At 38.3% G+C, this 72,089-nt stretch overlaps 2 protein-coding genes and 1 non-coding gene across 3 annotated transcripts; 2 read left to right on the top strand and 1 right to left on the bottom strand.

Moving 5' to 3' along the window:
* The first annotated feature begins 26,182 nt into the window (after nucleotides 1-26,182).
* LOC110872440 (zeatin O-xylosyltransferase) lies at nucleotides 26,183-29,487 on the top strand. The gene is made up of 2 exons (XM_022121238.2): nucleotides 26,183-26,883; nucleotides 28,595-29,487. The coding sequence occupies exons 1-2, from the start codon at nucleotides 26,274-26,276 to the stop codon at nucleotides 29,368-29,370; spliced, it is 1,386 nt and encodes a 461-aa protein (XP_021976930.1). The 5' UTR covers nucleotides 26,183-26,273; the 3' UTR covers nucleotides 29,371-29,487.
* A 454-nt stretch (nucleotides 29,488-29,941) lies between these two features.
* On the bottom strand, nucleotides 29,942-30,014 carry TRNAK-UUU. The gene has a single exon. It is a non-coding gene; the product is annotated as a tRNA-Lys (tRNA).
* A 6,533-nt stretch (nucleotides 30,015-36,547) lies between these two features.
* LOC110872439 (glycerol-3-phosphate dehydrogenase SDP6, mitochondrial) lies at nucleotides 36,548-43,154 on the top strand. The gene is made up of 6 exons (XM_022121237.2): nucleotides 36,548-37,010; nucleotides 37,904-38,709; nucleotides 39,083-39,243; nucleotides 39,330-39,588; nucleotides 41,932-42,264; nucleotides 42,841-43,154. Exons 1-5 carry the CDS (start codon nucleotides 36,638-36,640, stop codon nucleotides 42,229-42,231), a joined length of 1,899 nt encoding a protein of 632 aa, XP_021976929.1. The 5' UTR covers nucleotides 36,548-36,637; the 3' UTR covers nucleotides 42,232-42,264; nucleotides 42,841-43,154.
* The last annotated feature ends 28,935 nt before the right edge of the window (nucleotides 43,155-72,089 follow it).

Here is a 72,089-nt window from a genome sequence, read left to right as displayed (position 1 = left end):
CTGCTTCTTTTTGTAGATCGCTACTGAAATCAGCCACAAAGTCAGCTAGTGCTTGGGATTTAATGGCTGTTCTTGGCTCATATCTTATATCATGGGCACTAAGTTTTACTGCCCACTTAGCCATTCTTCCTGACATCTCTGGTTTCCTAAGGACATTCTTAATTGGAAAGTTAGTTCTAACAACAATAGTATGGGTTTCAAAATAATGCCTTAACTTAGTTGATGCCATGATTAATGCAAGAATAAGTTTTTCGAGGTGTGAGTACCTGGATTCGGCATTAAGTAAACTCTTACTTACATAGTAGATAGGATATTGTGTACCTTCATGATCCTTAACAAGGACAGCACTTACAGCGGTTGAGGATACCGCCAAATATAAGGATAACACATCTCCTTTTTCGGGCTTTGATAATGCTGGTGCTGAGGACATATATTCTTTAAGGGCTTGTAAAGCATTCTCATGTTTCTCAGTCCATTCAAACTTCTTGTTCTTCCTTAGGATATCGTAAAATTATTTACATTTTTCTGAGGATTTTGATATGAACCTGTTCAGAGCTGCTATCCTGCCTGTTAGCCTTTGCACATCCTTAGCATTGGCAGGGGACTTGATGTTCACTAGTGCTTTAATTTGCTCCGGACTTGCCTCAATGCCCCTCTGAGTTACCATATATCCTAGGAATTTACCTGCCTTAACACCAAAATGGCATTTTGAAGGATTAAGCTTCATGTTATAATTATCAAGGATATCAAATGCTTCTTCCAAATCCCTTAGGTGATCCTCAGCTTTCTTTGACTTGACTACTGTTTTGGTCAAAAATCACACAAGGATAATGTAACCAAACTTTATGTATACGGGGTATAATGCTTGGTTAATAATGAAAGTAAAGGATCACTTCTGTGATTAAGGATGCAAAAACATATTTATACGAGGAAAAAGCCCTTGATCAATGTATGATCTCCGGCATAAAAAACCTCGGGTGATGGCAACTACCGATCACCAACTTCAATATAATAAAAATATGATTACAACTTTGGATGATAATGAGCTGAGTACAAGGATCACTGAGTGTCTAAGTGTTTGAGAGTTGTGTCGTATGTTGTGTGTGTTCTTCCGAATGAAGAAGAGTGGTATTTATACATGTGTAGGTGACCTATTTTAGGTAAAATGACTAGATATCAGCTCATTACCCCTTTAGAAATAAAGATAATCTAGCCTAAATTGCTGCCCACGAATCAAGCCATGTTTCCATATCCTGTGCAACGTCTATCTCTGATTTAGCTCTTGCCATATTTGTGAAGACGCGTCCCTGGATCATGGTCTTTAGAGCATATCCTGCTAGATGTTCCTGCAAAACAATATTGTATTAAGCGGAAGTGGCCGTTAGTATGAGGATCACCATTATGTCCCATGATCCTGATCCTGAAGTTCTGCTGAGGATCACTGTCTGCCAAAGAAACAAGGATCACTGGTTAGGATCATGTATAAGGATCACCTATAAAAATACAGCCCTAACAATTGCCCCCAAAATATAAGGAGTTAATTGTAAATAGACGAGTTATATTTTGTTTCGATCTTATCTCTAACGGGCGACTCCAAGAAACTAGCCGTTATGCTCGGACTAGCCGTTGTGATCATTACGTCAGAGATGTGACAATCCTGCAGATCATGATTATAAATAGGAGATAGGGTGAGGATCAGTTTGTATTTAAATTCGAGATACACTCCCCTTATATTCTGCACCGAAGGTTGTTCAGGTATCCTCTTCTTCTCTCTTTCCCTTCTTCCTTTTCTTTACTCTGTTTTTTCTACTCCGTCTCTGTTTCTATTCCGTCACAAAACATGTTGCTCCGGAATTCTCCACACAAGGATTCCAAGAAGGATAGTCCCTTAAAAAGCCAGGGGATTATCAAGGATTCTCCTACGGAGAGGTGTTGCTTTAGTGATGCTCACGTAGACAAAATTCGTCACTGCTTTCCGGCGAATGCCGTTTTTAAATCCTTTGATCCTACTGCTTTGAGCGACTATATCTCGGATGTCTGGGTGGCTTTTCCTGCTACCCCGTTTGCTATAGGGTACTCGTATCCTTTTCCAGACTTTACCCAGTCTTTCTTTTCCTTAACCGGCATCTCTTACATCCAAGCTATGCCGATGATCTGGAGGGTTCTTTATACCTTCGAGAGGATCATCGAGCAGGAAGGGATTGATCTGGGGATGGCGGAGTTAGCTGAGTTTTACGATCTCACCACCTTCGGTTCTCACCGATATTTGTTGAAACGGAAAGCTGGGGAGGATCACCCAATCTTCAAAGTTACTAAGAATGATACCAACTGGAAACGTCGGTTTTTCTTTGTTAAGAGGGATTCAATCCCGGATGGGAAGGATTTGCCCAAGGAATGGGCCACTCATGGTAGGGTAGAGGATCCTCGAAGGATCACTATCAATCCTGTCTCATATGATGAGGATCGCTGATGTCTTTTTTCCTTTGTCTTTTATGCAGCTATTTCCATTGCTCGTCTGAAATTAACCCCTGCTGCAAAAGAGAGAGTGTTAGCTTTTAAAAAGCTTGATCCTGAAGTTAGAAGCTTCCAAATCACTATCCAAGATTCTCAAGAGATATCCTCTGCATCTGCCACAATGTCAAGTAAGTATCCTCATAAAAAGTAAGTTTTATGTAAGAGTATTTAATTTAATAAGGGAACTTATCTTGTTTTTGAATTGTGTAGGTGCTGGAAAATCTGCCAGGTCTGTTAAATCTGCCTCCATATTTGGGATAAGTGATCTTGCCAATGTCACATCTTCAAAGAAGAAGAAGGCTCCTGCTGCCAGTCCTTCAGCATCAGCTCCCAAAGCATCTATCCGGGGCAAGGGAAAAAAGAGGAAAACCTCTGAAGATCTCCAAGGATTTCCCCTCCTCCGTCAGCAATTCCTCGACTACGTGAATGAGGTAAGGATCACTGCCCCTGTTGGTTATCCGTCTCACATATCCTGTCTGCTTTTCTTGAGGATCATCTGATCTAAGCTTATCTTTTTTCTCCTGTTGCAGAAACTTGCCGAGATTGAGACCTATTTGGGCCATGTTGAGGACCAGGAGAGCCAAATTGCCGATCTCCAGCAAATGGGTGTGTTAAAGGATCTCAAGATAGGAGATCTTGAGAAGGAACTCCGGGTCATGAAGGCTGAGGCTGCTCAGAGGTTGATCGATATGGATAACGAGAAGCAGGAGATCACCCAAGATGCTAAGGTGTCCGCGGCAATTGCTATGTATAAGATACAACTTCAGATGGCCGAGGAGGCTCAGGATCCTACCTTTGACAAAAGCTCGTGGGATGTTGAGGGTTGGAAGGCAAGGTTGGCAGACCTGGAGGACGAGGATGAGGCTGAGGAGATCCCCATGCTGGAAGGTGGTGATGCTGAGAAGGATCAAGGTGGAGATGCTGGTGGTGATGAAGCAGCGAAGGTGTAGGCTGCATGATTGGGCGATGATGGATATTTCGAGACTAGGCCGGAGCCCAATTTTTTAGGATTGGTAGTGGTTTTTTGTGGTAGTGGTGTTTGTGAACAATTATGGTTTGTAATTTCTGAACAATAGTTTCTTAGGGTTAAGGATCCTGGATCCTTTGAACAATGGGTAGGATTGCAAAAGGTGGAGGGATCCTCTGTTTGGGGGATGAAGCCTTTGTGATCCTGCCGCTTTTACTTTCCTGCAAAAATGCTAAGACCGCATAGACAATGGACACCCTTTGCCAACCCATGTGGACGGGCCACGTTTTGCTGGTAGAAATGTGGGTTGGCAATTTTGACAACTTTTTGAAAGGGTTAATGATCCTTTTGTTTAATAATATAGCTTAACTTTTCTGGCTTATCTTGTGTTGTTATCCTTCAATAATCCTCTTATTTCTCAATTGCTATATTTGTTAAAATAACAAGAGTTGAGAAAAGTGTTTAATAAACTTAGGATATGATCCTGGATCAAATATCCTCATATTGAAAATTCTCAAAGTGTTTTAGTTCAAGGATCATAGGTTCGGTTGTCAAAGTATCAGGGTTGGTTAGGATAAAGAGTATAATAAAAAATAGTCAAGGATCATACCTGAGGATCCACGTTAGGATCCTAACCTTCAATCAAGATATTCGTAGATAAGACTTTGATAGTTAATAAGGATTAAGGACCCTTATATGTTTAGACTTCCAAAACCTGAAAAGTGAGATATAACTTGGGACTAAGCCAATGTAAAAGATAAATTAGTAACTGGGGACATGCCCAAAGTATAACTGAGAATGATCCCAGAGGATCACTGGGGACAAGCCCATAGGATAACTGGGGACAAGCCCAAAGGATAACTGGGGACAAGCCCAAAGGATCGTATGTAAACTGGAGTATGGCCCTTTCTGGCAACTATCCAAACTTAGTGACATGAAAATGTCAAAACCTTAGCTAACGTGAAAACGTTAGAAACCTTAGGAACGGATGTATGGTGCGTCCACCATTATACGTAGGATCCTAAATATAGCCAGTACAATGAGGTTGTCAGCCCCGAAAGTGGGTACTGGTCCCAAAGACGTGAACTATACCAGGATCATCGTGCGCTGCTGGCGGAAACTGGGGATAATCCCAAGGATAACTGGGGTTGGACCCAAGGATCTGTGGTGCTCTTGGAGATCTTTGACGATTTGCTGAAGATACCTGAACTATCATAACTCAAATGGTTTGTGAGTAGAGGATGAAGGATACATGATCCTTATCCTTAGGCAACAAGTAAGAAAATGCAATAGTTTTAGGATAAGCATATTACCAGAGTAAGGATTACTGATATCTCCGGGATCCTTCAAGGATATTTCAATGTAAGGATCACATGCATGAAGGATCATATTCACATGAAATATTTCTTTAAGTGAACAGCATTCCAGGCTCTTGGTAACAAGTTTCCTTCCATGGTTAGCAACCTGTATGCCCCCTTTCCTGCTTCAGCTTCAATCAAGTAGGGACCTTCCCATTTTGGTGCTAGCTTCCCGTCAGCAGGATTGATAGTATTTTGAAATGCTTTTCTCAACACCATATCTCCGACTTGGAACTTCCTTATCCTGACATTTTTGTTGTAGGTACCAGCCATTCTTTGTTGGTAGCTTGCCATCCTTATTCTAGCTAGATCCCTGATTTCTTCAATAGTATCCAAATCCTGAGCTAGGATTGCAGCATTTTCTTCAGGATCACGAGCAATTGTTCTAGCAGTTGGGATCACCATCTCTGTTGGGATCACTGCTTCTGCCCCAAATACTAAAGAGAAAGGTGTTTGGCCAGTGGCATTCTTGGGAGTTGTCCTATCAGCCCATAGCACATAAGGTAACTCCTCTGCCCATTTTCCTTTCTTGGATCCTAGCTTCTTCTTCAGATTGTTGATGATGATCTTGTTGGATGATTCTGCTTGACCATTGGCTTGTGGATGAACTGGTGTTGATGTTATCATCTTGATTCCCCAACTGTTACAAAAGTTAGTGGTTCTGCTTCCAATGAATTGGGAACCATTATCACATACAATTTCAGAGGGAATGCCAAATCTAGTTATAATATTTCTTTTGATAAAGGATATAACTTCTTTTTCTCTGACTTGAGCAAAGGCTTCAGCTTCTATCCATTTGGAAAACTAGTCAGTCATGGCAAGCATAAATACTTTTCCACCAGGTGCTTTAGGGAGCTTGCCCACTATATCCATTCCCCATCTCATGAATGGCCAAGAGGATGGTATGGGGTGTAGTAATTCAGCTGGTTGGTGAAGGATATTGCTATGTCTTTGGCAGGGATCACACCTCTTAGCATACTCTATAGCATCCCTTTTCATGGTTGGCCAGTAGTATCCTGTTCTAAGGATCCTCGAGAATAATGCCCTGCCCCCAGTGTGGTTTCCACAATCTCCTTCGTGGAAGTCTCTCAACACTTCTTCAATTTCAGGATCTTCAATACATCTTAAATATGGTCCTGCAAGGGATCGTTTATATAGCACATTATTTAAGATTGCAAATTGAGATACCTTAATCCTGAAAGCTCTAGGATTTTCTCCCGTTGGAATCTCCCCATGTTGCAAGTATCTCATGATTGGTGAGATCCATGATCCTGAATAAGATTGGGCTTCTTCACTAGGGATCATTGCAGTATCCTCTTCTATTTCCATGGCCACCTGATTTTCAATAGCAGGAGCCAGGATATGGATGATAGGGATACTTATATCTTCTGGAATCTTCAAGGATGATCCTAGGTTGGCCAATGCATCAGCTTCCGTGTTATCCTCCCTTGGTACCTGTGTTAAGCTAAAAGAAACAAAAGAGAGTGCCAATTCTTTGACTATCTCTAAATATTTTGTTAGTTTTTCACCTTTAACAGCATAGGATCCGTTAAAGTGATTAGTGATCAATAATGAATCTATATATACTTTGAGATATTTTACCCCCATATCCTTAGCAATTTGTAAGCCAGCAATTAAGGCTTCATACTCAGCCTCATTGTTAGTTGCTTGGAACTCACAGGCTATGGAGTGGGGTATTATGTCCCCCTGTGGCGATTTTAGTAGGATCCCTAGCCCTGTGCCTTTGATATTTGAGGATCCGTCGGTGTGTAGTATCCAAGGATCCTTGGTCTCATCCAACTGCTGAACCTCCAATTCTGCTTCTTTTTGTAGATCACTACTGAAATCAGCCACAAAGTCAGCTAGTGCCTGAGATTTAATAGCTGTTCTTGGCTCGTATCTTATATCATGGGCACTAAGCTTTACTGCCCACTTAGCCATTCTCCCTGACATATCTGGTTTCCTGAGGACATTCTTAATTGGAAAATTAGTTCTAACAACAATAGTATGGGTTTCAAAATAATGTCTTAACTTAGTCGATGCCATGATTAATGCAAGGATAAGTTTTTCGAGGTGTGAGTACCTGGATTCGGCATCAAGTAGACTTTTACTTACATAGTAGATAGGATATTGTGTACCTTCGTGATCCTTAACAAGGACAGCACTTACAGCGGTTGAGGATACCGCCAGATATAAGGATAACACATCTCCTTTTTCCGGTTTTGCTAATGCTGGTGCTGAGGACATATACTCTTTTAGGGCTTGTAAAGCATTCTCATGCTTCTCAGTCCATTCGAACTTCTTATTCTTCCTTAGGATATCGTAGAATTCTTTGCATTTTTCAGAGGATTTCGATATGAACCTGTTCAAGGCTGCTATCCTGCCTGTCAGTCTTTGAACATCCTTGGCATTGGCAGGAGATTTGATATTTATTAATGCTTTGATTTGTTCCGGGCTTGCTTCAATGCCCCTCTGGGTTACCATGTATCCTAAGAACTTTCCTGCCTTAACACCAAAATGGCATTTTGAAGGATTAAGTTTCACGTTGTAACTATCAAGGATATCGAATGCTTCTTCCAGGTCCCTTAGGTGATCCTCAGCTTTCTTTGACTTGACCACCATATCATCTATGTACACCTCCATAGTTTTTCCAATTTGATCTTTGAACATCATATTTACCAGCCTTTGATATGTTGCACCTGCATTTCTTAGTCCAAAAGGCATGGCAATATAACAATATAAACCGGTTGGGGTCATAAAGGCTGTATCCTCTTGGTCAGATGGTTCCATCTGGATTTGTTGGAATCCAGATGATGCATCCATAAAAGTTAACAGTTCATGCCCCGCTGTTGCATCCACCATAGAGTCAATGTGGGGTAATGGGAAAGGATCCTTGGGACATGCCTTATTCAAATCAGTGAAATCGACACATACCCTCCACTTTCCGTTTTTCTTTTGGACAACAACCACATTGGCTAACATTTTTGGATACTTTACCTCTCTGATCATACCTGCTCGAAGTAGTCTCTCTACTTCTTCTTGGATAATGGCATTCCTCTCTGGTGCAAACTTCCTCCTTTTTTGATGGATTGGTTTGATAGATCTGTCAATGCCAAGTTTGTGAGTAATAATATCCTTAGATATACCTGTCATGTCTTCATGTTTCCAAGCAAAGGTAGATTTTCTTCTTTTGAGGAAGGATATCATGTCTTCTTTCATCTTGCCAAGGATCCCTGATCCAATATAGATTTTTGATTCAGGATCACTAGGATCCAAGAGGATTTCGTCCACATCTTGTTCCCTTGCCTCCAAGACATTCCTCGGAGGATACTGTAATTGCTATTGCTCCCTTGGCTTCGAGGTTGGCTTCATGGATGAGGTATAGCAATCCTTAGCCTCTTGCTGATCACTGTCGATCTTGATTATCCCCCATGGGCTAGGGAGCTTCACACATTGATGGTAGGTAGATGGAACTGCTTTCATGTCATGTATCCAAGGCCTGCCAAGGATAACGTTGCAACAAGATAAACAGTCAATAACGCAAAATTTTTGGTAATTATGTAATCCTTCCGTGTAGATTGGGAGTTTGATGTCCCCCAGAGTTTTCTTCGTTTCTCCACTGAATCCTACAAGCACGGAGGATCTTGGTGTGATGTCTGATTCTGGGATTCCCATCTTCTTCAGGACATCAAGCTGGATAATGTTCACTGAGCTCCCTCCGTCAATAAGGATCCTGCGGACAAAATGGTTAGAGATAAAGAGAGTGATCACTAAACTATCATGGTGAGGATCCTGAATGTTAATGCGATCGTTCTCATCAAATGTTATCATCTTCCCTTCTGAGACACTTGAGGTTCTAATAGGCCTTTCTCCATTATCCATTTTTGATTCTTTTGCATGTCTTTTGGCCGCTGAAAAGGATGTACCACAAATGTCCGATCCTCCGGATATAAAGTTAATCACTTGTGCGTCTGCCGGAGGTGCTGGAGCCTTTTCAGGGATCCTTTCAGGATCCTGGGTCCTTTGCTTTTTTCTCCCCAATAATTCTTTTAGATGCCCCTTGCTTAGCAGGTATCCAATTTCTTTTCTTAAGGCTATGCAATCTTCAGTTAGATGCCCGAAATCCTCATGGTATGCACACCATTTGGACTTATCTTTAGTCCCGGATGGTTTATCATTCTTCCTGGGCCATCTAGCTTTTTCACCTAGATTCTGCATTGCAAGGATCAGTTCATGATTATCGACGGAAAAACAATATTCTGAGATTGGAGGATATTCTTCATCATCCTCTTCTTGGTCAACAGCATGCACATTCTTGTTCTCGTTTCTATGGTAGGATTTGAACTTGTTGCTTTTGAAGGAGGATCCTTGCTTATCTTGTTTTGAGGATCCTACTTGTCTTTCCTGGATCCTCTTGTCATCCTCTAGCCGGATAAACCTGAGTGCTCGAGTTCTTACTTCATCTAAATTCCTGCATGGTGTCATAACAAGATCATCATAGAATAATGAATCCTTAAGCAGTCCCATTTTGAAGGCTTCAACAGCCGTAGCCATATCCAAGTTGGGAATGTCCAAGGATTCTTTACTAAATTTAGTTATATAATCCCTTAATGATTCGTTATGATTTTGAGTTATCCTGTATAAATCGCTAGTTAATTTTTCAAATTTTCTACTACAAGAGAATTGGTTATTGAATAAATTAACTAAATTAGCAAATGAAGTAATAGAGTAGGGGGGAAGACTTAGCAGCCATTTAAGAGCTGATCCAGTTAGAGTGGATCCAAATCCTTTACATAGGCATGCTTCTTTCAACTTTTCTGGGATAGGATTGATTTCCATCCTTTCCCTGTATTGTGCTATATGCTCCTCTGGATCCGTTGTGCCATCATACAGCTTCATGGTAGGGATATGGAACCTTTTGGGTACCTCTGCATCACAAATTGGTGGTGCAAAGCGAGATACCTTGTGGCTTCCATCTGCAATCTCTGGGATAGGCTTGACTACCCCTGGAACACTTGAGATCATGTCTTTTAGTTTCTGTAATTCCCTGGCCATAGCGTGATTGGTACCTGTATCCTGCATGAATCCAAGGTTAGTGGTAGGATAATTATTTAAAGTGTTACCTCCCATTGGGTTCAAGTTAGGGAATCCATATTGCTGGGATTCTGGAACAACGGCGGGACCAGTGGAAGCAATGGTCTGCATTGGAATGAAGTCCCCTTGATGGACATCTGGACTTCCTGTTTGCAAACTTTTTAGGGATCCTGGCATCTGTAAGGATCCTGGTATCTGGGATGATCCTGGAATGAAGGAGGATCCTTGAACCTGGGATGATCCTGGAATGAAGGAGGATCCTTGAACCTGGGATGATCCTGGAATGAAGGAGGATCCTTGAACCTGGGATGATCCTGGAACAAAAGAGGATCCTTGGCCCTGGAATGATCCTGGAATAAAGTAGGATCCTTGAAACTGCTGTGCCCCCGGATAGGCTCCCGGATTCATGAAGGATCCCATGTATTGAGGATAGGATCCTATTGGCTGAAAATGTGAATCTGATGTCTGAGTCATTGCTGCCGAGTTGAGACGTGATCCTCTTGACTCCCCTATGATTTGCACGTCGGGGATCCCTGATGGCTGGGAAGTGATCATTGGAGTATCGAAGCTCAAGGATTTGGGCATCAGTGGAGAATGATCCTCTGCCGCTTTCTTTTGTCTTTTGAGATCTCCAATTTCCCTGAGGATCCTTTCGTTGGTTTCATCTTGCCGCTGCATACGATCCTTCATCTGCAAAATTAAAGCAAATACATCACTAGTACTGGGAATAGAAGAATTCATAGCAGAAGAAGATAGAGGTTTAGAGGAAGTGGGAGTTGATCTCTTCTCAGTATTTTTCTGAGATCCTGCCGGTGGAGGAGGCAAGGTGATCTGTGATGAGGTGACTGCAGACATCGCCGTGGACGTGTTCTTCAATGATGAAGCCATGTAACTCTTTGAAATGATTTCGAACAAAAGATTTTCTTATGAATGAAGCACCAATTGCCCCACGGTGGGCGCCAAACTGTTTTGGTCAAAAATCACACAAGGATAATGTAACCAAACTTTATGTATACGGGGTATGATGCTTGGTTAATAATGAAAGTAAAGGATCACTTCTGTGATTAAGGATGCAAAAACACAATGATTTATACGAGGAAAAAGCCCTTGATCAATGTATGATCTCCGGCATAAAAAACCTCGGGTGATGGCAACTACCGATCACCAACTTCAATATAATAAAAATATGATTACAACTTTGGATGATAATGAGCTGAGTACAAGGATCACTGAGTGTCTAAGTGTTTGAGAGTTGTGTCGTATGTTGTGTGTGTTCTTCCGAATGAAGAAGAGTGGTATTTATACATGTGTAGGTGACCTATTTTAGGTAAAATGACTAGATATCAGCTCATTACCCCTTTAGAAATAAAGATAATCTAGCCTAAATTGCTGCCCACGAATCAAGCCATGTTTCCATATCCTGTGCAACGTCTATCTCTGATTTAGCTCTTGCCATATTTGTGAAGACGCGTCCCTGGATCATGGTCTTTAGAGCATATCCTGCTAGATGTTCCTGCAAAACAATATTGTATTAAGCGGAAGTGGCCGTTAGTATGAGGATCACCATTATGTCCCATGATCCTGATCCTGAAGTTCTGCTGAGGATCACTGTCTGCCAAAGAAACAAGGATCACTGGTTAGGATCATGTATAAGGATCACCTATAAAAATACAGCCCTAACAACTACCATATCATCTATGTATACTTCCATAGTTTGTCCAATTTGATCTTTGAACATCATATTCACCAGCCTTTGATATGTTGCACCTGTATTTCTTAGTCCAAAAGGCATGGCAATATAACAATATAAACCGGTTGGGGTCATAAAGGCTGTATCCTCTTGGTCGGATGGTTCCATCTGAATTTGTTGGAATCCAGATGATGCATCCATAAAGGTCAACAATTCATGCCCCGCCGTTGCATCCACCATGGAGTCAATGTGGGGTAATGGGAAAGGATCCTTGGGACATGCCTTATTCAGATCGGTGAAATCGACACATACCCTCCACTTTCCATTTTTCTTTTGGACAACAACCACATTGGCTAACCATTTTGGATATTTTACCTCTCTGATCATACCTGCTCGAAGTAGTCTCTCTACTTCTTCTTGGATAATGGCATTCCTTTCTGGTGCAAACTTCCTCCTTTTTTGGTGGATTGGTTTGATAGACCTGTCAATGCCAAGTTTGTAAGTAATAATATCCTTATATATACCTGTCATATCTTCATGTTTCCAAGCAAAGGTAGATTTTCTTCTTTTGAGGAAGGATATTAAGTCTTCTTTCATCTTGCCAAGGATCCCTGATCCGATATAGATTTTGGATTCAGGATCACTAGGATCCAAGAGGATTTCGTCCACATCTTGTTCCCTTGCCTCCAAGACTGTAACACCCTAACACGTTTTAACCGAAAAGACACAGCGGAAATTCATACCATAAAATTTCTTTCATTACAAACATCTTGACCCACTTGAAAGTTTGTTTTAATATGTATCTTTTACAAAATAAAGTATAAGTCCTATTTGCTAAAGCACATACTCTATGTTTCCCGTACAATCTATTTTGTGACTCGGTCTTCGATCTCTATTCTTTGTGATAACCGCCCGGGATTCGTACAACCTGCATTCACCACATACATTCATAACATTAGTACACCAAAACATAAACAAGGTTCAATCTCGTACACTTCCCATTTCGTTATCTTTCCCAACTTTAAGCGTTTTATCTGTGTATCCATATCCTGGTGAGGCTTCAATAACGTACCTGCATTACTTTTCATCCTCAAGCACACTATTAATAATGTAATTCTCGACGTATATAAATCATGCATACATACTTTCTTACATGCATACATACACATCTAAATACGCACACACATCACTATGCCTCTACATACGTACATACACACATACGTATATTCACATATACATAAATACACGTCAACATACTTACATACATTACTACGTCATACATATGTACTTATACCCTTATGTGCTCGTTCAAGATCTTACGTACCTCCTATATATCCCTACATTAATTACATGGTACTTAGACTTAGATTCATAGCCCCTAGACGTCTAAGGAACGATCAAAATCATGTTTGGGAGGCCCGTCGTGGTCCACGAATGATAAACCGAAGCCTATTATACCCAAATCAACTTAGATAACATTTTTCAGGTTTTTGAACATGGGGAGGCCGTCGGCGACGGCCCTAGGGGCGTCGGCGACGGCCCTTGCAATTACCCGTAGCCCAAAACTCCCGTAGACAGTCAAATAGCCCGTCAGCCAAAAACTGACTTTCCAGAGCCCGTCGGCGACGCCCCCATGCCCGTCGGCGACGCCCTCTAGAAAATGCATTTTTCTGCAGCTTCGTTTCGTCGTCCGTACGCACTAAAACGCGCATAACTTTTGAACCGTTTACCCGTTTAACCTCCCGTTTCTTCCTACATGCTTGTAAATTCACATTCTATCATATGGACTTGAAATCCCATATCCGAATTAAGGAAATTCTTAACTTATGAACTATCTACTTATTATTCATTTATGACTTGTTTGACCCGTTCATATTTTCATCAACAACACATTCGATTTAGCCCAGAACTTACAAGAACGTTATAGCTATAAAACCTTTACATTATTCGCACTTCCACTCACCCATTAACGTGCTTATGCCCAATCCTACCCGTTACCCGGTTACCATTCCGTAGACATTTCTTATTCTTCATTTCATTATAACATCAAGACCTCATTTTTGACCCATTACATCTACTTAGCGAAATCGTTGGTTTCATACAACCCATCCATTAATTGTCTCAACCATTATGCTTAATTAACTAGAATATAACCTTACTTAACAAACTAAGAAGTGATTCGGAAATCACTTACCTTGTGCATCCGTGTTCGTAACCGCTTCCTTGCCTCATCTTGATCCGTTTGCCTTCCATGCTTGGTCCATGCTAGTTGGGTTCCTATTCTTTCATGTCGTCATGCCATAATAATGTTAGTATTCATGCCCATTCAATTTGACACACATTTACCAACTATTACTAACATTGACTTTCATTAGTCAAATCTAACTAGCATAAGGCATATACCCAAGATCACATCTTCTCATACTCGTATCATGTTAAGCTATACTAATGGCACTATATACATTTCATATTCATCATGCAATATGTTTTTAATCAAATGATTCATCAAGTTACATCATGCTCATATACAACCAAATCAATATAAACTAAAGGTCTCATGATCCTACAATTGCCATCCACATTCAAAGCTAGTAGTTAGCATAACCCCTACATCATTCTTCACTAGTAAGCCCATAAACTACCCGTTTAGTGCACATCCATATCCAATTTACCATTTAGTCACTAATCCGACATATGATATGCACATCACCATTCAAGCATAGAGTGCAAATTCTTAATTCATAATTCAACCCAATTCATACCACTAACTATCCCATCTTACAAAATCCTTCTTAAATATATCTTCTCATGTTTAATTATCATCAATCACGTTATTATCCAACTCTACACATGTTCATCCATTATATAGCGTATAATTTCACATGTTAGCTTATACTAAGCATTTCATCAAACACTTGGTGTGCGTACACCCTTTAATGCACAATGTACAACTAATTTATGTATAATCATCCAAGCTTATTCATAATTAATCAAATTTTCTTACTAATCAACAAGTATCATTCATACATAACATCAAACATATCAAACGCCACATTTCTTTTAATTCATCTAACAAGAACTTATCATACACGACATAGTACATCATTATTGAACAAGAATTGGACATGGATGATATATCAATGTCGCCATCTTCACCATCACAAATGGGTTTCATCTTAGAACATCAAATTAGTCGAAATCATACATAATACATGTTTTATATAGCGATTCTAACACCTAATCATGCTTAATTCCATACTACTTCGTGGATTAATCAATAACCCACTTCATGCAAGATCAACAAATCACAAAATTTAACTTACTTGATTGTGAAGAACACATAAGAGATCGAAAATCTTGATACATGCATCCTATACATCTTCAATTTCCTCATCAATTGGCTGATCCTCATGAACTAGGGTTTTCCCCTTGTTCTTCTTTTGTCTGGGCGACACACTCACACACCTCAGTGTGTGAGTTTTGTGTTTTAATTGATTTTTATTTATTTCATCTTTCATAATGCCCAAAAATAGTCCCTCAAGTTTGATAATAAAACATAATTTGCACTTCATTCTTATTTCCTTAGCTTTTTACCTTTCCCTTAACTAGGTTAATTAACCTAGTTACTTATTTCATGATATATCCCAAAGGGACGTACAACAATATAAACATTCGGGTTTTGGGGTGTTACAAGTCTACCCCCCTTAAATGAGGTTTCGTCCTCGGAACCTTTCACATTCAAAGCTAGACCATTTCTACTCTTACCCCTTTCAGGTTGTTCATTCACAATACTTACTACCACCTAAACGCATTCGGGATTTTGGCAAAGGTGTTATTCATGCATGAACGTAATTGTACACATCGTTCCTATGCCCTCGTATAACGTAAATTATTTTCATAATTATACTTATGTCAGACTCTGCTCCAGAGCTCTTATTAGTGTCTTTTACTTTATAGTACTAGCTCTTAACACATATCATCACTAACGTTTCTTTCATCGACTTTATTCTAATTGTATACAATTATTAATTATACAAACCTTAGTCTGTGGTTTGTTTCTAACTTCCTATTTAAGCATATTACATTCATGTATTAGCTAATCGAAATAAATCGATTTATTTCATACTACTCATACATCATATGCTATCTTTCGTTTTGTTTGCTATGAGCCGTCCTAAGCATTCCATTACTATCATTACTTTCGTTAACCTTTAGGCTCATAGGAGGGGTCGATATATTACCATACGCATACTATAATCATTCAAGGACTTATTATTATAGCTAAACTTCACCCTTCTTAACTTATTTATCCATACTTAAATCACGAAGACTAAGAATTATTTCCATAGTTACTATTGTTACTTACGCCATGGGTACCTTTTCTACAACGTCTTGTTCAAATGAACATGGCCAACAAGCCGAGCATCAAAATTAGCATTTCTTAATGACACTTGTCGTCTTTTATATTCTATCAGAATTTCCACAGTTATGAGCACTTAAGTTCAATACCAACCGACGATCATTACAAACATTTTGAAATTCACTTTTATTGACATACTCTCTTCTTATGCCAATTGTTAAAATTTAAGCTTTCCATACCATATCATACATATCCAATATAAATTACACCTTTTACTAACCTCGATTTCGTTGCATAATTCGATGGTCCGCAACCAGGTCTACCCGCTTCTTCACGAATCCGTATCTTAACAGGGTTGATCTTGTCCATCTGGTATCATGAGCTCTCATTCACGAGCATTCTTTCACCGTCCTAGGTAGATTTATTGCATTATGATTACTGCCAATCTCGTTATAAAATTTAGGGGTTTACACATTTCATTCGATTTCTTTCAGACATGATGTTTATCACATCACCTCATTTGTATATTAATACTTCCTCAATTCCTTCTTAAGACATTAGTGTGTTAGACCTATTCATAACGGGTCAATACATGGCCATTTCTTAATATATTTGACCCGTTCTTAATGGATAAATACATAATCATTATTTTGTAATTCTTTAACTCATTTAGTGTACTACACTACATTTTTCCTCTCTTCTCTAGCGCTCCCACGGTTCGAAACTAAATTATTTCTCAGCTTCTGCAGTTTGACTTTTCAAGGTCAAACTCACTTATTTCTTATTATGTGTATATATATATATATATATATATACATACGCATCGAAGTACATGTTTGTACTCCTTTTCGATTCAGACATGCTTACGATCTCATTGCTTCACTGTTCCAGTGTTTTCTTGCAAACACTTGCCCTTCCTGTTTCAAAAGTTAGTCATAATACTCACTTCGCTTACAATACCAACATGTTAGTTCCATTCGCTCATATACTTTCATTTCCTTTACACATTCGATTACTCAATTAAAGGGGTAATGGCATACACTCTCATAATGAGATTCAAGCATACCAATTACGACCCGGTCACTTCGGGTTAATTGCTTTCAACATAATCTTTCGTTTTATCCGTATAACGGATTGAAATTCATACATTCGTTATTGCATTCACGACCACCCGTTCCAAACGGATGGTACCTTATCCTTACTCGACTTGTTCAACTTGAACCGGTCGACTTGCATAGCTTATTATAGCATTCGCTATCATAACCAAATCCGCAAGGGATTTGCATCATTCGTATCTTTCATTCCTCGAATCCGTCTCGCGGATTCAAATTTTGCATTCATATCTTATTGATCCGTACTTTCTTATGGATTCAATATTCTTCAATCTTATCACTTATACTTCTTATTCTTACGTAGTATCCTCAATTTTTTTTTCCGTGAGTCTTATTACCCATTTCACCCGCACGCCCACCTGCTACCCAGTTCTACCGGACATACCTGCGACAATTACCACGGTCTCACGAACGTCATATGCTTCTTGCGTACTGGCCAGGTGCGCAATCCACACACTACTTTCGTGCCTTCGTGTAATCATCACCTTATGTCCGAGAAATGGGTTTCAGTTTCGTGCATATTTCCAAAACTTCCCCAAGACCACATCATTGTCTTTCTTTTAATAATTACCCTCCCAAGGAGATCTCTTCCTTTTTCTTTTAACGTTGGTACCCATACATATTAGCAACGTGTACCTGGGGTTAATTTTCCTATTTGCATCTTTGCCTGCCTTAGCATTCATCATATTCTGCATTCACGGATCATCCTCCTCCGACACTTATGTTTACCTTGCACATACAAAACCGTCAGTTTCTTTATACGTATACATAAGTACATACTTACATTAACCTTTACCTTTAGATCTTGATCGAGTCTTAGATTGTACGGATTTCTTATCTCAAGAGCACACAAGTTTGAGTTCAAGTACTTACCTTCTCGTACTTGATTCTCTCAAACCAGGGCTCTGATACCAACTTGTAACACCCTAACACGTTTTAACCGAAAAGACACAGCGGAAATTCATACCATAAAATTTCTTTCATTACAAACATCTTGACCCACTTGAAAGTTTGTTTTAATATGTATCTTTTACAAAATAAAGTATAAGTCCTATTTGCTAAAGCACATATTCTATGTTTCCCGTACAATCTATTTTGTGACTCGGTCTTCGATCTCTATTCTTTGTGATAACCGCCCGGGATTCGTACAACCTGCATTCACCACATACATTCATAACATTAGTACACCAAAACATAAACAAGGTTCAATCTCGTACACTTCCCATTTCGTTATCTTTCCCAACTTTAAGCGTTTTATCTGTGTATCCATATCCTGGTGAGGCTTCAATAACGTACCTGCATTACTTTTCATCCTCAAGCACACTATTAATAATGTAATTCTCGACGTATATAAATCATGCATACATACTTTCTTACATGCATACATACACATCTAAATACGCACACACATCACTATGCCTCTACATACGTACATACACACATACGTATATTCACATATACATAAATACACGTCAACATACTTACATACATTACTACGTCATACATATGTACTTATACCCTTATGTGCTCGTTCAAGATCTTACGTACCTCCTATATATCCCTACATTAATTACATGGTACTTAGACTTAGATTCATAGCCCCTAGACGTCTAAGGAACGATCAAAATCATGTTTGGGAGGCCCGTCGTGGTCCACGAATGATAAACCGAAGCCTATTATACCCAAATCAACTTAGATAACATTTTTCAGGTTTTTGAACATGGGGAGGCCGTCGGCGACGGCCCTAGGGGCGTCGGCGACGGCCCTTGCAATTACCCGTAGCCCAAAACTCCCGTAGACAGTCAAATAGCCCGTCAGCCAAAAACTGACTTTCCAGAGCCCGTCGGCGACGCCCCCATGCCCGTCGGCGACGCCCTCTAGAAAATGCATTTTTCTGCAGCTTCGTTTCGTCGTCCGTACGCACTAAAACGCGCATAACTTTTGAACCGTTTACCCGTTTAACCTCCCGTTTCTTCCTACATGCTTGTAAATTCACATTCTATCATATGGACTTGAAATCCCATATCCGAATTAAGGAAATTCTTAACTTATGAACTATCTACTTATTATTCATTTATGACTTGTTTGACCCGTTCATATTTTCATCAACAACACATTCGATTTAGCCCAGAACTTACAAGAACGTTATAGCTATAAAACCTTTACATTATTCGCACTTCCACTCACCCATTAACGTGCTTATGCCCAATCCTACCCGTTACCCGGTTACCATTCCGTAGACATTTCTTATTATTCATTTCATTATAACATCAAGACCTCATTTTTGACCCATTACATCTACTTAGCGAAATCGTTGGTTTCATACAACTCATCCATTAATTGTCTCAACCATTATGCTTAATTAACTAGAATATAACCTTACTTAACAAACTAAGAAGTGATTCGGAAATCACTTACCTTGTGCATCCGTGTTCGTAACCGCTTCCTTGCCTCATCTTGATCCGTTTGCCTTCCATGCTTGGTCCATGCTAGTTGGGTTCCTATTCTTTCATGTCGTCATGCCATAATAATGTTAGTATTCATGCCCATTCAATTTGACACACATTTACCAACTATTACTAACATTGACTTTCATTAGTCAAATCTAACTAGCATAAGGCATATACCCAAGATCACATCTTCTCATACTCGTATCATGTTAAGCTATACTAATGGCACTATATACATTTCATATTCATCATGCAATATGTTTTTAATCAAATGATTCATCAAGTTACATCATGCTCATATACAACCAAATCAATATAAACTAAAGGTCTCATGATCCTACAATTGCCATCCACATTCAAAGCTAGTAGTTAGCATAACCCCTACATCATTCTTCACTAGTAAGCCCATAAACTACCCGTTTAGTGCACATCCATATCCAATTTACCATTTAGTCACTAATCCGACATATGATATGCACATCACCATTCAAGCATAGAGTGCAAATTCTTAATTCATAATTCAACCCAATTCATACCACTAACTATCCCATCTTACAAAATCCTTCTTAAATATATCTTCTCATGTTTAATTATCATCAATCACGTTATTATCCAACTCTACACATGTTCATCCATTATATAGCGTATAATTTCACATGTTAGCTTATACTAAGCATTTCATCAAACACTTGGTGTGCGTACACCCTTTAATGCACAATGTACAACTAATTTATGTATAATCATCCAAGCTTATTCATAATTAATCAAATTTTCTTACTAATCAACAAGTATCATTCATACATAACATCAAACATATCAAATGCCACATTTCTTTTAATTCATCTAACAAGAACTTATCATACACGACATAGTACATCATTATTGAACAAGAATTGGACATGGATGATATATCAATGTCGCCATCTTCACCATCACAAATGGGTTTCATCTTAGAACATCAAATTAGTCGAAATCATACATAATACATGTTTTATATAGCGATTCTAACACCTAATCATGCTTAATTCCATACTACTTCGTGGATTAATCAATAACCCACTTCATGCAAGATCAACAAATCACAAAATTTAACTTACTTGATTGTGAAGAACACATAAGAGATCGAAAATCTTGATACATGCATCCTATACATCTTCAATTTCCTCATCAATTGGCTGATCCTCATGAACTAGGGTTTTCCCCTTGTTCTTCTTTTGTCTGGGCGACACACTCACACACCTCAGTGTGTGAGTTTTGTGTTTTAATTGATTTTTATTTATTTCATCTTTCATAATGCCCAAAAATAGTCCCTCAAGTTTGATAATAAAACATAATTTGCACTTCATTCTTATTTCCTTAGCTTTTTACCTTTCCCTTAACTAGGTTAATTAACCTAGTTACTTATTTCATGATATATCCCAAAGGGACGTACAACAATATAAACATTCGGGTTTTGGGGTGTTACAAAGACATTCCTCGGAGGATACTGTAATTGCTATTGCTCCCTTGGCTTCGAGGTTGGCTTCATGGATGAGGTATAACAATCCTTAGCCTCCTGCTGATCACTGTCGATCTTGATTATTCCCCATGGGCTAGGGAGTTTCACACATTGATGATAGGTGGATGGGACTGCTTTCATATCATGTATCCAGGGCCTGCCAAGGATAACATTGCAACAAGATAAACAGTCAATAACACAAAATTTTTGATAATTATGAAATCCTTCCACGTAGATTGGGAGTTTGATGTCCCCCAGAGTTTTCTTCGTTTCTCCACTGAATCCTACAAGCACGGAGGATCTTGGTGTGATGTCTGATTCTGGGATACCCATTTTCTTCAGAACATCAAGCTGGATAATGTTCACTGAGCTTCCTCCGTCGATAAGGATCCTGCGGACAAAATGGTTAGAGATAAAGAGAGTAATAACTAAACTATCATGATGAGGATCCTGAATGTTAATGCGATCATCCTCATCAAACGTTATCATCTTCCCTTCTAAGACACTTGATGTTCTAATAGGTCTTTCTCCATTATTCATTTTTGACTCCTTTGCATGCCTTTTGGCCGCCGAGAAGGATGTACCACAGATGTCTGATCCTCCGGAAATAAAGTTGATCACTTGTGCATTTGCCGGAGGTGCTGGAGCCTTTTCAGGGATCCTTTCAGGATCCTGAGTCCTTTGCTTTTTTCTTCCCAACAATTCTTTTAGGTGCCCCTTGCTTAACAGATATCCAATTTCTTTTCTTAAAGCTATGCATTCTTCAGTTAGATGCCCGAAATCCTCATGGTATGCACACTATTTTGACTTGTCTTTAGTCCCGGATGGTTTATCATTCTTCCTGGGCCACCTAGCTTTTTCTCCTAGATTCTGCATTGCAAGGATTAGCTCATGATTATCAACGGAAAAACAATATTCTGAGATTGGAGGATAATCTTCATCATCCTCTTCTTGGTCAACAGCATGCACATTCTGGTTGTCGTTTCTATGGTAGGATTTGAACTTATTGCTCTTGAAGGAGGATCCTTGCTTTTCCTGTTTTGAGGATCCTACTTGTCTCTCCTGGATCCTCTTGTCATCCTCTAGCCGGATGAACCTGAGTTCCCGAGTTCTTACTTCATCTAGATTCCTGCATGGTGTCATAACAAGATCATCATAGAATAATGAATCCTTAAGCAGTCCCATTTTGAAGGCTTCAACAGCCGTAGCCATATCCAAGTTGGGAATGTCCAAGGATTCTTTACTAAATTTAGTTATATAATCCCTTAATGATTCATTATGATTTTGAGTTATCCTGTACAAATCACTAGTTAATCTTTCAAATTTTCTACTACAAGAGAATTGGTTATTGAATAAATTAACTAAATTAGCAAATGAAGTAATAGAGTAAGGGGGAAGACTTAGCAGCCATTTAAGAGCTGATCCAGTAAGAGTGGATCCAAATCCTTTACATAGGCATGCTTCCTTCAACTTTTCTGGGATAGGATTGATCTCCATCCTCTCCCTGTATTGTGCTATGTGCTCCTTTGGATCCGTAGTACCATCATACAGCTTCATAGTAGGGATATGGAACCTTTTGGGTACCTCTGCATCACAAATTGGTGGTGCAAAGCGAGATACCTTATGGCTTCCATCTGCAATCTCTGGGATAGGCTTGACTACCCCTGGAACACTTGAGATCATATCTTTTAGCTTCTGCAATTCCCTGGCCATAGCATGATTGATACCTGTATCCTGCATGAATCCATGGTTAGTGGTAAGATAGTTATTTAAAGTGTTACCTCCCATTGAGTTCAAGTTAGTGAATCCATATTGCTGGGATTCTGGGATAACGGAGGGACCAGTGGAAGCAATGGTCTGCATTGGAATGAAGTCCCCTTGATGGACATCTAGACTTCCTGTTTGCAAACTTTTTAGGGATGATCCTGGAACGAAGGAGGATCCTTGACCCTGGGATGATCCTGGAACAAAGTAGGATCCTTGACCCTGGGATGATCCTGGAACAAAGTAGGATCCTTGAAACTGCTGTGCTCCCGGATAGGCTCCCGAATTCATGAAGGATCCCATATGCTGGGGATAGGATCCTGCCGGCTGAAAGTGTGAGCCTGATGCCTGAGTCATTGCTGTTGATCCGAGGTGCAATCCTCTTGATTCTCCCATAATTTGCACGTCTGGAATTTCCGATGGCTGAGAAGTGATCATTGGAGTATCAAAGCTCAAGGATTTGGGCATCAGTGGGGAATGATCCTCTGCCGTTTTCTTTTGTCTTTTGAGATCTCCAATTTCCCTGAGGATCCTTTCATTAGTTTCATCCTGTCGCTGCATACGATCCTTCATCTGCAAAATCAAAGTAAATACGTCACTAGTACTAGGAGTATAAGAATTCATAGCAGAAGAAGATGGAGGTTTAGAATTAGTAGGAGTTGGTCTCTTCTCAGCATTCTTCTGGGATCCTGCCGGTGGAGGAGGCAGAGTGTTCTGAGACGAGGTGACTGCAGACATCGCCGTGGACATGTTTTTCAATGACGAAGCCATGTAATTCTTTGAAATGATTCCGAACAAAAGGTTTTCTTATGAATGAAGCACCAATTGCCCCACGGTGGGCGCCAAACTGTTTTGGTCAAAAATCACACAAGGATAATGCAACCAAACTTTATGTAAATGGGGTATGATGCTTGGTCTATAGAAAAAGTAAAGGATCACTTCAATGTGAAATATGCAAAGACACAATGATTTATACGAGGAAAAAGCCCTTGATCAATGTATGATCTCCAGCATAAAAAACCTCGGGTGATGGCAACTACCGATCACCAAACTTTAATATAAGAAAAATAGTTACAACTTCGGATGATAATGAGCTGAGTACAAGGATCACTATAGTTTCGAGTGTCTAAGCGTGTGAGAATTGTGTCGTGTGTTCTTCCGAATGAGGAAGAGTGTTGTATATACAAGTGTAGGTGACCTATTTTAGGTAAAAAGACTAATAATCAGCTCATTACCCCTTTAGAAATAAAAGTAAATCTAGCCTAAATTATCGCCCTTAAATCATGCCAAGTTTCCATATCCTTCACAACGTCCATCTCCGATTAAGCACATGCTATAGTTGTAAAGACGCGTCCTTTGATTGTGATGCTTAAGAGCGGATCCTGCTAGATGTCCTGCAAAACAACATTAAATTCAACGAAAGCAACTGTTAGCATGAGGATCCTATGATGGTCCGTGATCCTGATCCTGGAACTCTACTGAGGATCACTATCTGCCAAAGAAACAAGGATCACTGGTTAGGATCACACGTGAGGATCATGTATTGTAAAAATTCAGCCCTAACATATATATAGGACAATGCTAGATAGAAAACCCTAAAAATTTGAGAAAACCCTAGAAAACCCAACCTCCCGACCTTTTTTTTAAAAAAAAAAAATAACACATGTAATATACATGCTTTTAAGAGTTTTGAGCCAAAAAAATCAAAAAAGCGCCGAGTGGATGTTTTAAAAAAAATAAACAAGTTTCAGCAACTTTCATCACTAACATGTGTTAGACAAAAAAGTGCTGAAACTTGTTTATTTAAAAAAAAAAAAAAACCACTCGGCGCTTTTTTGATTTTTTGGCTCAAAACTCTTAAAAACATGTATATTACATGTGTTATTTTTTTCAAAAAAAAAAAAATGTCGGGAGGTTGGGTTTTCTAGGGTTTTCTCAAATTTTTAGGGTTTTCTACCTAGCCCTACGCTATATAGGACGATATATATATATATATATATATATATATATATATATATATATATATATATATATATATATATATATATATATATATATATATATATATATATATATATATATACCACTTCTAGAAGGTCAGGGTGCAGAAAATTAGAGTTTGTGCAGTTAATACTTTGTCCTTTTAATTTTTATATTATTCCTTGACCGTTTTAATTTTAGTCCTTGTTTGACTTACTTTATCATTTGGAATTTAAGACATTCACCTAAACAACACAACGATATAATTAATAACAAATTTTATAATAATTTACTTCTGCACATTCATTATTTATCATTAAATTTTGAGAATTTATAATAAAAACCCAAAATCATCTATATTTATATAATTATGAGTATTTGAACACTCAATGTTAATTTATCCTCTTTAGTTAATCTTCATAACATTACATATCAATCTATATTTAGACTGATATTCTAAAGTTAACACTAGTGTATTTGTGAACTGAGTGAACATATCTTGACCATTGATTTACATTATCAAGTCGTAAAATACATTAGTGTATTTTCATCATCAAATCCTAACCATTAATTTACACTTTTGTATACATTGTGTATTAATAATCAAAGGTTAGGATTAGTTCATTAGTGTTCACTATCAAGAAGGTTGTATGAACCTAACCCTCTATACGTAATATTATCTTTTTTACGTCTTTATCATTGATTATTTTATTTTATATTGTCGCACTAAATTTCAATGTTGCTATTGATAGTCTCAATGGAAACTTAAATTAATAAAATACGTGGGACCAAAATGATGTCTATATACGTTTAACTTTTAAGTATTGATCATTGATCATTAACCAACAAAAATAAATTCTTTTAATATCTTTAATGATATTATAAAAATGAACCCATGATGTTATTACCACAATATATTACTTTAAGAGATATTATAGAAATGAACCCATGATGTTATTACCACAATATTACTACTTTTTTTAAACGTACCAATATTAACCTATTCATATCAATCATCAATGACTATCTATATCTTGCACGATTTAAATACTTCATTTCTAACATTTCATCCCTTAGATAAATAAGAAATATCTTACCACTAGGATAGGGGCGTAGCTTTCAAGGGGCCAGGGGCGTCCGATCCCCCGAACTTTTTGCTCAGTAGTACTATGTGCGAGTCATGGGTTTTACCATAATAGGTTTTCAGACAATTGCTTTCCTTGGATTTGGTGACGAACCAGGCCACTAGCGTTGCGATAGCGAGCATGTATAGTCTTTTGCCTATGTATCCGGATAACCAGGATTTGTTAGACGTTACAAAAAAATTATTTTAATACAACAATGTGGAAAAAAAGCATTAATGACTAATGAATTAATGACTATCATCATTGTAATCAACGTATGAATTGTTTATATTGTAGCCTTGTTCTATACTTTTTGGCCCACTCACACACCATTTGAAAGAAAAAAACTCTTGTTCACTTTCATGGCAACCATTGAACTTAACCAACAACCCAACATCACGGTGGTGGTGGTCCCTTTTCCGGCACAGGGCCATCTCAACCAGCTCCTCCACCTCTCCCGCCTCATCGCCGGCTACAACATCCCAGTCCACGTCATCACCACCACCACCCACAACCGCCAAGCCCAAACCCGTATCCCACTCCCACCCACCATCCATTTCCACCACTACCCCACCCCCCACTTCCCCTCACCGCCACCCGACCCCACCGCCTCCGTCAAGTTCCCTACACAACTTATACCATCTTTCCAATCCGCCATGCATCTCCGCCAGCATTTTGTTGGGCTACTAGAAACATTCTTGTTAAGTAAACGTGTTGTGGTTGTTTATGATTATCTTATGGGCCCGGTTGTTCAAGATGTTGGGTTGTATGGTAATGTTGAGGCTTATATGTTCTCCTGTTGTTCGGCTTTCGCCGGGTTTTGGTACCAACGTGAGGCCACTGGCATGCCGGTTCTTGATGGTGAGCTTGCGCTTGTGGAAAGCCAACTCCCGAGTAATGAAGATTGTTACTCGATGGATGGAGCACGGTTCATTGCGTCCACGGATGTATCGTGCCAGAAGTTTACATCTGGTATGTTAAAAGCAGGGGCAATTTCATATATACACCTCTAAACTTGTGTTGAGAAAAATAATGTTATTTTACAAGTTTAGATATAGATATATGAAATTCTCTGGTTAAGAACATTCACATCTAAGAGCATTCACATCTTGGGAATCAAAATCTGTGTGTAGGGTTTTTAAAATGTAAAAAGTATAAAAAGTGGTTGTGAGTAGAGGAGAGAGAAAATGTTACTGTTCATCTGTATATTTTGAGGGACACTGTTCACCCACTATAATTTTTTAATATATATTGAAAGTGGTTGTGAGTGAAGGAGAGAGAAAAATGTAATGATAAAGGTATAAAAATATTATTTAATTGAAAATGAGAGGGAAAAAGTATTTGTTTTTAGTGAAAATATATTGATATAGGAGTTGTTTTTTAGTGGAATGTATGTATATTTTTAGGGAGTTGGATGTGAATGCTCTAATTATCCAAATAATCAAATTGTGTGTGTGGTGTTTTTAAAATATAAAAAGTATAAAAAGTGGTTGTGAGTGGAGGAGAGAGAAAATGTTACTGTTCATCTGTATATTTGGGGGGACACTGTTCACCCTCTATAAATTGTTTAATATATTTTGAAAATGGTTGTGAGTGAAGGAGAGAGAAAAGGTAATGATAAAGGTATAAAAAATATTATTTAATTGAAAAGGAGAGAGAAAATGTAGTGTTTTCTAGTGTAATTTAGGGTGAAAATATGGTGGAATGGATGTGAATGCTCTAAAATACTTTAACTTTATATAATTTGATGAAAAGTAGTGTTAAGAAAGAAAATATGATATTTTTACAAGTTTAGATGGATATAGACATTTGATATTCCCCCTTAAACGAAAGGAACTACTTTACTTTCACTTTATATAATAACAATAATAATAATAATAATAATAATAATAATAATAATAATAATAATAATAATAATAATAATAATAATATGAGGAGTAAATTACGATTTTGGCTCTTGTGGTTATATCACTTTTACCTTTTTAGCCTAAAAAGAATCTTTTAACATCTGAGCCCCCAACGTCTTTTTTTCTAACCCTTTTGGCCCCTAAGACTAAGCGGTATGGGGGCCGGCTTAGGCCCGGCGCCGGTCCCCCACACTGCCCCCCTCTTCCCGTCCTGGCGTATCCGGCTCCCCACAGACGAAGTCGACGGGCCTCCTTCTCCTCTCTTCTCTCACATATACCTATACATACATACATATATATACATAAAGGGGTTCATTCCCTCACCCCCTAGGTCCATCCCCTCCAAGCCACTCCTACGTGGCGGCCCATCCCCTTGGGGATGAGACTCTCCATACCCACTAGTCTAACACTAACCACATCCATTTACTTTTAGGGGCCAAAAGTGTTAGAAAAAAAGTCGTTGAGGGCCAAAAGGGTTAGAAAAAAAAGACGTTGGGGGCTCAGATGTTAAAAGATTCATTTTCAGGCTAAAAGGGTAAAAATTATATAACCACAGGGGCCAAAATCGTAATTTACTCTAATATGAGAAAAAGTATAACCATTTAGCCGCAGTTTGGGGTCATATAAGTTTCTCCTTTCTATTGATGTCAAATGATTGATTTAACTCAGATAGTTCTTTAAATAAAAAAAGCTTAAATTTACGTAAAAATCCAACATTCTAGTGGCGGAACCACTTGAACGCCTTGGTTGAGCTGATGGGTAAAATCAACTTGTAGGTACCATTTTTGACGCAAGTAGGGTTATTGAAGGAAAATTCATAGATCTAATCGAACAAGAACATTATCAAGGTCGACAAAAACTTTGGGCTCTTGGCCCTTTCAACCCGGTTAAGATCACTACCGATGCGAGTCATAAGCGTCATAAACTATTCGACTGGCTCGAAAAACAAGCACCCAACTCGGTTCTTTATGTTTCCTTCGGCACAACAACGTCGATCAGCAACGAGCAAATTCAAGAACTCGCTTTGGGTTTGGAAAAAAGCGAGCAAAGATTCATTTGGGTGTTGAGGGATGCTGATAAAGGCGATATATTTGATGGTGAAGTTCGAAAGATTGAACTACCAGACGGATTTGAAGAACGGGTAGGGGATAGGGGATTAGTGGTGGTGGACTGGGTGCCCCAGCTGGAAATCCTGGGGCACCCGGCTACTGGAGGGTTTATGAGTCACTGTGGGTGGAACTCGAGCATGGAGAGCATGACCATGGGCGTGCCCGTGGCGGCATGGCCCATGCATTCTGATCAACCGCGCAACGCTATGCTTATAACCAATGTTTTAAAAGTTGGGATGTATGTGAGGGATTGGATGCAAAGAAAAGAGTTGGTGAGTTCCGCGGTGGTTGAAGATGTGGTTAGAAGATTGATGGCGTCGGATGAAGGGGAGGAGATAAGGAAGAGGGCGGTGGAGCTTGGTGGTAAGGTGCGGCAATCGATGGTGGATGGTGGTGTTACACGGATGGAGTTGGATTCATTTGTGGCGCATGTCACCAGATAGATTTATTGTGATGTGACATTTGATTATTTTGGATGTTGATGACTTGATGTACTCTGAATATTAAAGGGGAAACTATTTCTTGTTATTTTTGTTCATTAAATAGATAGATTTTGGTTTTGTGCATTCTAGGAGACAGCACAGCAATATACCGGTAAGGACAGTGAAACCTGACCCGGTATAACCCGAATATCAATCTTGTGGGTCGGTCCTTGGTCCGGGACCATTCCAGTCCAACATCACCTCTTTATGCACCGGACTAAATAAGCGTAATCGCTCCACAATTCGTCGAGGACCACTGATCAGACCAAAATTCACTTGTCAAATGGTTAAGTATGAACTATATGAGCACCAATACAGTTCAGATTAATCCCAATAACCCATATGAAACCCATAAACCTTATTTTAAGGTTCAAAAATAAATAATATGGCATTTTTGTTTCGGTATACTTGTTGCCTTGTTGGTTCGTGACATTTCATTTGTTTAAATACCTATATTAAGTACTACTTTTATTACAGGCGTCTATCTGTCGGCTGCTTTTTATCCCTTTATTAGAATAAAAAAAAAATTATACGCCATCCGTGGGACTCGAACCCACGACCACGTGGTTAAAAGCCACGCGCTCTACCAACTGAGCTAGAACGGCTACATGTCTTTGTATTACTGAAAATCATTATTCTACAATCCAAATAAATTTTTTATTTCAAACCCAATTTTGTAACCTGTTTGAGCAGTCTTTTTTCTCCTTTGTTTCTGGAATTGGGATAAACAAATCAACAATTAATGTCATTAAAGCAGTAACTTTTACATTCAACCTAAATTATTCTGGAATTGTTGAAAAGATCTTTTTTCGGACTTAGGCCACACGGGGCACTTACGTTATTTACCATGATACAATTGTATCACGCGTTGAAGTTCATAAATCCCACCCTCACCTTCATATATAACGCGTTATATTTTCAATGAAATCGATTTTCGTTATTTTTATAACGCCTTGATAGTTTTATTTGTGAGTGTAATTGTTGGTTGGGGGGAAATTGTTGGGTGTGGTAGTGAGTGATGACCACCCACACTAAAAAAGATTGTGAGTGATGGAAAATGGTTGCTAACATGGCGGAACATGATTGGATATTGTGAGTGATGGAAAAATGGTCACTAGTGACCACCCCCTCCCCTTAGGAATCGACTTTAAATGGAACAAGTGTTTTTTTTTTTTTTTTAAACAGAAAATATTTTTCATTCATATTTGCCAAGTTACATCAAAACAAAAGGTAGATGGGCAACAAGCTGCGCCACCACCCCTTTCTGAATGGCAAACCCTAATCTGCCAAAGACAAAATCTCGTCCCCTTGGTGCCGAGCAATTGTTGTGGATGACCCGTTGGACCCTGGTCAGGAATTGGATAGCTTCTGGCGCTAGAGAGCCAAATGTGTCAAAGGCAAAAGGGACAAAAACATGCTGGTTCTCTGCACAAGCTTTAGCGTGCTTGTCAACTTTCTTCGATTCTGCCTTTCTTGCTGCTTGACCAGCTACAAACCCGTTTTCCCTTAAGCCAACCATAGGGGAAACCCCCGTGAGGTCAACACAAGCGTGTTCCCCCCTAGCCCAACCAAAAAAGAGCAGATCTGCTGGTCGTAGAGTAGATCTCCCTTCCATGGGGTCCGTAAGGAAATTCACAGGAGCCTCTTTCTTAGCTGAAATCCCAGCTCTTCTCAGGATGTCCCACAAAACATCTCGTACCCAGTCATGCCGATATTTGAACCCAGGGAGCTCTTTACAATGCACTGCGTGCTCTCCGTATTTATCCATACAAGCTTTACGGCATATTGGGCATGTTTCATCTTCTGGATACATAGGGATCATCAGCCGGTATTTAAGGATTGCTCTGTATTCTACTGCTGACATACATTGTCCCAGCCCCTCAATTGGGATAACGGTCAGAAAATCCTGAGCATGGGGATCCTTCAGGCACTCCCACACCGCCCTTTGGCGAGGTGACAAATCAGAATTTTCTCCCAGTCTTTGAGCGATTTTGCTAAACAGAGCATTCGCCAAAGTTGTTTGTGGTTTCGAGGGGGCGGTGTCCTTTTTAGAGAAACCGCCGATATCAAAGTCTGGGAGATAGACATTTAAGCGTTCAAGTGCCTGCAGATAGTCCACGTCGAGCTCGATAACCCCACTGTTCCGACGGATATGATCCTGTAATTCCCAAGACTGAGCTCTGGACGCCACAAAAGCATAAACCCCGACATCTCGAGCTGAGAGCAGACCCAAACCACCTAGACGCATTGGCAGGGATGCCAAACGCCATTGGAGGTCCCCAAAGAATGGGCCACCACCTACGACTATGTCTTCTATAGCCTCTCGGAGGCCATCATCGAACCGGGATGATGCATCCTCCATCAAATAAGGTTGACAAGTTCGCAGCCGAAAAGTAACTTAGCAACCCCTATGCACGATCTTAGCAGAAGGAGTTCACATTGAGGGTCCCTAAGGCATGGCAAGAGTTTCATGAGTTCAACCGCCCCCGTCGCCCGCCGCCCTGCCAACTCGCCAACAAAGCTAGGGTCATGGCTAACAGCTCCACCCAGCAGCTTAACCCCCCTCTCTGGTCTGCCAATCCCTTTCGGGAAAAGCCCGTCCTGAAGTTTCTGCCCATCACATGTCGGCCAATATACCTCTGTTTTCTTAATGTTGAGGTAAAGTCCTAGGGATGGCCCTTCCTCGTTAATAATGTCTAAGGCCCTAGCAACCTCCGTCGCATTGCCAATAATCGTCCCATCATCCAAGTACCAAGCATGAAACGGGAGGTTACATCGGTCCTGCACCCTGAGAATGAGTGGGTGTAAGGCAAGAGAAAAAAGAAGGAGCCCCAAGGGATCCCCTTGTTGCACTCCAGTAGTAGCCCCAATACACTCATTACCAACATACAACCGGGCAGGCTGGGCGTACAGGAATTAAACCCATCGATAGATTGACGGGCAATGTTGATGAACCTCTTTCAGGAAGGTTGTGCGGTCAACCGTGTTGAACGCATTCGAGAAGTCCACAGTAAGCAAGGCTAAGGAACCATCAGCATGAAAGGAGTTGAGAAACCTGTTCGCACTGTGAAGCACCGCCTCTGCACCGTTTGACATCCCCACCCCAAACTGAAAGTCTCCCAAGTACTGAGCCATGTTTTTCCCAACCTTCTTCATTGCCACCTTGGAAACCAACCTTCGCCATATACCTCCCACAGCGATAGGTCGAATTCCTTTATCGGGTTTCAGTAACGGGGTAAGGGGGGCTGAGGCAACAAACTCTGCTAGCACCTTAGGGCAGGATCCTCCAAGCCATAAGTTGACAACTTCAGTAATGGCCGTTAACAAACCCGAGGAAGCCATTGATCCCTCACCCCCGATAGCATCTAACAAGTGTTGGGCTCGCATCCCGTCCCTACCACACGATATCCCTTTAGGAAAGGATCGGATACATTTGAGCACGCAATCGTCATCAACAACAAGAGTGGGTTGAGCGTGAGGGTTGGGAGGCAAGGAAGGGGGCGCCACCACAGGGTGTTTATCAATAAGAGCTTTCAAGGTCGAATCACATAGAGGGGCGACTCCACTGGAGCTTAGGACCTTAACCGCAGCCGTAAAATGTCCATCCCTAACTTTTCGGAGACATTGCTTAATATTAGGGTCCTTATCTTTGTCTCCCTCCGTCCTGCATTCTCTCCTAAGAGTCCCCGCCTCCCCCACGCTATCCAATAGGGACGAGACTAATTCATCAAAACCAGACCCATCTTTCCAAATTGTAAGCGCATGCAGGATGTTATTACACTGCAAAGATTTCCTGTTCCCTGATCTTCGTTCTTGTCGGGAGGACGGTCTGACCACCCGTAAGGTGCAACGCGGCAACAAAAGTAATTGGACCCAATTGTCGACTGATCTTGGTGACACAACCACTTTACGCAATGCACCTGTTAAAACCTTAGCAAACATCAGCCGACAACTGGGAGGAATGCTTTTGACAGTCTGAATAGGGAGGGAAAAAACTCGCTCGAGGAGGTTAACACCAACCCCGACCGTTGCTGGGTGACATGGGCTTGTGTCAACCACCACTTGACATGGTTTCCGGATCCCAACGATGAAATCTTCCACGTCCCCCGATACTATGGCAAACTACACGACCTCATCATCATGCTTGCACCCTCTACTGAGAGCATGCATGACCATGCAGCGGCCACACAACCATTTGTCTCCTGCTCTAAGAACTTTCCCGACGTCCAAAAAGGGGTCTACGTCCCTAGAGATAGCCTCCTTTAAAGTTAGCTTTCGGTTTTCAGTCTTGAAGTGGGTGCTTTGCATATGTTCTAGCAGGCGAAAAAAACCCGCAGATCCCGGCTTCCCATCTTTACATTCGTGAAAAAATTTGAAAGGACAAGTCCTTAGACCACTAGCAGAACCCTGCACAGGGCCAACTGACTTAACATCCCTTCCCCGTCTCGTAGGAGCCATACGCGTATTTAAGCTGCCATTTTTGGATGGAAACACACAAGTGATAAGCCAAACTCGAGATGAGTTGTGGGAGTGGAAAACCAAAGGAGGGCAGCAACCGCGAGTTGCCCACCCTCTAAAAGGAACCCCACGTTACCCGCTAGCTCATGGTTGGATTTAGAATTTTGTTTGTGTTTCATCTTAATTTCTCTCTATTTTTGTTAACTTATAATTAACATCGAAATAGTTGGTAAACGGGCAACAAGCTGCGCCGCTACCCCTTTTTGAATAGCAAAACTAAGCCTTTTAAAAACTACGTTCATAGATCTCGGGGTCATAACATTACTATGCATGACCCTTTGAACTCGACTAAGTAGGTCCACAGCCTCTGGCACCAGAAAACCAAAAGTATCAAAAGCAAATGGGATAAACACGTGTTGGTTGTCAAGGCACGCTTTCTCATGTTTGGTCACTTTACCCGAAGCAGCCTTTAAAGCAGCCTGACCCACGTGAAAGCACTACCCCATAAGCCCACAAGCGGGGAAACCCCTGTTAGATCCACACAGGCATGTTTTCCTCCTACCCATCCAAAGACCAGAATGTCGGCCGGTCGAAGGGTAGATCTCCCTTCCAATGGGTCTGTTAAGAAATTAACGGGTGCCTCTTTCTTAGCAGAAATACCAGCGCACCTGAATATGTCAAAAAGGACATCCCTAACCAAATCATGTCGGTATTTGAACCCCGGGAGCTCTTTACAATGAACCGCATGCTCCCCAAAGGAATCCAAACACGCCTTATGACAGACAGGGCATACCTCATCAACTGGGAATAGAGGAATCATGAGGCGATACTTAAGGATAGTACGATACTCAACCGGCGACATATGTTGGCCTAACCCATCTATAGGTATAGCAAGAAGGAAATCTTGTGCATGTGGTGCTCGGAGACACTCAAAAACGGCTTTTTGTCTAACGGTCAAGTCAAACTGTACTTTGATTTCGTTGACAATTTTACTAAAAAGAGCACTCGCCAATGCATGTTGGGCTTTAGGGGGGGCGGTGTCCTTATTAGTGAAACCGCTGAAGTCAAAGCTTGGAATCGTATCACGAAGACAAGCCAAAGCACAAACATAATCAGAATCCATACCACATATGCCACTGTCTCTTAAGATGTGGTCCTGTAGCATCCAGGATTGGGCCCTCGAGGCCACAAAAGCATAGGATGAAGCCTCTACAGCCGAATACAACCCCAAACCCCCAAACCTAATAGGTAAAGAGGCAAGTCGCCACTGGAGGTCTCCAAAGAAAGGACCTCCACAAACCACCAATTCCTCAATCGCCTCACGCAAACCTTTGTCAAAGAACAACGCTGCATCTTCCATGTGTACAGGTTGGCATGTCCTCAAGCCAAAGAAAAGCTTGGCAATGCCCATACAGGATCGAAGCAAGAGTAGTTGCGACAAATTGAGAATGATGAAGACAGAATGCTGATTTTGAAACGGATTAGATGAAAACGTTGAATTCGAATGAAAACGGAGATTTATTAGGTTTTTAGAAACAAAATGTTGACTGCGGATGATTATAAGAAAGATAGATTTTACGGATGAAAAAGAAAATGAATTACGGATGAAACCGTTGATTTCGAATGATATCGGATTAGATGAAAACGCTTATTTCGGACTAAAAAGCTGATTTCGGATGAAAACGGATTGGATGAAAAGGCTGATTTCGGACTAAAAGCTGATTCCGGATGAAAACGGATTGATTGCGGCTTGGATGAAAAGCTGATTTCGGACTAAAAGTTGATTCCGGATGAAAACGGATTGAAGCCGGACTAAAAGTTAATATATGAATCGAATATTAAAATACAAATGTCGGACGAAAAGTTAAAACGGATTGAATTCCGGATGAATGCCGGACTAAAAGTTAAAATATCAAAAAGTGAAAACGGATTGATTGTGGGAGTGAAAGGTTAATTAACTCGTATGATTGTTTCACACTTTCACGTATTGGTGGTGAATCCCTTTAAAGGTCAATTCATTGTGTTGGTGGGTTGTGTTGAATCAACTTCCAACTTCTGTGGGTTTAGCTTGTAGAAACATCCACATTCCATCTTTATGTTGTAGATTGTGTGATGATGGAGACGAATCTAAATCCCATCTGTTTGCGGCTTGTAATATGGCCCAACATGTATTGGACTTTGTGGGTCTATGGTGCAAGATACCACTTTATTTTTTATTTCATTTTAGAAAGCTAGGATCTGTTCATGGTCCAGAACAGGTTTCGCGGATCAGCAAGACGACGAAAGGTGATCATAACAATTATCCAGGTAAGCGTTTGGGTCATGTGGAAAACGCGAAATGATGTGGTTTTGAACACAAGCGGTCGAACCTTGGTAGAACAAGGGAAGAGATCAAAACTTATATCTATCTATGGTTAAAGAATAGGGAGAAGTATTTGACATTAACATGTGAAGATCGGTGTAATTTCGAGCTAGCGTGTACGAGTGTTTAACTACATGTTTTAGAAAAGTTTCATTTTTGGTTTATCAGTAATGTATTTTTCATGTTAAAAAATTAGAAATATATAATAATAATAATAATAATAATAATAATAATAATAATAATAATAATAATAATAATAATTAAATATGTAGATAAATAAGCTCCTACTTTCTTGCCATACAATTAATACAAATCCCAAGGCAAAGTAAACAGAAAAAAGTCAAAAACATCCCACTCCCCTTCCCTTCTTCTTCTTCATCCCATTCACTCAAACCAACAAACAAACTTATGGCGAGCTTTTTCCGCGCTCGGCGCGTAGGCTACACCGCCGCACTCTCCGTCGCGCTCGGCGGTTCCTACGTCACCCTCCGTCATCCATACGCATCCTCCAACGACCGTAACATCGGCGGTTCAGCCCTAGACACAGTCCATAAGAAGATCACCGATCCGGCTGCGGTTATTCCATCGCGTGCGTCACAACAATCGTCTCTAATCGCTGCAAATTCTTCGAATCCGCTCGACATTCTTGTTGTTGGCGGTGGAGCCACCGGATGTGGCGTTGCTCTTGACGCTGTTACTAGAGGCCTTAGGGTTGGTCTGGTGGAACGGGATGATTTTTCTTCTGGAACGTCGTCTAGATCTACGAAGTTGATTCATGGAGGTATGTGTTGTGGTTTTTTGGATTTGGTTGGTGTGAATTGTGATTGTGTGTGTTTGGAGTGTATATTGATGATTTGATGATGAATTCTGATTAAGTTTGTTATAAGTTGTTATTATGTTAGGGTTAGGATGCTATAAGTTGTATTCATGAGTTTTATAAGATTGATATAGAATATATATATATGTATGAATTGTGACATATTGAGTAAATTATATTCAGATTACTTTTGGTAGTTACTTTTTTGGATCATGATTCATGAACAATGTGTATACAAGTTATCACTAATTGGCTCAGGATCCTCCTTGTTGATTATTTCTGATTAGCTTGTAATTAAGTAGCTGCACTTAAATGATAACCATACTAGACATCATAAGATGGTTAGTATTGTTCGGCCAAGGGGAGGACAGCTGGCTCTAGCTCCTTTACAGTTACACAGAATATGCAGATTGCTTACATTAATGTTTCGTGGTCCTAAAGTCTGTAACACGAATCTTGTGATTATTAATGGATGATAGGACCTTTGTAATTCCTTGAGCATAGAATAATGAAATGCGCAATAGTTGTAGCCTGTGGACTCACACCGACCGAACCACGTAAAATACTTATGTTCCGTTTTCCTTTCTGATTGTGTGTGTGTGTAAGATAGTGTTTGTGTATATTCTGATCAGTTCCAGACCTTACAACTATAAGTATTAGCACTAAAAGGAGTCCTTCCCTAGTTCCCTGCACGTGCTACCACTGCTCACGTAATCTTATTATATATATATTCTTAACAAAATGAAATTTTGTGAAAAATAAAATGTAGAGGTAATCTGCTCGTTAATAAACTATGGATTTTTTTATTGTTTGTTCTCAGTTTAAACATTTGTATTCATATATTTTATATCTTTTAGGTGTTCGCTACTTGGAAAAAGCCGTGTTCAATCTAGATTACGGGCAACTAAAGCTAGTTTTTCATGCACTAGAGGAACGCAAACAGGTTATCGATAACGCACCACACCTCTGTCATGCTTTACCCTGCATGACACCATGTTTTAGCTGGTTTGAGGCAGTATACTATTGGGTGGGCTTAAAAATGTATGATCTAGTGGCAGGAAAACATTTACTTCACTTATCTAGATATTACTCTGCACAAGAGTCCGCCGAACTCTTCCCTACATTAGCAAGAAAAGGCAAAGATAGAAGTTTAAAGGGAACAGTAGTATATTATGATGGACAAATGAATGATTCGCGGGTTAACGTTGGATTAGCATGTACTGCTGCATTAGCAGGCGCTTCTGTTCTTAATCATGCTGAAGTTGTATCCTTTATTAAGGAAGATGGCGGGGAACAGATAATAGGTGCTCGTATTCGGGACAACTTATCAGGCACAGAGTTCGATGCATACGCAAAAGTGGTGGTTAATGCAGGTGGACCATTTTGTGACTCTGTTCGAAAACTGGCTGATAAAGACGCAAAACCGATGATCTGTCCGAGTAGCGGTGTGCACATTGTGTTGCCTGACTATTATTCTCCGGAGGGAATGGGTCTAATCGTTCCGAAAACGAAAGACGGACGTGTTGTGTTCATGCTCCCATGGTTAGGAAGAACAGTTGCTGGTACAACCGACTCCAATACCAGCATTACCATGCTTCCCGAACCTCATGAGGATGAAATCGAATTTATACTTGATGCCATATGTGATTATCTCAATGTTAAGGTTTGCAGATTTCTCTTGTTTTTTACATTATGCACCTTATCGTGCCGTTGATTATAGAGTTAACTGCCATTTTCGTCCCTGTGGTTTGTCCAATTATGCAAGTCCAGGTCAATTTCAAATTTGTACCATTTTCGTCCCTGACATTCTTGAAACATGCTACTTCAGTCCAAAAAGTTAACGTCCGTTAAAGAAGTCTGTTTAATTAAGGGTAAAAAGGTCATTGTACATTTTCATTTGAGTTAACTGCCATTTTCGTCCCTATGGTTTGTCCAATTATGCCAGTCTAGGCTAAATTTCAAATTTGTACCATTTCCGTTCCCGACATTCTTGAAACAAAAAACTAACGCCTGTTAAAACCTGTTGTTTAATAAAGGTACGGCGCACAGATGTCCTGTCTGCTTGGAGTGGTATTCGGCCATTGGCGGTAGATCCAAACGCAAAGAATACAGAGAGTATTTCACGAGATCATGTTGTGTGTGAAGATGTTCCCGGATTGGTCACTATTACTGGTGGAAAGTGGACCACATATCGAGGGTTAGCATCTGTATAAATATATAATTATTGCATATTGTTGCCATATATGTCTAATTAGCATTGATAATGATATAAATGAACTTCAGCATGGCTGAAGATGCAGTTGATGCAGCTATCAAATCTGGTAAACTGAACCCGAAAAACAAGTGTTTGACATCGAATGTACATCTAGTGGGCGGAGATGGATGGGATCCTGCGTATTTTACGGTGCTTTCCCAAGAATATGTGCGGATGAAGGTGTCGCATACAGGAAAAGTTGTTCCTGGAGTCATGGATACTGCTGTTGCTAAACATTTGTCGCATTCTTATGGTACCATGGCTGAAAAAGTAGCTGCCATAGCTCAGGTTTCATTTCATCTTTATCTTTTTGCTAATTACATATTAATATATTAACTGCAAGGTTCATACCAAAGTCCTTATTATTATGTTATTACACATACATTTGATATCATCGTTATTAGAATTTTGGCTTTAGAAATGTTTTTGCTCATTCAGGAATTTGATTAAATCCTCAATTGAAGGGTCACTTTCCACTTCTTAATATATCCGTTGCCTTTTGTAAAAGAACATCGTGTAAATTATGTCAATTAAATGAACAAATATATATGGTAGTACGTTCTATGTCCCATGGAAATTGTAGTGGTAGGATGTTATGTATGGTTATTCTGTCTGTTTAAATAGACGTTTCTTGAGATGGTTGAATATTAGTTTTCTAGTGGAGGGTTCAAATGAGAAGAATTTTTTTGTAAGAAGAAAAAAGAAGAAGTTTCAACCAATAAGAATGCTTAATTTTTACTTCATTTAATATTTGTATTTAATTTTAATATAAGGGTATATTGGTAAACTTACAAAACTCATTAATTTGTATTTTTCCCCTTTAATAACTAACTAAATTAAATTTGTAACTTCTTTTCAAAATATATACTTTTTCCAAATTAAAAAAACAAGTTAATTTAAAGTGAAGAATAAATTAATAGTTGTGTAGGATACATTACGAGTTGTGTAGGATATATTTTCGAGGTGTGTAGGATAAATTTCGACTGTGTAGGATAAAATTCTATAATGTGTAGGGGAAATGTAGGAAAATTTTGATATGTGTAGGTTTTATAAATAATATGTAGGATAATTAATGATTACTTGATTAATTAATTAAAGAGCTAATAATTAATGATATGAGTTATAAATGAAATAGTATTTTACTAATATGCCCTTTCTTCTTTTTCTTCTGACATTAAATTTCTTCTCAAATGAACCTTCCCCTAGTTTTCTAAGTGTTTAAGAAACTCTTTTATAGGATATCTTTTAAATTTCGTGTCAAATGTTTTTGTCAAAGATATCTTATCTAGAGGTGGTTTTTGTCAAATATATCTTATCAAGAGGTGACAAGTTGGATGGGTCGGACCATAGTTATCTAGGTCCTAGATCGCTGTTCGCTCTGGTACCCGTACGGGAATGAGGAACAGGTACACGATTCGCTAGAGAGGATGTATTCGGCACAGAGGGGGGTAGGTTCATTTTGGTGTCATATTCATATCCATGGTTTTAGCTCAACAAACACCCCATATTCTACTGAAGTTTACTGATACTATATCTTCTAGGTTCATTGTAATTGGCAACTAAGTTTTAGCTGTTTAGATAAACTGATTCGAGAATATTACTCTATTTAATTAGTTAATAGATAATAGTCAAAAGTATGTTTCAAAATGTCTTGTTAGAGTGAGTTCCTGACTTCCTGTTACGCCTACCCGCTTTTATCATTGTCACTTCATGGGCCACCTCTATTTTACTTAAGAGTTATTAAAAGAGTGAGTAGGCGCATGCTCTTTACAAATTTGAAACTACAAAAACCTCATTAAAAGCATACTGCTGTTTAACATATGTTATTGCTAAATGCTAAGTATACCCTAACACTGATAATGTTATTGATTGGAACATCAAAAAAATCCCGCCAAAATAGAAGACGACCTCTGTATGCGTTTTACAAGTTGATTGAACAAAAAATCAATCCAGTAGGCATTTTACCAATCGAGCGGACGACGAAATTGTAAATTGGAGCGATATACCAGGCCAGGCGATTGGATTCACGAATTCAAGGGCGATTGGTGCGTCTTTGTATTGCGTTTTGGTACAGTGCGTACCGATACGCAATTCGTGGCTCACCAAGCGGGATTTCGGTAACTATGGGTCGGACACAACACTTCTTGAAACTTTCTACCCGTTTGACCCATTCCTCTTTTTGTTAATTTTCCATTCGACCCATAGACTCGTTAGATATGAAAACAACCCAAATTGACCCGTTCGAAAGTAAGCTTTTATTTGTTTTTATAAATAAATAATGTGTAATTTTAATTACGGAAACAATATTAGTACAAAAATCATTAAAATCTTTGAATAAAGTAACATAGGACTATAGGAGGTTGTATGCGTAAAAAATACATTTCCAGATTATACCCCTTTAGATAATTTCCATTTAACCCATAGACCTGTTAGAAATGAAACACAACCCAAATTTTCTAATATGTGACCATTGGAGAAGTTTGGAATGTCATCATTCATAGCATGGACACACATATATACTCTTTAATCTATGAAATTGCAAGGTTCCCTTTTTTGGCAGCTTTTAAGATTTAGAGCACCTATGTGTACATAATAAGCATTTTATAACATATATGATTTTAAATTTTGTAGAATGAAAATCTTGGCAAGCGGCTTGCTCATGGGTACCCGTACCTTGAAGCTGAGGTGGCGTACTGTGCTCGAAATGAATATTGTGAATCTGCGACAGATTTTATTGCTAGGAGATCCCGACTTGCTTTTCTCGATACTGATGCAGCGGGCCGAGCAGTGCCACGTGTCATACAGATACTGGCTTCCGAACATCAATGGGACAAGGGAAGGCAGAAGCAAGAGTTGGAGTCAGCAACAAAGTTTCTAGAATCTTTTAAGTCATCGAAGAATGCTCAATTTCATGATGGGAAGCATACATAGTCAGATCTTTCAATATTCATTCGGCCACTCCTGGTATGTATTGCTCGTTTCTTGTGGTTTAAAAAATTAGCCAAAGGGGGTATGTACACTTGTAATATTAGAACAAATTACAAGATTAATTTAACAATTTAAGTATTAGTATAAGTTACAAGAAGTCACCCCTTCGGTATATATAAAAGTATGCATTATGCATTGGCTCCTTAAATATGATTAATTACAATAATTGTCCCTTTCTTTTTGTATTTTGTTACTGTTTTGGTTTCGAGTGATTGTAAATGACTAAAATACCCTCTTCTTTTCATCCTATCGGTTTTGTTTTCTTGAATTTTCGTATATTTTTAAAATCCAAATTCATAAAACTCAAGAACATTTGATTACACAAACTTAAATTTCTATATTCTAACTCAAGAAACTTTGAGATTTATATCTGTATTGCTGAGTTGTATGAAATTGGGTGGATTCATGAAGAAAATGACGGTTAAAGAAGATGAGGGTATTTTGGTCAGTTCATAATATAAAAAGAAACAGTTAGTGTAATTAATGAAGTTCAGGGACCCGGCCCGTTCTTTTATGAATAAATATGACATTGGCCTTGTACTTGTGTTGTAGGGTATTAATAAGTTCACCCCATGGAGCTGGAAATTCAGTTTTTTATTCAGCTGGATGCTCACCTACCTCTTCAGTTCGGTATGCAGCCAGTAATCATACTTTGTGGTTACGGCTTATGACTTGTAAGCTCGCCTGAGAAATGTTCTTTAACATGTTATTTAGCCATACATGAATAATAATGTTGCACAGTTTCTCTGAGTCAAGGATAGAAGTACCATTTTGGAAAAACAAATTGGATAATGTCTTTGTTTTGGGTTGCAAGAACAGGCCATGATCAATTGTACTGGTTTTTGATGGTTTATCTTGTTTTTTTTTATTATTTTTTTTTTTAGATTTGGGTCTCACAAATGTCTAACTAAAGGATCATACCTTTGTGATTATACCTTTTGAGTTATGACCATTATTTAAGTAACTTTTATTTGCTAAACAAGTTGATTTGGCTCCCTCAAATTATACAACGGGTTTGGAATGGGTCACTCTCAAATTATCTATATATACAAGAAGCAACACACACCCTTTAATAGATATATACATAATACAACACACCTTTTCGGATTACAAGTTTACGACACATCCTTTCATATATTAGTTATAATTAGACATGGACTTTGTGTTCAAATGAAAATATATACAGGATTTGCAACCTCGAATGAACATGTCATAATCCCACCCCATGAAGACATATGATGTAGTGAGTAGTACGATAATGAAGATCACACGTTGATTCTACGAATACCCGTGTAGTTCTTTCCCAACCCCCAAATTGCAACCCAAAGGGCATAGAATTTGAAGTGAAAAATCAGTTTTCTCAAAATTCAAGTCTGGTCTTTCATTTCACTAGGGCAACATATAAATAGGAACATAAATTCGAAATGGGCTTAAAAAAGACAACGGGCCAAACACAAGCCCAAAAACAAAATGCCCAAAATACTTGAAAAAACATAAAAATGGAAAAAACTAATAGAAATATGCGTTTTTTCGGCCTGGACAATGACCCAAACCGCCGTAGGCGTTTGCAGCAAGATAGAGCTCGTTCTCCCGTTCGTTTCGCCTGGTCACACGCCCAAAACGGACCCCCGTAGCCCAAGTTAGAGTCATTTTAGTGAAGCCCCTTTTGTTACGCGATCTTGGGCCTCCAAATACAAGATGGCCCGCTCTTCCACACTTGGGCCCGCATCAACATCATAATTTCTTCTTTTATAATATCACACAATTGTGTTTACATCTGCCACAAACATCATAGTATCATATTTACCAACCGCTTCCACCAATTCGCCAATTTCTCAATTTCTATCATATCCCAAATCATTTTCCAAGCCCCTCAAACAATAACCGCCACCACGGAAACCTTTTCTTACTCCTCCTGACTCCAGTCTCAAATTGTCACCATCAATTGGATATGTTCGACACCAAAGGCAACACTTTTCACATATTATTCAATCCCTGTTAAATGATTTCAAACAAAAACAATAGATCTAATTTTGTGCCGTATCATTTATTTTAGTTATGGATATATTTATTTTAAAGGGTATGTTAGAATTTGATATTCATCGTTATTTTTTTGTTAAACCTGCTTTCCTCCATGCCCATGAATATAACTTAGAAGTTAGAGAATATAACTTAGAAGTTAGAACCAGAATTTGATATTAATAAAAAATTATTATAACATGAAATGATTTATATTTCCGTGTTTAATTTGTTATTTATGTATGTAATTACAGAAGATGTTTTATTTGTTTAATTTCTGGAAGACGACATAAGTGATTGTAACTATGATATCAATATGTAAGAACACATTAAACAAATTAGTATTTCGCTAAAAAAATTGATACTCATTAAACAAATTAGTATTTCGCTAAAAAAATAAAAAGAAAAAAAAAACATCTTTGAGTGTAAGGAATATGAAATTCAGAGAAGCAGTGTCAATTGTTAGTGTTTTAGTCCTTCTTGATCATTCCTAACTGTATATAAATCTATCCTTCTTCTATTCGTCAACTTTTTTTAATTATTGGTTATATAATAAGTATGTCGATTAATTTGTAGGGCATTCAGATTTCAAATATATTATCATGTTATGTCATGGCATACCCACTTTAACAAATTGTAAACATAACTTATTGAAACTCTAAACAGATGTAAGCAAGGTTTGTAATTCTAGAGGTTTAAATTGACCCGCCTACAACCTCGAACCGCCAATGCATAAAAGGATCAGTTTTCGTTCTGAAATTGGTAAGAATTCAGTGCCGGGCCCAGTCCGGTTCTTGCTGGATCTGTGGGTCGGATCCGGTGCTCACCAAAAACATATCATCATGCATAGGATCTGCATAAGTATATTACCTTGCATATCATTTGATCTTCAACATGTGGTCATTTGTTTTTGTTTTTTCCTAAATATTGAATTAGTTAATTACTTATTTGATTTTGCTGGGTCAATTTCGGGGATAAGGGTCAGAAACGGTTTTGAAGGGTCAGCAGTTGGGCTATATGTGTCAACTTTGTTTTACGTTTTAATAGATGTCAAGGTAGTGGGTAATATCATGGATTGTGTTTAAGAATTGTAGGACATAGTGGTTATTTTAATCTACCGTTTGCGCATTCGTAAATGGTTTTTCGATCATTTATTTCAAGGCTTTCAATCATTTGAGGTGTTTTATATATTGCGGATCTCTCACTCTTTCTCATTCGTTTTTCATTTTTACGTTTTGTTAATCTCTTATTATGATTTTTGAGTTTATTGTTGTTGTAGACGATTGTGTGGATGGTTTAATGACGATAATTGGTGTCAATTTGTCTTTTAAATTTTGGTTTTGTCATATTTCTATGTTGTATAATTAAAATATTCTTATGAGAAGGGAAAATTCTTTACAATTTTCGACTTTCAGTGTTCTGTAAAAACGATCTGTTATAGGATTGTTTCGGTTGGGTTGTTCGGGGTGGAATTTTAAACCAACTAGCAGAACTTAGTAGGTTCCCTTGGAAGGAATTGTAATATGTGTTTTGAAAATTCATTTGGAAGGAATTGAAATATATGAAATTGACAAAAAATCCTAAATATCAGGGACAATTTTGGCAAAAAAGTCAGACTTTTAGATGAAAATGGCAAAAAAATCCATAAAATGAAAGACTATATGGTACAAAAAAGTTGTTTTGGATGAAATGACAAACATGTCCAAACCTCAGGGACGATTTTGACAATTTACTCTTTACTCTAATATAATTTTGTATTATGTTTGATCTGTAAAGTTAGTAAATAAAGCTGGAATACAAGAAATCAAATTGACATAAATGTTTTGATTTATAATTATGAGTAGGCTGTGTAATTTGGATCAAAACGTGTTAACGTGTCTAAGTGTGTATTTTTGTTTATTTGTGATATATACAACTTAACAAATATATTGATTGATATTTGTTGTAGGGGCCTGTATTTAATGTTTTTTTAAGTTATACGAAGGGCTTACTTAGTTGACATGGAATTTGGGTAACATTACTTAGTTGACATGGAATGTGGACAAGGGGTTACGTACTTTGCAAAAATAGAACTAATCTTGCATATGGCGGAGAATGCGAGAAGTGTAGGAAGACGGCGAGAGGTCAAGGAAGACAACGACGCCACTTCATCGAACCGAGTGCCGCAAACAACCCCCATCTGGGTGAACCGAGTGACCTGCTTGCTTGGTAATTAAACCCCCCTCAGTCTCCATGTTACGCAATTTTCCTTTGTTCTTTTGCAGTTCATATTTTGTACTTTTTGCAATTTCTTTGGTTTTGTATTTAATTATGCATGTTTACCGATTCAAGTAGTTTCCAGTATTTTAGCTAATTTGGAGGACTTTTCTAGCATTAAATTATTTTATTTATATTTTAATGGTTTATTAATTGAACCTAACAAGCAATAACATATTTAAATTTTTGTATACATATAAATATAGGCAAAAGATCAAATACAAATAATCTTAACATACTAAACATACAAATTGAAGGAAAACCCAAAAAGATAAGGTGGCATTTTTGTAATTACCACCAACTATCAAAGTTACAACCAAAAATACCTAAAAAAACACAATTTTTTTTTAACATTTTTTATTAAAAAATCGCTACATTTCGTTAGCAAAAAAAAAAAAAAAATTTTTTTTTGGCTGCTACTAAAAGTAGCGATTTTTTAATAAAAAATGTTAAAAAAATAAAATAAAATAATTTGTGTGTGTTTTTTTATTTTTTTAGATTTTTTTAGGTTTTTTGGGGGGTTTAGTTTTTAGCATTTTAGCTTAGGTGGGGGGGGGGGGTTAGGTTTTTTTTAGGTTTTTGGGGGTGGGGGGTGGGTGGGGGGGGGGGGGTTAGGTTTTTTTAGGTTTTTGGGGGTGGGGGGGGGGGTTAGGTTTTTTTTAGGTTTTTGGGGGTGGGGGTGGGGGGGGGGGTTAGGTTTTTTTAGGTTTTTGGGGGTGGGGGGGGTTAGGTTTTTTTTTAGGTTTTTTTGGGGGGGGGGTAGGTTTTTTTTAGGTTTTTGGGGGGTGGGGGGTTTAGGTTTTTTTTTTGGGTGGGGGGAGTGGTTAGGTTTTTTTAGGTATATTTGTAAAGTAACTTTGATAGTTATTGATAATTACAAAAATGCCACCTTGTCTTTTTGAGTTTTCCTTCAATTTGTATGTTTAGTATGTTAAGATTATTTGTACAAGAACTTTACCATATAAATATAATTAGTTCTTAAACTGTATGTTAAGCAAAGACATATACAAATTTAAAACGTATTTTATTTTATCATTTTCAACATCCCGCCGCAACGCGCGGGTAACATTAACTCGTTATTAAAAAAAACTAACTCGGGACGGGTCCAAATGTGCTGGACGACTCATCGTACTACTAACTACTCATCACCATTACTGCACAGCCAAGTATGACACACTAAATAAATGTGTTACAACCTGAGCCTTTTTGGTTGGAATCCGCTTTTGACTTGAATACAGGGGTTGACATAAACCTTTTTTGAGCCGTTAGATGACCTGACCGACTACTCGTTTTTCCACGTTTATTTGTAATCAATCAACAAAATGTAAGGTATTAACATGAGTTTAGGAGTTGGAATTCATGGATTTGAATTAGATTCTAAAGAAAATGAAAATCAACAAAATGTAAGGTGTAGTAAGTGGCGGACTCAATGTTTTTATTATGGGGGCGACCTGAGGGCTTAACCAAAATTTTATTGCGGGTGATTGAGTTTTTAGTGTATAAATAACACTAAAAAGTTTTTCTCATGAAGGGCGGTTGATCCTATGGTTATACTATGGGTCCACCGCTGCGTGTAGTTGACCAACTTTGCCTTTAATAGCGTATCCATGAGCTTCAAACATGTGGTAGGCTGGTAGCACTACAGTAAATTTACATTTTGAGATGTGACTCAAGCATCCTTCCATTGATGGTGTAGAGACTGGTTGTGAAAATAAGGTCTTCTGTTATTCATTTTATGGACCTTATTTCAGATGGTTATATGAATTATTTTCTTAAAAAATGTTAATATTTCTCACAAGGCAACCTTTATTTACGTTACTTGCTACTTGTTTGTACGGTGATGTGCAGTTTCACACAAAGTAACCATCATTCTCACGACTTATGGGTATATTTGGCATGGAGCTTTTAGAAACTTCCAGCTTTAAGTTTTTAAGAAAAACTCCTACTCAATAAAAAGCCTTGTTTGGTTGAAAGAGTTTGAAACTTTTAGGTTAGGAGCTTGAAGCTTTTGATTGAACGTTCCTACTAGTAGCGTTTAGAAGGAGCTATAAGCTTTTAGAGAAAAATGACTATTTTAACCTCTAAAGATAATGAACTTTTAATGCACCAATTAAAAAAAATTGTAAAGATAACGAAAAATCAAATTCTTAGTTATCTTTAAAACAAATTCTTTGACCTATCTAGATTAGATTGTTTGAAATTAATTTAAATATTATATAAAAATTGTAAACAATATTCAGGTTGCTAGATGGACTCTCTAAAAAAGAGAAAGGGAAAAGAGAAAGTTGGACAAAAGAAATGGTATTAGAATCATAGAGGAATGTTAACATACAATAGCTCTTAACGTACGTCCGGTACGACATATAATTATGCACGTTCATTTGAAAATCACGCACGTTATAAAACTCAAAAACCCCTAATCACGCATGTTGGAAACATAAATCATGCACGTTATATACCTATATTCACGCATGCCCTAACTCCCAGTTTAAAAATCGCATCCCTTGTTCTACGATCTGAAACCATTGTTACTGCCCTCTTACTCTAATCGAATCAAAGCTTGGTCATGTTCCTGCATCCTCTGTTCTGTGGTCTGAGTCAAAGCTTCGTCGTGGTCCTGCATCCTCTGTTCTACGATCATTGTTCGAGTTGTCATTTTTGATGAAAATGTTCAAAATCAAAGATGAATTTGAACACAATTCGATGAAATTGACCGAACAATGGCCAATTTGAACTGAAACGAAAAGAAAGTTGAAACGAATTGGACGAAACTGATCAATCCCAAGCTAATTGAAAAGAACACTAATCACGCATGTTGTATCAACAAATTACGCATGTTATTTTATTGTCGCGTACTGGTCGCACATTAAGGGCTATTGTATTTTACACTTTATCTAGAATCATATCAGTTCTTAAACAAATATATCAGGAAGCATGGTCGAACTTCCCCATTCAAAATTGTGTGGCACCCTCTATGGATCCAACTACATTCAATGAGGTGCACGTTGAGAACCTTGAGGATGACAATGTTAAGGGAGGCGGTGATACACCTTCTAATCTATAAAACTTGGAAACTCAAGAAAATAATTTTTTCGGTGAACGGTTGAATGAAGTAAGAGAACATGTTGGATCGACACCAAGCCCAAGTGAGGTTGCAAAAATTTTTGAGAAGTCTACTAAAGTAAACACTAAGCCTGAACCAGTTAAGATGAAACGTAAAGGGAGAGACTCATTGGGAGCTTCAATGCTTAAAGAACATTTAACTCAAATAATATGAATCAACAACGTGCTCTAGAAATACTAGAATCAGATTCTTCCAAAGTCTAAACTCCGTCAAAGTACTAAGTTTAGTATTGAAGCTGTTATAGGTGTGCTTAACCAGATGGTAGATGCATGATTAATGAGAGAAGATAAGGAGTTGTGGCTCTTTGCAATGGATTTATTTGAAAATCCCGTGAAAAGAGAAATGTTTATAAATGTGCGACATGATCATAGTAGGTTAGCGTGGCTGCACCGAAAGCAAAGGCTCACCAACTAAAGTTTTCTTTGAGGACATGTTACGAAGACATTATTGTTTCTATTTGTTTGAACTTTATTGCTTTTGGATTGATTTATTGTTTTTTACCTTGATCTTTTAGTGACATTACTATACTGGAAGTTATTTGATATCTTTTTATTTTAATTTTTATTTATTTGAGAATATTATTTACGTCTTTATATGTTAAGCTATTTATCCGTTTATATTTTAGCTATTTACGTGTTTATATGTTAAGCTGATATTGAAATTATTGCCACGGTTATTATGAATAACGAAACAAACAAGAAGAAACTCAAACTGCATTATTATAATTTTTTGTTTGATTCAACCTTTACATGTGATCTAGTTGTTGCATACTATTATAAGCCTATATACAAGGAACCATGCATGACATCACCTCAAACGGGGCAGGCTTGGATGATGGAAGTTTTAAATGGCAATCCTATATGATGTGTAAATGCATTCAGAATGCATCCAAATGTGTTTATGAAATTATTTAGAGAGCTTGAATCAAACTATGGATTGCAGTCGAGTGATAGAATGTCAACTTGTGAGAAGGTGGGGATATTTCTATATACATTGGCATTGGGTTTATCTACAGGGATGTTGGAGAGCGTTTTCAACGTTCTAGGGAGACTATCAAGAGAGCATTTCACGAAGTTCTAGAGGCAATAGCTGGAAGAGGTAAAGGTTTTCAAGGTCTAGCACGCGACATTAAAAAACCAAAAAACCAAAAAATCACATGTTGCCATTACGTTGAAAGTTAGTACCCCTTTCCTACCAATATCAAGGTATTGAATTGATTAATGTCATTCCTACATGTGTACTTAGTTACTTAACTAATCTTCAAATTGTATTTAGGATTGTATTGGATGTCTTGACGGTACACACATAGGGGTCTGCATCCCAGAGAGTCAACAACTACCTTATATTGGTAGGAAAGGGGTACTAACTTTCAACGTAATGGCAACATGTGATTTCGATATGTGTTTCACATTCGTATCGATCGAATTCATTAACGCGACCCAAAATAGTAATTCAACTTCCCACAACCACCTGAAGGTAATATTTCGAATTGTTTACACATATATTTTGGAATTGTTTCATGTTACATTTAATAAATTCCAACGCCTTTTGTTTTTAACTCCTTTATCAGATAGATATTATTTGGTTGATAAAGGATATCCAGACAGAAAAGGATATCTTGTTCCATATTCCAAGACAAGATACCATCAATCTCAATTTCAAAGAGATCCCCCGAATGTCACACCCCGATTTCCACGTGTTTCACCGGTGGGCCCGGTGGGGGATTACCGTGACGTAGTTGGCAACAATATAGTCAAACCACTCAATATTTAAATGCACAGCGGAAGCATAAAGATAGATTATATTTCAACCATCGATTGTAATATCCAAGTATCACGAATAGTCGAAATAAATCCACAGGGGATCAAAATAAAAATAAAATATTGTTCAACAGATATAGCATCCCAAGCTTGCGAGACTCTAACGATGCTAAGGAGTGGCCAGCCTATTTCGTACAGAACCTGCATTTAATCTTTTTGAGGAAAATACGCCAGTTTACACTGGTAAATACATTCAACCGACACTTTTGTAAGATGTTTAATAAAATTGATTTGAATGCACAAGGCACAAACTTTTTATAACTTGGGATAATTTATCAATTAAATCTTGTAAAGGAATTACATGTTTACTATGCGTTCAGTCGCCCGGGTCGTGCCGGGTTTAAGGTTAATAGACACGCCACAAAGCATAAAGCCGTGGCGGGAAAACCAACGGTTATACCTTTAATTAATATAGACACATTGCCGGGTGTACGCCTACACCCGCGTGTCGAGGTCGTGGCCATTTCGTAAAATGATGCCAAGGATATCCGGGACATGGTCATTAAGCTCCCAAAGGCGTAAAGCCAACAAAACCAATTTTCAAACGGGTCACATTGATAATACCCAACTACTAATGAGTTGGGGTCAATTGCCCGACCAAGCGGTATTTTAAATACCGTAACCCAAGCCCGTATAACGGAAAATAAGTTAAAAGTATTTACCTGAGCAAGTAATAACCTCAATCAAACAATTGCAAGTATCTTTTACTGGTCTCCTATTCTGGAACGAAGGTTTATAACAACCTATTAGAATCCTAACGGGTCTTTAATTTAGCCTTAGCTTAGACCGGTCTGCTTCAAAGGATAATTACGATTTAATCGCGTGAAAGGCGAAAACCGGGAATGGAATGTGGTTTGGGCCCAACAAGTTTGAAGACTTGTTTTAGAGTAAATTTCAAAGTTCGTCCTTTATGTATGTCTAATATATCAAAGTATGTCCTTTGTCTTTAATAACCTCAGAAAACATCCTTAATGTTTGAAAAACCAATCAAGTTATGTCCTTTACCCTAAACCTTGTTTGTTTTTCCAGTTAAGTCAGGTCACATGTGAAGCACATGAGGGTATATTGGTCATATTGGTAATTTTACTCATTTATTTAAATATGTCTAATAAATAAAACAAACAAAAATTAAAACATTCATTCAAAATATCTAAAAGAATATATACTGATCATTTATCTCTCTCCATCTCCCTCGTATCTCCCTCACCTCTTTATCTTTTTCTCTCAACCACACCACCATACCACCACCACCACCACTGCACCTCCACCATCACCACCGCACGCGCACCACCATCACCACTGCACATTCACTACCGTAAACACCTCCACCCCTACTGCACAACCCCCACCACCGCTGCGCCTCCACCACCGGAGGCCGACCCCGCTGCACAACCTCCACCACCGCCCAACCACCGCCATCCCCTAACTGCCGATGGGTAACTTGTTATATTGATATTGATTTTTAGGTAACTTGTTACAAACTGTAGAGAAATTAGGTTGAAAAATGTTGGAATTGCACCTGTTTAGAGTTGTTCTGGCCTAGGGTTGTGCACAAATGGCTCAATATTTGCAGAGGCGTTGTGTTGTCGGTCGAGTAGATCGGGATTTAACGATGAGAAAGGAGATTTGTAGAATGATAAGTGATGTTAATTAGTGACAAGACTTCTGAGCTGGAGGCTGATTTTGCCTAAAGCCCAAGCAGCAACAAGGAACCAAAATTGTTAAAAGCGTGTAAAATGGATTTGCAAACTTGGTAGTGAACAAGACTTCTGAACTGGATTTGCAGACTTCTTTATCCTTTTTGCAATTGTTTTTGACTTTTTTCACCTAATTCTCCAATCACACCACCAACCATGGTATGTATTTCTTCACAAACTTGGTAGATTTCAAACCCTAGAAACCTGTATATTCCAGATCTCGAAGAACTGGAGTCCGTACAGGAGAATCCTCATTAATCGTTGTGGGGGGCGGCGGATTGCGGTGGTGTCGGCGATGGGTAGCAGTGGTCGCTGGTGGTGGTCAGCAGCGGAGGGTGGCGGCGAGGACGGGTTGTGGTGGTGGTAGGATTGTTAGATAGAGAGAAGAAGGGGGTATGTTGATTTGCAGGTGATTGAAAGATGGAGAAGATGATGGTGGAGTTTAGATAGAGAGAAGGGTGACGGCGAGGACCAATATACCCTCATGTGCTTCTCACATGACCTGATTTAACTGGGAAAACAAACAAGGTTTAGGGTAAAGGACATAACTTGATTGCTTTTTCAAACATTAGGGATGTTTTCTGAGGTTATTAAAGACAAAGGACATACTTTGATATATTAGACATACATAAAGGACGAACTTTGAAATTTACTCCTTGTTTTATATGGGTATAATAACCACACTCTGGAGTTTGAAGTAAAAACGATAAGGTTTGACCCGTTTTGGCTAGTTTATGTAAACTAGTTACATAAACCGGACCGTGCGCGCAAAAAGGCGTAACGGGTAACCGTAAGAGTCCTAAACAGGTTTCCTAAGTTAATGTGCTCTAAAGAGGTTGTGGTATCAGTAGGATACCTTTCATAATGTCCGTAACGAGTTTAAATCCAATATACGCCCCGAAGGGGTATTTCGGTCTTTTTAAAGATTATAAAAGAGATTTCTGAGTTCTACAGGGAATCTGAGTTTTCCGAACAGTTTATAAAGTCCAAAATACTCTATTTATTATTTGAAATCAGTAGCAACTGGAATCGGGTCAAAATACATTGTAGAACTCAAGTTATGTCCGAAAAAGGGTATATTCGGTATTTACCGAATCGCTGCCATAACCGCAGGTTATGAGCAGGTTAAAAATAATTAAAAATCTTTAAAAATCTCAAAATATTATTTTACATCAGTGTGTAAAAGGTTTGGTGTCGAAATTTAGGTTTAGATAGGCTTTATGCTAATTGCGCCGTTTAATTACTAAAGTTTCCGTAATTGCGCTATTTAGCATAACTCCTATTCTAGACCTCGGATTGACGTGAAATTTTAGGGACATGCTTAGAAATCAGTAACCAAGGTTATTGTCCTCTCACATATAAAAAATTCTCGTTTTAAAGTAAAAAGGGCGTTATGGTCAACTTTTAGGCGTTTAACGGAAATGTGCAAAAGACTCGGACAAACAACGAACCGGTCACAGAGGGGTATACCATCATGTAACCTGGTCCTAAGAGAGTCCTAAGGCATATCTACAACACACCATAACGGGTCAGAACTGAAGTCAAAGCAAAAGTCAAAGCTTTGTGACTTTCGGTCCCGAACCGGGTCAAAATAGTAAATGGTCGGATCAAACAAGCTTAGACTAGCTAATATACTTATTATCATGTTGTATGAGTGTTAAAACAGGTTACACGCCATCTACATTACTGATTATGCATAAAATCGCAATTTAGCATTCTGTTGACTTTTTCTAAGCAAGTTTGACTCGACATTCGGACTAGTTAGAGTGGGAATCAGAGGGTGCCCTTTTAACGGTTTAATGCCCACATAATTACCAACATATAACTACCCTTTATTCGACAAACCACTGGACTATTTGTGATTTATCGTTAAGTCAATCGTTAATTACGACGGATTGACTTTTAAGCTAAAACTAAGCAAAAACTAAACTAAGGAAGGTTAAGTATACTTACTGAAGTCCAATGAATGACTAGAGATGCTTAGATAAGGCACTTGTGCTCCAGAGAAGCTCCAAGATTGCAGAAAGATGAGTGAACACAATGTTACAACTCATTGGCCTTTTATAGTGTTCAACATCCTCCAAGATGGTGACAACTAAGTCTATGGGGTGATCCAGATCATTTACAAGTGTATCCTAGTGCCTAGGAAGTGTTAGGAGTCGCCCATGTCCCTGAAAATATCTTACAAGGTCGGTTTAACCGTTATAACAGCCAACAGCCAACTTACTGTCGCTGGGCACCTCTTACAGACCGTAAGGCAGGGCTCTTGCGGTCCGTAAGCCTTTGACAGAGAAAACGTTTTAACCTTTCGCACCTTACGGTCCGTAAGGCAGGACCCTTGCGGTCCGTAAGCCCTTGTCAGAAGCAAAAAAAAATAACCTTTCATGCATTTGAACAGACAACTTGATATGAATGATTTCTGGCCATGAATTACCAGTAAAATGCCTTTAACCCATGCTTGTCCAGTTGTCTACCCCATCATGTAACATAATTGAATTTGAAGAATGATAGGATTCATGAATGAAGATTTAACGTGCATTATTTTCATAAGATCCATCCTTGCAATTTGGCATTCACCATTTTTAGTAATCACCGGATTAAGGCATTTTAGATGCTTGTTAATCATGTTAGGGTCTTAGTATTTACAATGAAGTCGTTCAGAGGTATAAATTAACATGTCGACATGTTCAAAAATCCTACCACACATCTTTAATTAGATCCGGGTTTACAATACTTTTGTCGTAAGTGACACGTGTCGTTTATTTATTGTACGCAAAAATTTCGAGGTGTTACACCGAATAATATGCAAGAAGCTTTTAACCGTTCATATTCATCTTTACGAAGTTATATTGAGATGTCTTTTGGAATTTTGAAGAAACGATTTAAGATACTTGGTAAAATGCCCAAGTATAGCGTGCAAACACAAATTGATGTTATCATGGCTACATTTGCATTGCACAACTATATACGTAATTCTCAAGAAGATATCATGTTTACTTCAATGGAGCAACATGCAAACTACATACCACGAGATGAACTGCATGATGTTTGTAACCATGACACAAGCACCAACGGTCTATTTGAAGGAACATCGAATGAGATGAAACATGTTCGCAACAATATTGCTAGTTTGATATGGAATGCATGACATTAATGATTTAATAGTATTGTATTATGTTCTCGATTGTTTGTCAATGACTATGTTTTATTTAATTGAAAATGACCATATTTTATTTATTTGCGAAAGAATTTATATATATGTGTGTGTGTGTATTTGTGTGGTTATGTTTAGTATTATGTTTTTTAGTTATGTCTATTTTGGTCATTTTATACATTTTATTAAGGCTTTCAGTATCCACACATCCCCCATTTTTATTTGCACATCCCTAACCCTACAGGAAGCGTATTGGGCTATATGGTTCCTCTGAGCCCAAGCGTATTGATCTATACGCTTCCTATTGGACAACTTTTCAGAAACTTTGCAGACATTTTTCAGATGCTTTTTAGGCAATGATTAGGGACCAGAGGAAGTGTATTGCCCTATACGACCCTAGAAGAATTTTCCTTTTCACACGCATCACATATTGCTCTTACCAAACTTTTTTTTTTAATTTAAGTTAGTTTTTTTTTTATAAAATAATGATGTTTTTTTGTTAAATTTTTGTAAACAACATAGTTAAATTAAGCAATCCAAACAAATTAAATATATACATACATTATAACTTACCAAAACAAACATATCCTAATTAAACAGAAAATTAAGTCGTTCATACATTAAAACATTAAAACTAAATTTTTCGTACAATATTGCATCATATAAAAACATCACAAACCACTATCTTCATCAATCCTCGTCAGACTCCTCGTCAGACTCCTCTCAGACTCCTCGTCAGACTCCGCGAGCTCCTCCTCCGTAAATATCGGGGCACGCCTAATAGAGGGCGACGGGTTGTGTCGTGTATAGGACGTGCCCGGAGCCTATAAAAATTTAAACAAAATAATCATTACATAATATTAAAATTGTTCATAAAAATTGAAATAAAAACAAAATAACATACATGCATGGAAGTGCCGACCAAAGGAAAAAGCGGCATCGTCTGGCCAGACTGAGGAAAACGCGGCATCCAAAGGTCGGGCTGAGAATAGGACGGTCCTGAAGCCTATAAGAATTTAAACAAATTATCCATTACATTTCATAACATTAAATTGATCATAGATAATGAAATAAAAATAAGATAACATACCTGCATAGACGGAATGGACTGAGTAAAGGATCACAAGGACGGGTCGGGCTGCTGCGTATAGAACGGGCCCCGGCCCTGATAAACTCGTGGTGATGGACGGGGTGGAACCGACATACCCATATGCGACATACCCTGATAAAATAATATATTTTATTATTAATATTAAACGTTCTTATACGACCCCATATATATCTATTTTTAATAAACCTTACTTAGCTTAATTAATCTTGTTAGCTTAATTAATATTGATTAACTGATTAATTAATCATACTAAACTTAATTAGGGTTTCCTTATTGCATAATTATCATACTAAATATTAATTTTAGTGAGGGTTGTTACATCCTCCCCACCTTAATAAAAATCTCGTCCTCGAGATTTGGACTATGATATTTTCTTTATGTTTCTTCTTTTAATTTAAGAGAAATAATGTATCGTGGAATGGAATCAAAAGATATTTTGAGGGGTATGAATTTTGAAAATAAAAATGATTTATAGAAACAACTGGATTCAATATCCGAAATGAACTTACTTTGATAAATTTGAGGGAGATTCTGAATTGATAAATATCTATTTGTGAATGGAAGTATGGAAAATGATTTGTTAATGATTATCCGAAAATCAATATCGTTTACTTAAATGGTACTGGACAATAGAATTTAGTGTATCGTAATCTGAGTACATAATTGTACCAAGAATATGACAAATCAAACGAATGACTCATGAATAGGATTTAACACAGGCTACAACTCTATTCGGACGCTACAAAGCGTTTGTAATGATTGAAAGAATTTCAATAATTATGATGACCGAATAAATTCACCGTTTTTGAAATTGAGAGTTTCAAGGAAACGGATCTAGATATTTCAAAAGATGAAATGTTCAAACTAATGAGATGAAATGGTATAGTTTTTCAAGGTGATTGGGTTCAAGCCAAAAGATATATGATCTATAGATTCTTAAAATGAATGTGAAGAACTTTTTGGAATTAGTAAAATTCTTTGTTAGAAGAAAACTTACCTTGATTGGTACCTAAGGAAGACTTAAGATTGACTGGTTCAAAATGAAATGAAAATATGAAAATGATTTGTCAATTATTGAATTATGATATGAGAAAATCAATGTGCTGCGATGGGTGATTTGTAAGAATACATGAAAAGACAATGAAGTTAGAGTATTTTTGTCTTAATACACAATTGTATTCAGATGATTTTAATCAAAATATTTGATTTAAAGATAGGTGATATTTTGATTTACTAAATACCTTTTCCTTTTATGTTATCATAAAGTAGAATAATACATAAATATAGATAGGTTTAAAATATCAAAACCCGTAGTAGTTTTGATAAAATCATGATATATGTTTTATAAATAGGTTTACCCAATATTCTAGAATTCATGATTAAAATCAAGTATGTTTAACTATAAGATTTTATAATAGGGTATTTTAAATCATAAAAGTAAAATAATAAATGTTTATTCTAATATCAAGCATACTTAAATATTGGGTTGCGTAAATGACATTTGATATTTTAATATGTATATATTATAAAAGAATATTTTTATAAGTATTTAATAGTTGTGAAATATTAACTAAGATAAAATTTATTTATAACATGTCTTGTTTATGAATATTTAGACGATTATTTAGATAATTTATTCGTCCCTTTATTTGTTTTATGAAAATATGTTTTCTCTTTACAGTACGAAGTATATATATATATATATATTTCTATATATAGAAAATATTTTTACATATAATTGAAATTTATTAAATAAGTATGATGACTTAATTTATATATATATATATATTAAATAGTTATTATCATGGTTGGATATTGGTTAGTGCTGCCTTGTTTAAGCATAGGTGGCCAGTCCATGCCTAACTAAGGCTAGGCTATTCAATACATGCCCCTGATAATAATTCTAGTATCTAAAAATAATACTAACACTATTACTATTAATATATTATTACTAATAATAAAACTAATATTAATTACCAATAATAAATGCATAAACTTAAATTAGAATATATTTTAAACAAAATTTTATACGTAAAAATATAATTTCTTTACCTTAATGGTTTTAACAAAAATTTTAATTACAGAAATACTATATTGTAAGTTTCTATATATAATCAATTAAGTTTATACAATGTTTTTCGATTAATGAAAGGTAAGAAATATCACGAAAGGCTCGATTGGTTGTAAGGACTACGGAATTTAGGACATGAAATGGTGGATCATTATCTTAGCACATAATTGTGTTAAGATTGCTTTTATAAAATAAATCAATAAAGCGGATTCAATATAAATAAATAATTAAACCTTAGACTAGCGCAATCTTTAATTTTGTGAAAATGTCATTTACAAAGTGATCGTGATCAAAGAAATAATTCAGTGAAGTCGAAGGCCAAGAAAGCATGTTATGGTTCAAGAGAATTGAAGTGCTTGTCGGGACTATTTCGAATATGAATATGATGGCTTAAAATATCATATGGGACTTTGAATTGAATATGAAATGTGAGCAAGTTCAAAATGATTGAACTTTGTTTAAACAAAACGGGTTCAAGAAAGTTTTGACATGGTTACAACAAAACCATGTATACCATTAAAAAGGAAATTGAGTTTTTAAGAAATTTATCGATCAAATATCAAAGAGTAATCATTTTGCAAAACGCGGTTTACAATGCAAAGATCAAGTATAGCGAAATGATATTTGAGGTTGGATAAAATAATAATTTGGAATGAAGCCTTCTTATGGTCTTCATAACTCTAAGGAACCACATGTACAACAAACAGTGCATGTGTACCGTGTAGATTTACCAAGAAATAATATAGATCAATATTCGCCATTATGAAAGAAATTCTCATTGTATGATGATCATTAGGGAAAGTAGCAAAAGTTTATTCATAGAGGTCAGAATTGCAACGAAGGAACTTCTTATCTGGAATTTCGTGTGATAACTATTTGTTAAATGACATTATCAGAGAATGTCAAATGAAGTGAAATGAAATAGGGGATTTGCAAAAAAATATATGACTTCTTTTGTAGTGCTAATAATTATGACTCAGGTTAGTCTATGCACCGATGTTTGTGAAATATTGTTCCAATGTACCTTAACGAGATTTTAATCGTTTGTAAGATCATGTGGCAAAATACCGCTTTTTGATTAGTAGTACTTTTACCGACGGAATTAATATTGGTGTCATCGTGCCTAATTTATATTTTTCAAAGGTCTTGCCTTGGAAGTTGTGTGTGATAAACTTTGACGTCTGTGGACGTATAATTTAAGTTTCATGTGTTTTTTTTTTGTGAATTAGCACAACTTTACATGCTTCTTACTTGCGTTCATAATTTATGGCGTTAATAATTTATGGTAACGTATTGGTAATTCTTATATTTTTGATGGTGTCCCAACTTAATGGGTTTCCATTTATTATTGTTGCTCGAGTTACGAGGTAGATGATCAAACAAAATAATGTTTGATATCGATATAGGTAAGAGATTCTTGATAAAGGAATCTAGATTTATTATTGACACATATACTTGTGTTTTATCCTTAATTATCAATTGTTATGGCTTTTGAAATTTCTTATAGATATACATATCTATATAATCATATATTTCACATGCTGTAATATACATACCCTTTATAAGGTTAATGTATTTAACAGATTCTTATTTTCAAAAACAAGTCTGATATCAGGCCATGATACTTATTTAGGGAAATCTTGTCACTTGTTTGACATTTTATATACCCCATCTTACCCGGTTCGCGCCGGAGAGGTAACCTCAGTATATCCGGACAAGCTGGAGAGTCTGCTACTCTATACCCAGTTTTGCCGGAGAAAATTTTCTATTTCCCATAAATAGTATCTTTTCAAAATCTTAAAAGTGCCTCTTTTATTAGGGCTTTTATCCAGAATTAAGGAAATTTGTATTCCCATAATATATCTTATTCTAAACCAAATAATATCAATAAGCAAGAAGCAATTTAAGTACTATTGCCTGCTAATCGTCATTCTTATGGAATACCAATATTGTACTTATATAAGTAATTTACCTTAAAGTTTATTTTAAGGCAAAATTCTTAAGTTCGAGTCTAAATATCATTCAGAGTGCTATCAGATAATATTAAGTTTCTAATTCTCCGATTCACTTAGGTATTATTATAACACCTAATTGCGTAAACCAGTGGCTTAGCTTATACTAAGGCATCTTTTCTTATGTTCAAGTCTAAATGCTATCAGATGTGCTACCATTTAATAGTAATCTCCTAACTCTTTTATTTAAGCGTAAGTATTATTATCACAACACTTATAAGCTTAAAGCAGTGGCTTAGCTCTGATACCACCTTCTGTCACGACCCCCGACCACATCCTAGACGGAATCGGGAGCCGCGAGCAGTCCAGTGGTACCGGTGATTAGTTTTGAAAAAAAAAACATTGCAGCGGAAATTTCATCAGGACCGTGAGTTAGGAAAATATCAGAGTTTAGAAACACCGGATTTTATTTAAATAGATGGAATAAATTCCATGTTTTACAAAGGTAGCTTTTAATAAAATAATATTTCTTAATTTGATTTAATTAATAAAATAAGCCACTTCTTGAAGTCTTTTAGTGCCGGATCCAATCCTTACCCCAATCTACTGTAATTACCTGAAACGCGTTTTAAAAAGGTTTTGTCAGCGGGAAATACTGAGTGAGTTCATTCATTTTACTGAAAACGACACATTTGTTATAATTCACAGTATTAAGGGTTTTTACATATGTTTATTATGAACCAACTTTCAAGAATAGGTATTTGTCACAGACCAGCTCTGTGACTGTGGTCATATCACCATTGGCTGTCCCAATGAGTGACGTATGTCACTTTAGGCTCGCCCACCTAATGTGAAGGAAACAATAATAATAATATTGTGCACAATACCCCACATACCGGCTGTAATTTGGTGATTACATAAACTTAATCACTGTAATTATAACTCTGAAAAATGATTTGGAGTATTGTAAAATAGTTGATAAAAAGAGAATGACTCACAAACTGTGAGAAAAGAGTTTATAAAAGAGGAATGACTCACGAATCAGCATGCAGGATTGAGTTAACAAACTTCTTGATTCTATTTCTTCCGATAATTAAGCATGCACTTTATTATTTTGGATCTTCTGATGATTTAATAGTTTGTTTGATTGTAAGGGTGTAGTTGGGAGTATTTTTGGTAATTAAATACATAGTTTAACAGAATGGAATACGTATTGGTGTAAAACCCAAATCAAACCTTAACGGTAGTCATGAGATTCGAACCTTAACGAATTTCACAAAAACCGGGTTAATCATCAATACAGCTTTTACGATAACTCACGAGATCAAATTCTCACAACGAAAGACAAAGTGCGATACTTAAACATTCATCGAATTAACGACGAACGACAAAGTATCACCCTAATATGGGCGGCACTTAAACATCCATTGGATATATTGATCGCTCGGAAAATGAATCATAATAGCGATTGAGTGATTATTGGTTAGAACACCAACGTATAGAGAGAAGAAGAAAAGAAATGAGCAAAGAAAAATGAATCCTAAGCTTCTTATTTATAGCAAGCAGGCAAGCACCTCAATTCATACCTCTGGATGTGGGATAAGTTGACGTGCCTACCTACCTGCTTGACATGCTAGCTAGCTTGCTTATATATATTAATTCAGCTGCTTCACTCGTTTTTCTTGCATAACTTTTAAAATATAACGTTTTATAAAACGACGAATATGTCTTTAGAACGAGCATATTTTTATCTACGTTTTAACCTAAGTTTCATTAAAAACGGAGTAAGGAAAAAAATAATATATTTTATTATTAATATTAAACGTTCTTATACGACCCCATATATATCTATTTTTAATAAACCTTACTTAGCTTAATTAATCTTGTTAGCTTAATTAATATTGATTAACTGATTAATTAATCATACTAAACTTAATTAGGGTTTCCTTATTGCATAATTATCATACTAAATATTAATTTTAGTGAGGGTTGTTACACATTTGAACAGACAACTTGATATGAATGATTTCTGGCCATGAATTACCAGTAAAATGCCTTTAACCCATGCTTGTCCAGTTGTCTACCCCATCATGTAACATAATTGAATTTGAAGAATGATAGGATTCATGAATGAAGATTTAACGTGCATTATTTTCATAAGATCCATCCTTTCAATTTGGCATTCACCATTTTTAGTAATCACCGGATTAAGGCATTTTAGATGCTTGTTAATCATGTTAGGGTCTTGGGATTTACAATGAAGTCGTTCAGAGGTATAAATTAACATGTCGACATGTTCAAAAATCCTACCACACATCTTTAATTAGATCCGGGTTTACAATACTTTTGTCGTAAGTGACACGTGTCGTTTATTTATTGTACGCAAAAATTTCGAGGTGTTACATCCTCACCCCCTTAAAACAAATCTCGACCTCGAGATTTATTGAAATAAATAAGGCTACTTTTCTTTCATCGTGGACTCTACCTCCCACGTGTACTTGGGACCTCTACGGGCATCCCATTTTACCTTCACTATCGGTATATACTTCCTGCGAAGCTTCTTAACCTGTTGATCCTCGATCGACACAGGTTTTTCAACGAACTTTAAGCTCTCGTCGATGTGTACGTATGTATGCGGTATAACCAGTGATTCATCAGCGAAACACTTCTTCAAGTTACAGATGTGAAACACATTGTGGATACCACTGAGCTCCTCCGGTAAGTTTAATTTGTAGGCAACCGATCCGACACGTTCGATTACTTCGAAGGGTCCAAAATATCTCGGGCTTAACTTGCCTTTCTTACCAAATCGCATCACCCCCTTCCAGGGTGATACCTTAAGCAAAACTTTGTCGCCTACTTCGAAATTGAAAGGCATACGCTTCAAATCTGCGTAGCTCTTCTCCCTGTCTCGGGCAGCTTTCAATCGATCGCGAATTTGGACAATCTTGTCCGTTGTTTCGAATATTATATCAGGTCCTGTCATCTGGACATCTCCAACTTCTGCCCAACAAACGGGCGTTCTACACTTTCTACCATATAGGGCTTCAAAAGGTGCAGCCTTAATGCTTGTATGGTAGCTGTTGTTGCAGGAGAATTCGACTAAGGGTAGGTGGTTATCCCAGCTACCACCTAAGTCGATCGCACATGCACGGAGCATGTCTTCCAACGTTTGGATTGTACGCTCACTCTGTCCATCTGTCTGAGGGTGGTAAGCCGTACTGAAATTTAAACGTGTGCCCAAAGATTGTTGGAAACTTTTCCAAAAGTGTGATGTGTATCTGGTATCTCTATCAGAGATGATAGACACAGGCACGCAATGAAGGGCTACAATCTTATCTACAAACAACTGGGCTAATATATCGGAGCTATGAGTCTCCTTTATGGGTAGGAAATGTGTTGACTTAGTCAGTCTATCAACTATTACCCATATTGTATCGTTTCCCTTCTTTGTCTTTGGCAACTTGGTGATGAAATCTATCGTCACCATTTCCCATTTCCACTCGGGAAGTTCAGGCTGTTGCAGCAAGCCTGACGGCTTTTGATGTTCAGCTTTTACTTGCGCACAAGTCAAACACTTTGCTACATAGGTGGCTATAGACTTCTTCAAGCCTATCCACCAAAAGTTTGCCTTCAAATCCTGGTACATTTTATCAGCTCCAAGATGAACGGAATATCGGGAACTGTGGGCTTCCTGAAGGATAACGTCTCGAAGACCTCCATACACAGGAACCCATATCCTTCCATTTAATCTCAGAATTCCGTCTTTGCCATAGGATAACTGTTCCTCAGTTACTCCTAGCTTCTCGTGAGGATAGTTAGCTTCTAACACAGCTTCCCTCTGTGCAGCTAACAATCTCTCATTCAAACTGTTCTTGATTTCAATGCTCTTGGCATTGATCCTAATCGGTTTCACTCTTTCTTTTCTGCTCAAGGCATCTGCGACTACGTTGGCCTTGCCTGGATGGTATCTTATTTCATAGTCATAGTCGTTCAGAGTTTCCATCCAACGTCGCTGCCTCATATTCAGATCTTTCTGATTGAATAGATGCTGGAGGCTTTTGTGATTAGAATAGATCACAAATTTAATGCCATACAAGTAATGCCTCCATAGCTTTAGTGCAAATACAACGGCACCCAACTCCAAGTCATGGGTGGTGTAATTCTTTTCATGCACCTTTAATTGTCGTGACGCATAGGCAATCACCTTGCCCTTCTGCATAAGCACACAACCCATACCGGTGTGCGATGCATCACAATATACGACAAATTCTTCCATTCCTTCCGGCAATGTCAACACTGGAGCATTGCTTAGCTTTGGTTTGAGGATATCAAAAGCTTCTTGCTGCTTAGGGCCCCAATTGAACTTTATACTCTTCCTAGTTAAGGAAGTTAGGGGTGCAGCGATTCTTGAGAAGTTTTCGATGAAGCGTCTGTAGTATCCTGCTAGACCTAGGAAACTGCGAATCTCCGTAGGTGTCTTCGGCTCCTGCCAATTCATGACGGCTTCAACCTTGGCGGGATCCACTTGGATACCATGCTCACTGACTACGTGTCCAAGGAATTGAACTTCTCGTAGCCAAAATTCACATTTAGAGAATTTGGCGTAAAGCTTTTCTTGATGAAGTAGTTTAAGAATACATCGGAGATGCTTCTCATGGTCAGCTTGACTCTTGGAGTAAATGAGGATGTCATCGATGAAGACAATGACAAATTTATCCAAATAAGGCTTGCAGACGCGATTCATGAGATCCATGAATGCGGCAGGTGCATTAGTTAGCCCAAAAGGCATCGCTAGGAACTCGAAATGACCATAACGAGTCCTGAAAGCAGTCTTGTGCACATCTTCGTCTTTGACCTTCAATTGATGGTACCCTGACCTTAGGTCAATCTTGGAAAAGTAGCTCGCTCCTTGCAACTGATCGAACAGATCGTCGATCCTAGGCAAAGGATACCTATTCTTGATTGTAACTTTATTCAGCTCACGGTAATCGATGCATAGACACATCGAACCATCTTTCTTCTTGACGAATAGGATTGGTGCTCCCCAAGGAGATGAACTTGGTCTAACGAAACCTTTGGCTAGTAGATCATCTAGTTGCGTCCTCAATTCCTTCATTTCCGTGGGTGCCAATCTATAAGGTGCTCTCGCAATAGGCGCGGCTCCTGGAATGATGTCGATACTGAATTCCACTTGCCTATCTGGTGGCAAACCAGGCAGTTCTTCCGGGAAAACTTCAGGATAGTCAGAGATGACTGGAATGTCTTCAATCTTGGGGTTTTCCTCCCCAATAGTCACCTGTGCCATATAAATGACACATCCCTTCTTCAAACACCTGGATGCCTTTAGCATAGATACTTGTGCAGGCAATCCATGTTAAGTATCTCCCTGGATGGTAAGCGGTTCATCAGACGAAGTCTTGATTACCACTTGTTTCTTGTTGCACACAATTTGGGCTTGGTTATGCGATAACCAATCCATACCCAACACTACGTCGAAACCAGCGAGTTTAAAGGGTAACAGGGATAAAGGAAATGAGTGATTCCTAATGAATATAACACATCCATCTAAAACAGTTGAGACTGTTCCCATAGTCCCATCAGCTAGCTCTACTTCATATATCATATTCAAGGTTTTAACAGGCAGTTTTAACAACTCACAAAACTTATCATCCACAAAGGATTTATCTGCTCCAGAATCAAATAACACTCTTGCGAATACATCATTGATAAGGAACGTACCGGTTATGACGTTGTCGTTCTGGATAGCCTCTTGAACATTCATCTGAAAGACCCTCGCATTGGTCTTTTTCCCATCACCAGCCTTCTTCACTATCTTCGGGCAGTTAGTCTTGATGTGCCCCTTCTCGTTGCAACTATAGCAAGTTGCATCCTTGAGTTTCTTGCACTCAAGAGTCCTATGCTCAGAGGACTTGCATATCCCACAGGCCTTTGGCTGGGATTTCTTTTCATACCTGCACCTTCCGAAATGGTGCTTCTGACAAACCTTGCACAAGGGCTTATCACCCGACTGTCGGTCGTTCTTCTTGTTCTCTGACCCCTTCTTATGGTCACGATTCCCCGGTGTTTCTTGTTAGACCTTCGCGAATCATCATCTTCACGTTTTCTTTTCTCACTATCAGCGTTTCTTAATGATCTCTGCCTCACCGCATCCAGTGTGAGAGACAGAGATATATCTGCCACGGATCTGAAGGTAGCAGGCCTAGAAGCCTTCACGCTAGCTTTTATTTCTGGGCCCAAACCCCCAATGAAACGCGCGATCCGTTTGGGTTCCGGTGTCACAAGGTACGGAACCAATCTCGACAGAGTGTTGAAACTTGTGAGATATGCCTGGCAATCCAGGTTCTTCATGACCAACGATAGGAAATCAGACTCTATCTTCTCAACCTCGTGTTGAGGGCAGTAATTTTATTTGATGAGAGCAATAAATTCCTCCCACGTCATGCTATACAAAACAGCCTTCCCAGAGGCTTGAACCAAAGATCTCCACCATGCTAGGGCTTCACCCTTAAACGACTGGGATACAAACTTCACCACGTCTTTCTCATCACAACCACTGATGTCCACAACAGTGTCCATTTCGTCCAGCCAGGTCATACAATCCACCGTGCCTTTCTCCCCAGTGAAATCTCGGGGCTTGCAGGAAACAAATTACTTATACATGCAACCCTTGGCGCGGGGTGCATCAGTGAACACTTTCTTCTTAGGGCGGACACTATTCTCATTTGATGAGTGCCGATCGTCGTCCTTCTTAGGCTTAGACGGGGTCGAGGGTGGTTTGCTGTGAGATTTAGAATGGGTTCTTGGCTTTGAGTGTGGTGTAGATAAGGTCCTGCTTCGAGATTCGCTGTACTCTTCATATTGCCGATCTAAGGCTTCTTTAACAGCGTTGTCTACCAAAGTTTTCAATTCAGCTCCCGTTATATGAATTTGGGCGTTATCGTTGTCATCCTCCTTCGAATGACTATTAACTTCATTTGGGTCAGCCATTTGAGATCTTGATCTGTTACAAGGAATATGACAGAATTCTATTTAGGAGTTTATTATGGAATTGTCTTTTATGGCAATTCATTAACCATGGTAAACACAGACCATATTCGGTTAATTTGTTACTCACTTTCATTTAGGATTTGAACATAACTTATCCTAATTACAAATAATGTTGTTAGTGGCACAAAAGCCTAGTCACAAGGACGTTTTATATATTATTAGCCAGGATTTCGGAGAATCAAGGCATGAAGGTTTGAACCATAGTTCTTTTACCTTTTCTGACAGGGAGTCATAGACCACAACTGTCTTTTGTCTTATATGACAATAAGTATGGCCCGTAGGCACTACATCACTAATGGATGTTTAATGAATGATCATCTTTATAAATAATTAACTTAGGTCTTGGAATCCTCTGAAGGATTCTTATATAAGAATGACGCGTGTGATTTTATTGAATCACATCTGCCAAGAATGTTAACATGTTACAGAGGTTAACAGGGAAACTGTATCCTTTAATCAGGTCTTACCATCTCGGCCAGGCCTTAAAATGACACAAGGCTAGGTTTCACCATTAAGATTCTTTATTTAGGCAGATTTATTTAAAAGGAATGATTTTTAATTTATTTCATATAACAATGTATTAAAATGACAAAAATGAAATTTATAAGCTTAACATTCCATTAATCATAATAATGATTACACACTGCCCTAAACGGGACTTTTAATAGACAAATACCTACGCAGAGGTTTACAGAAAACAAGTCCACGCAAGGACCAAATACAAGGATAGATGTCCGCACAGGGACAAAAAGATAAGTCCACGCAGGGACTAACACAAATAGATGTCCACACAGGGACTTGATTGAAATAAGAATTACAATAGAACATATAAAGACTAATGATCTCGTTTCTTCTTCCCTTTTAGCAGGTTTGCAAGGCCTTTAAGGAATCTACGATTGTTCTTACGTTCTTGCTCAAAGTCTCGTTCCACACGATTCAAACGGTGGAGGATTTCTTCCTGTTCTGGTGGGGAAAAACGTGGCTGCTGCGTTACTTGCTGAGCCGGAGTTCTAGTAGGAGCTGGATACCCATGAGCTGCGTATCCTAATCCCCAAGGATCCCCATAAGGTCTGTCGGGATGGAGGGCGTTGTAATTGGCCGCTACCACGTATGGGTCGGCATCCGCATAATTATAGTTGTAGTGCGTGTGAGCTGGCTGCTCAAACGGGTTGTACGCTGTGGAACCGGCGTACGCAGGTATAGGGTTATCATACCCAAATGGTGGTGGAGGTGGTGCAACTGGTGCAGAATTCACCTCTGCAGGGTGGCTCGAAGGTTCACCTAATTGCGGTTCTTCAGGCAACGGCGGATAATGACTTGCACTCGAGTCGAGGGGTGCTAAAGTGGAATTCCCCTCCTCGAGTGGACATCCGCGCGCCTGATCTCCTACGCCTTGGCAGATCTGGAGGTGCTTGTTGAACCGGTGGCGGTGGAGGCGGTGGTGTAACTGCCACGAAACGCGAATCCTCAGAAGGATCCTGCTGCTGCTGCTGCTGCTGGTGAGGTGATGAATGGTGAGAGGGTGTAAAGTACCACTCGCACTGGTTAAACCTCGCCTGGTAACTGTCGGGACCCTGATAGGGTGTTCCATGAAAGGATGACCCATCAGAGATCTCGATAGGATGGTTGGGAGTACCTCTAGCGGGTTCAATGGGATCCGTGTCCTCGTCCATATCTACCGCATTATCTTCGGAGAAATGGTCTTCAGGTCCTAAAGGGTTATAACCTATCGGTTCTTGGACATAATCAGCCGGGTTGAACTGGCCTTGGAAGAAAGGAGTAGGATCGCCATAGGAACGGTGCGAAACAGATCGCTGGAGAGGTATAAACGAAGGTTGAGGGTTACTGGGCTCGTTCTTCGAATTTGGTCCAAAAGAGTGACGGTATGAAGGTGTCGAACTGTGTGAGGTAAACCGCCTTGCGGGCTCAAAGAGGTTTCTTCTACGCCTCTGAGGTTCTTCGCTCCTCGTGCTGGAAGGAGCTCGCATGCTTGAAGGTCCGGCCTCGTGATCGTTGTGAGTAGTGATCGGCCCTTTGCCTCTTCCTCCTCTTCTAATTGCTGGTGGCATATTTCCTGCTTAACAAACTTTAAATCACCATAAACAATAAAAGACAAACTGGAATAACAATTCGAATTTGTCCTATATTCTTGTCTAGACTCGAGTATGTGCAATTGTGTCATTGAGATTAAACATATAAGGATAGTGTTTAATTCACTCAACGTTGGCTCTGATACCAACCTATCACACCCCGATTTCCACGTGTTTCACCGGTGGGCCCGGTGGGGGATTACCGTGACGTAGTTGGCAACAATATAGTCAAACCACTCAATATTTAAATGCACAGCGGAAGCATAAAGATAGATTATATTTCAACCATCGATTGTAATATCCAAGTATCATGAATAGTCGAAATAAATCCACAGGGGATCAAAATAAAAACAAAATATTGTTCAACAGATATGGCATCCCAAGCTTGCGAGACTCTAACGATGCTAAGGAGTGGCCAGCCTATTTCGTACAGAACCTGCATTTAATCTTTTTGAGGAAAATACGTCAGTTTACACTGGTAAATACATTCAACCGACACTTTTGTAAGATGTTTAATAAAATTGATTTGAATGCACAAGGCACAAACTTTTTATAACTTGGGATAATTTATCAATTAAATCTTGTAAAGGAATTACATGTTTACTATGCGTTCAGTCGCCCGGGTCGTGTCGGGTTTAAGGTTAATAGACACGCCACAAAGCATAAAGTCGTGGCGGGAAAACCAACGGTTATACCTTTAATTAATATAGACACATTGCCGGGTGTACGCCTACACCTGCGTGTCGAGGTCGTGGCCATTTCGTAAAATGATGCCAAGGATATCCGGGACATGGTCATTAAGCTCCCAAAGGCGTAAAGCCAACAAAACCAATTTTCAAACGGGTCACATTGATAATACCCAACTACTAATGAGTTGGTGTCAATTGCCCGACCAAGCGGTATTTTAAATACCGTAACCCAAGCCCGTATAACGGAAAAATAAGTTAAAAGTATTTACCTGAGCAAGTAATAACCTCAATCAAACAATTGCAAGTATCTTTTACTGGTCTCCTATTCTGGAACGAAGGTTTATAACAACCTATTAGAATCCTAACGGGTCTTTAATTTAGCCTTAGCTTAGACCGGTCAGCTTCAAAGGATAATTACGGTTTAATCGCGTGAAAGGCGAAAACCGGGAATGGAATGTGGTTTGGGCCCAACAAGTTTGATGACTTGTTTTATATGAGTATAATAACCACACTCTGGAGTTTGAAGTAAAAACGATAAGGTTTGACCCGTTTCGGCTAGTTTATGTAAACTAGTTACATAAATCGGACCGTGCGCGCAAAAAGGCGTAACGGGTAACCGTAAGAGTCCTACACAGGTTTCCTAAGTTAATGTGCTCTAAAGAGGTTGTGGTATCAGTAGGATACCTTCCATAATGCCCGTAACGAGTTTAAATCCAATATACGCCCCGAAGGGGTATTTCGGTCTTT

The sequence above is a fragment of the Helianthus annuus genome, chromosome 8 (genome assembly GCF_002127325.2).
Source record: "Helianthus annuus cultivar XRQ/B chromosome 8, HanXRQr2.0-SUNRISE, whole genome shotgun sequence".
Classification (NCBI taxonomy): domain Eukaryota; kingdom Viridiplantae; phylum Streptophyta; class Magnoliopsida; order Asterales; family Asteraceae; genus Helianthus; species Helianthus annuus.
Note: the sequence above shows the minus strand (reverse complement) of the source record. Positions and strands in the feature narration are given on the sequence as shown.

What these genes read in the sequence shown, in the direction of transcription:
- LOC110872440 (XM_022121238.2), top strand. Translation starts at nt 26,274, where the DNA reads ATGGCAACCATTGAACTTAACCAACAACCCAACATCACGGTGGTGGTG. An exon ending in GTGCCAGAAGTTTACATCTG is followed by an intron (nt 26,884 to 28,594) that starts GTATGTTAAAAG and finishes ATCAACTTGTAG; the next exon opens with GTACCATTTTTGACGCAAGT.
- LOC110872439 (XM_022121237.2), top strand. Translation starts at nt 36,638, where the DNA reads ATGGCGAGCTTTTTCCGCGCTCGGCGCGTAGGCTACACCGCCGCACTC. An exon ending in GTGATTATCTCAATGTTAAG is followed by an intron (nt 38,710 to 39,082) that starts GTTTGCAGATTT and finishes TGTTTAATAAAG; the next exon opens with GTACGGCGCACAGATGTCCT. An exon ending in AAGTAGCTGCCATAGCTCAG is followed by an intron (nt 39,589 to 41,931) that starts GTTTCATTTCAT and finishes TAAATTTTGTAG; the next exon opens with AATGAAAATCTTGGCAAGCG.